General features: G+C 44.4%; 4 protein-coding genes and 1 long non-coding RNA gene across 5 annotated transcripts; 3 read left to right on the plus strand and 2 right to left on the minus strand.

Annotated features, from left to right (window-relative positions):
* Positions 1-14,402: 14,402 nt before the first annotated feature.
* Positions 14,403-17,846, minus strand: LOC147971516 (uncharacterized). Its single transcript, XR_015603324.1, has 3 exons — positions 17,641-17,846; positions 16,274-16,351; positions 14,403-14,954 (listed from the first exon to the last, which is right to left on the minus strand). It is a non-coding gene; the product is annotated as an uncharacterized LOC147971516 (long non-coding RNA).
* A 1,985-nt stretch (positions 17,847-19,831) lies between these two features.
* On the minus strand, positions 19,832-23,682 carry LOC125509144 (protein arginine N-methyltransferase 1). The gene is made up of 9 exons (XM_048674046.2): positions 23,359-23,682; positions 22,361-22,371; positions 22,051-22,206; positions 21,424-21,487; positions 21,187-21,329; positions 20,939-21,026; positions 20,699-20,814; positions 20,443-20,593; positions 19,832-20,340 (listed from the first exon to the last, which is right to left on the minus strand). The coding sequence occupies exons 1-9, from the start codon at positions 23,564-23,566 to the stop codon at positions 20,135-20,137; spliced, it is 1,143 nt and encodes a 380-aa protein (XP_048530003.1). The 5' UTR covers positions 23,567-23,682; the 3' UTR covers positions 19,832-20,134.
* Positions 23,683-35,590: 11,908 nt separating this feature from the next.
* LOC125509142 (Putative methyltransferase family protein) lies at positions 35,591-40,005 on the plus strand. The gene is made up of 8 exons (XM_048674044.2): positions 35,591-35,871; positions 35,947-36,012; positions 38,136-38,202; positions 38,280-38,380; positions 38,667-38,711; positions 38,793-39,089; positions 39,187-39,289; positions 39,731-40,005. The coding sequence occupies exons 1-8, from the start codon at positions 35,722-35,724 to the stop codon at positions 39,811-39,813; spliced, it is 912 nt and encodes a 303-aa protein (XP_048530001.1). The 5' UTR covers positions 35,591-35,721; the 3' UTR covers positions 39,814-40,005.
* A 141-nt stretch (positions 40,006-40,146) lies between these two features.
* On the plus strand, positions 40,147-41,186 carry LOC125509143 (uncharacterized). Its single transcript, XM_048674045.2, has one exon. It carries the CDS (start codon positions 40,576-40,578, stop codon positions 40,945-40,947), a length of 372 nt encoding a protein of 123 aa, XP_048530002.1. The 5' UTR covers positions 40,147-40,575; the 3' UTR covers positions 40,948-41,186.
* Positions 41,187-44,506: 3,320 nt separating this feature from the next.
* Positions 44,507-45,709, plus strand: LOC125556035 (uncharacterized). Its single transcript, XM_048718836.2, has one exon. It carries the CDS (start codon positions 44,569-44,571, stop codon positions 45,385-45,387), a length of 819 nt encoding a protein of 272 aa, XP_048574793.1. The 5' UTR covers positions 44,507-44,568; the 3' UTR covers positions 45,388-45,709.
* Positions 45,710-72,089: the final 26,380 nt, after the last annotated feature.

A 72,089-nucleotide genomic window follows, 5' to 3' on the forward strand; every position in this document is an offset into this window, starting at 1 on the left:
GACTCCTCGTCATGTCCGTGATCACATCCGGGACTCCGAACAACCTTCGGTACATCAAAATGTATAAACTCATAATATAACTGTCATCGTAACCTTAAGCGTGCGGACCCTACGGGTTCGAGAACAATGTAGACATGACCGAGACACGTCTCCGGTCAATAACCAATAACGAAACCTGGATGCTCATATTGGCTCCTACATATTCTACGAAGATCTTTTATCGGTCAGACCGCATAACAACATACGTTGTTCCCTTTGTCATCGGTATGTTACTTGCCCGAGATTCGATCGTCGATATCCCATACCTAGTTCAATCTCGTTACCGGCAAGTCTCTTTACTCGTTCTGTAATACATCATCCCACAACTAACTCATTAGTTGCAATGCTTGCAAGGCTTAAGTGATGTGCATTACCGAGAGGGCCCAGAGATACCTCTCCGACAATCGGAGTGACAAATCCTAATCTCGAAATACGCCAACCCAACATGTACCTTTGGAGACACCTGTAGAGCTCCTTTATAATCACCCAGTTATGTTGTGACGTTTGGTAGCACACAAAGTGTTCCTCTGGCAAACGGGAGTTGCATAATCTCATAGTCATAGGAACATGTATAAGTCATGAAGAAAGCAATAGCAACATACTAAACGATCGGGTGCTAAGCTAATGGAATGGGTCATGTCAATCAGATCATTCAACTAATGATGTGATCCTGTTAATCAAATGACAACTCTTTGTCCATGGTTAGGAAACATAACCATCTTTGATTAACAAGCTAGTCTAGTAGAGGCATACTAGTGACACTCTGTTTGTCTATGTATTCACACATGTATTATGTTTCCGGTTAATACAATTCTAGCATGAATAATAAACTTTTATCATGATATTAGGAAATAAATAATAACTTTATTATTGCCTCTAGGGCATATTTCCTTCAATTCCAATATGATTAAACACTTGGGTGATTATATGGCTAATATTAGAGGTGAACTTAAACTTGTTAGCAAACATGCTTCTATGGTTACCACTCAAGTAGAACAAGTACTTAAGGCTCAAAAAGAATTGCTCGATGAAATGAATAGTAAGAAAAATGATTATGCTATTAGAGTGGCTACTAGAACTGGTAGGATGACTCAGGAACCTTTGTATCCTGAAGGCCACCCTAAAAGAATTGAGCAAGTTTCTCAGAGAAATAATATTGATGCACCTAGTTCTTCTAAAAGGAAGAAAAGGAAAAAGATAGGACTTTGCAAACTTCTAGTGAACCTATTGCTGAACCACCTGATAATTCAAATAATATCTCTATGTCTGATGCTGAAACACAATCTGGTAATGAACATGAACCTAGTGAAAATGTTAATGATGATGTTCATGATGATGCTCAACCTAGTAATGATAATGATGTAGAAATTGAACCTGCTATTGATCTTGATAACCCACAATCAAAGAATCAACGTTATGATAAGAGAGACTTTGTTGCTAGGAAACATGGTAAAGAAAGAGAACCTTGGGTTCAGAAACCCATGCCTTTTCCTCCCAAACCATCCAAGAAAAAAGATGATGAGGATTTTGAGCGCTTTGATGATTAGACCTATCTTTTTGCGTATGTGATTAACTGATATGCTCAAAATGAATCCTTATGCTAAGTACATGAAAGATATTGTTACAAATAAAAGAAAGATACCAGAAGCTGAAATTTCCACCATGCTTGCTAACTACACTTTTAACGGTGGAATACCAAAGAAACTTGGAGATCCAGGAGTACCTACTATACCATGCTCCATTAAAAGAAACTATGTTAACACTGCTTTATGTGATGTTGGAGCCGGTGTTAGTGTTATGCCTCTTTCTCTATATCGTAGACTTGATTTGAATAAGTTGACACCTACTGAAATATCTTTGCAAATGGCTGATAAATCAACTGCTATACCTGTCGGTATTTGTGAGGATGTGCATGTTGTGGTTGCAAACGTTACTATTTTAACGGACTTTGTTATTCTTGATATTCCCGAGGACGATAGTATGTCTATTATTCTTGGAAGACCTTTTCTGAATACTGCAGGGGCTGTTATTGATTGCACTAAAGGCAATGTCACTTTTCATGTTAATGGTAATGAGCATACGGTACACTTTCTGAGGAAAGAACCTCAAGTTCATAGTATCATCTCTATTGGAAAAATTCCATCAATTATATTTGGAGGTTTTGAATTTCCTCTTCCTACTGTCAAGAAGAAATATGATATTCTTATTATTGGGGATGTGCATATCCCCGTTGAGGTAACATAGTGTTATTCGAAATTTCTCTGGTTCCATGTTAATCGGGATGAGTTTGTTAACAAGACCTCATCAACCTTGTTAGTGGATTCCTTTTCATGAGCATGAGATGGATGAATCTAGAAGGCACAACCTTCTGCACTTATACTTTCTGTAATTTAGTTGAAATAAAGTAAAAATAGTATTTTTCTGTCTATTTTCTGACTTATCCGTGCAATATAAAAATATCCCAAAAATAAAAGTCCTCAGAATGCCATGCCAATTTAATATGATTTTTTTAGGAATATTTGAGGATTTTTGGTGCAAAAGTCACCGCGGGGGGAGCTGCCACCTGGCCACGAGGGTGGAGGGCGCGCCCTACCCCCTGGGCGCGCCCCCCTGCCTTGTGGGCCCATGGTGGCCCTCCTCCACTTATTCCTGCACCCATCCTCTTCTTCTTCCTCACACAAACACGAATATCCAACACAAGCACGAGTTCTAGCTCACTTTGCTGTGATTTTCGATCTCCTTGCTCAAAGCACCTCTCGCAAAACTACTTGGGGAGATTGTTCCTTGGTATGTGACTCCTCCATTGGTCCAATTAGTTTTTGTTCTAGTGCTTTATTCTTTGCAAATTTGTGCTGCATAGGTGACCATGTTCTTGAGCTTGCATGTCAAATTTATATGGTTCCAAGTTGTCCTAATGCTTGATATAGGCTCTAGGCACTTGTAGGAGTGGTTGCTATCAATTTTGTTGACCTTTGTTCACTTTTGTTTGAAGTTACTAAAAATTTCAAAATATTTCAGAAAATAATGACGAGACTTTTGAGGGGCTCATCGAGCCGAAGCTCGAAGGAGAAACAAAATGAAGAAGTACAGAGGCCCAAATATAATTTGCCTCATACCGCGGAGGTCCGGCCGTGTGAATGGTCTTCCGATAATTTCTTGAGACAGGTCGGGATTTATCAGGATTTCTATTCATTGTTTGAGAATTGTGGCCTCACCAACTTCCTCCACGACCAACGTCATCAGTATCTCTTACTCACCAATACTTTTGTGCAAAACTTCTACTTTTTTCCAAAGGAATCACCTCCTTCAGTAGAGTTTCATTTATATGACGTTGTTAAAAAGATGCCATTAGCTGAATTTTGCAAAGTTTGCAACATACCCCCTGAGGGTACCTTAGAGGAACCACACCATAAATATGTGGAAGCGTTTATTAACACCATCACTGTGGGAGAAACCAGGAAGGTTTCTGATGCAAGAATCACTAGCATACATTTTCCTGTTTTACGCTACTTTGCCATATTTGCTAGTCGTTGCTTGATTGGTCGTGGAAACTGTGGAAACCTTAGTGTTCCTGATATTATTATTTTGTTCCATGATTTATACCGCGATAACACTGTTAGTATGGGCGGAATTATTGTTAGACAGTTAAGTATGAACCGTACTAACGGTCCCATCTTTGGAGGCATTTATGCTTCACGCCTCGCTGCACATTTTAACATAGCTATTAGGCTTCATGAGAAAGAAGAAAAATTGATGCCTAGTGCTTATCTAGACTATAAGAGTATGCTAGCGAATGATTTTATTGTTAAGGGCGGGGAAGGAGAGCTCAAATACAAATTATTCTTTCATAAACATCACCCTGAAACTATTACCTTGCCTGCTCCTTCCTTATTTAATTTTGTAGGACCTTATCTCGTTACGTGAGCTGACGCCCAAGCTTACCGGAATCCTGCACCAGCCCCGGAACCGGAACCACAAGAGGAGCCTCCACGATAGTCTGTTTATTCTTGGGATCCAGAGATGGCTGCCAGCAAATGGCAGTCAGAGTCTTCTTCATCACAGTACGATCCCAACTATTCTTCGTCGCAGCACGACCCCAGCTACACTTACGGGTATCCGCCAGGCTATCCCTGGCAATAAACCAACTTAGGCCAAAAGCCTAAGCTTGGGGGAGTACGTATTTCTCACTGACATTACATTTATGTTCACACACACTCATTGCTAGATGTCGGTGCTCATACTCTTTCACTGTAATATCCATGCTAGTTTATTTTCTTTTTCCTGCTTTCTTCTTGTGTGCTTGTTAAACCTTAAGAAAAAAACAAAAAAATTAGTAGTAGTTTACTCTTCTTGCTGTAGTAGTTATAATTAAAAAAGAAAACCCAAAAATATTTCCCGTTCTTCTTTTGCTTGTTAGGAGCTTTCCCGTGTAAATAGATTTCATTTCTTTTCTTTTCTTTGGGGTCAGTAGGAGAAGACAATGATTAAATTGTTGAAGTGGCTCTTATATGCATTGTTGTTGATTTAACCTAGAGCCCATATTGCCTTGTCTTCTCCTGTTTATTGAATGCTCGCGGATTCCATATTAGTCCAATGCACATACACTCTTATTATTATTCACATCGTTCGATCGTGCAAGAGAAAGGCGATTATGATGATATATGATGAACTAACTGGGATGAGAAAAGTTGGTATGAACTCGACCTCTCTTGTTTTTGTAAATATGATGAGTTCATTGTTCTTGATTCAGCTTATTATGAATAAACATGTTTGCAATGACAATTAGAGATCATAGTTGCTTGTGCCATGCTTGATTAGCTATGAGTTATAATGGTTTACCTTGCGTGCCAACATGCTATTAAGATGGTTATGATGTGGTATAATGGGGTGGTATCCTCCTTTGAATGATTTAAGTGACTTGACTTGGCACATGTTCACGCATGTAGTTGAAACAAATCAACATAGCCTTCACGATATTTATGTTGATGGTGGATTATATCCTACTCATGCTTGCATCCAATGTTTATTAATTTTAATGCATGTACATGGCTGTTGTCGCTCTCTAGTTGGTCGCTTTCCAGTATTTTGCTAGCCTTCACCTGTACTAAGCGGGAATACTGCTAGTGCATCCAATCCCTTAAACCCCAAAGTTATTCGACATGAGTCCACTATACCTTCCTATATACGGTATCTACCTGCCGTTCCAAGTAAATTTGTATGTGCCAAACTCTAAACCTTCAAATAAACATTATGTTTTGTATGCTCGAATAGCTCATGTATCAACTAGTGATGCCCTTATCTTCCATGTTAGGTGGGTTATTCTCAAGAGGAGTGGACTCCGCTCCTCATTCATGAGAAAATGGCTGGTCACTGGGATGCCCAGTCCCATGCTTTATGCAAACTAAATCAAAATTAATTGTAAACAAAACTCCCCCTGGGACCTGTTGCTAGTTGGAGACACTCGTTGTTTCGAGCAAGTCATAGATTGATGCTTGTTGGTGGAGGGGGAGTATAAACTTTACCATTCTGTTTGGGAACCGCCTATAATGTGTGTGACATGGAAGATATCGCCATCTCTTAGTTGTTATGTTGACAATGAAAGTATACCGCTCAAAATATTATTTATCTCTATTTCAAAACCGAGCTCTGGCACCTCTACAAATCCCTGCTTCCCTCTGCGAAGGGCCTATCTATTTACTTTTATGTTGAGTCATCACCCTCTTATTAAAGAGCACTAGCTGGAGAGCACAGCTATCATTTGCACTCATTACTGTTAATCTATATTGGATGTGACTATGATTGGATCTCTTTTACCATGAATTACAATGTCTAGTCAGTCCTTGATCTTTAAAGGTGCTCTGCATTTATGTTTTGCGGTCTCAGAAAGGGCTAGCGAGATACCATCTTGTTATATCATATTATGATTGCTTTGAGAAAGTGTTGTCATCCGAGATTTATTATTATGGCTCGCTAGTTGATTATGCTATTGATATGAGTAATATGAGACCTGAGAATTATTGCAAATGTGGTTAGTCATGATCTTTGCTGAAAACTTGAATGCTGGCTTGACATATTTACAACAACAAGAGCAAACAGAGTTTGTAAAAGTCTTTCTTTATCACCTTCAGTTTGTCAACTGAATTGCTTGAGGACAAGCAAAGGTTTAAGCTTGGGGGAGTTGATACGTCTCCGGCGTATCTACTTTTCCAAACACTTTTGCCCTTGTTTTGGACTCTAACTTGCATGATTTGAATGGAACTAACCCGGACTGATGTTGTTTTCAGCGGAATTGCCATGATGTTGTGTTATGTGCAGAAAACAAAAGTTCTCGGAATGACCTGAAACTCCACAAAACATCTTATAAAAAATAAAAAAATCCTCGCCAAATATGAAGACCAGGGGGCCCACACCCTGTCCACGAGGGTGGGGGCGCCCCCCCTAGGGCGCGCCCCCTACCTCGTGGGCCACCTGGAGACCTTCCGACGCCAACTCCAACTCTATATATTTGCTTTCGGGGAGAAAAAAACGAGGAGAAGAAATCATCGCGTTTTACGATATGGAGCCGCCGCCAAGCCCTAAAACCTCTCGGGAGGGTTGATCTGGAGTCCGTTCGGGGCTCCGGAGAGGGGGATTCGTCGCCGTCGTCATCATCAACCATCCTCCATCACCAATTTCATGATGCTCACCGCCGTGCGTGAGTAATTCCATCGTAGGCTTGCTGGACGGTGATGGGTTGGATGAGTTCTATCATGTAATCGAGTTAGTTTTGTTAGGGTTTGATCCCTAGTATCCATTATGCTCTGAGATTGATGTTGCTATGACTTTGCTATGCTTAATGCTTGTCACTAGGGCCCGAGTGCCATGATTTCAGATCTGAACCTATTATGTTTTCATGAATATATGTGAGTTCTTGATCCTATCTTGCAAGTCTATAGTCACCTACTATGTGTTATGATCCGGCAACCCCGAAGTGACAATAATCAGGACCACTCCCGGTGATGACCATAGTTTGAGGAGTTCATGTATTCACTATGTGCTAATGCTTTGTTTCGGTTCTCTATTAAAAGGAGGCCTTAATATCCCTTAGTTTCCATTAGGACCCCGCTGCCACGGGAGGGTAGGACAAAAGATGCCATACAAGTTCTTTTCCATAAGCACGTATGACTATATTCGGAATACATGCCTACATTACATTGATGAATTGGAGCTAGTTCTGTGTCATCCTATGTTATGACTGTTACATGATGAACCGCATCCGGCATAATTATCCATTACCGGTCCGACGCCTACGTGTTGGGGAACGTAGTAATTTCAAAAAAATTCCTACGCACACGCAAGATCATGTGATGCATAGCAACAAGACAGGAGAGTGTTGTCTACGTACCCAACGCAGACCGACTGCGGAAGCGCTGACACGACGTAGAGGAAGTAGTCGTACGTCTTCACGATCCAACCGATCAAGCACCAAAACTACGGCACCTCCGAGTTCGAGCACACGTTCAGCTCGATGACGATCCCCAGACTCCGATCCAGCAAAGTGTCGGGGAAGAGTTCCGTCAGCACGACGGCGTGGTGACGATCTTGATGAACTACAGCAGCAGGGCTTCGCCTAAACTCCGCTACAGTATTATCGAGGAATATGGTGGCAGGGGGCACCGCACACGGCTAAGGAATAGATCACGTGGATCAACTTGTGTGTCTAGAGGTGTCCCCTGCCTCCGTATATAAAGGAGCCAAGGGGGAGGGCTGGCCGGCCAAGGAGGAGGGCGCAGGAGAGTCCTACTCCCTCTGGGAGTAGGATTCCCCCCCCCCCCAATCCTAGTCCAACTAGGATTCCTCGGAGGGGGAAAAGAGGAGGAGGGGGCCGAGTCCTAATAGGAATAGGGGAAGGGGGAGGCGCGCAGCCCATCTAGGGCAGCCCCTTCTCTTTTCCACTAAGGCCCACTATGGCCCATATAGCTCCCGGGGGGTTCCGGTAACCCTCCCGGTATTCCGGTAAAATCCCGATGTCACCCGAAACACTTCCGATATCCAAACATAGGCTTCCAATATATCAATCTTTACGTCTCGACCATTTCGAGACTCCTCGTCATGTCCATGATCACATCCGGGACTCCGAACAACCTTCGGTACATCAAAATGTATAAACTCATAATATAACTGTCATCGTAACCTTAAGCGTGCGGACCCTACGGGTTCGAGAACAATGTAGACATGACCGAGACACGTCTCCGGTCAATAACCAATAGCGGGACCTGGATGCCCATATTGGCTCCTACATATTCTACGAAGATCTTTATCGGTCAGACCGCATAACAACATACGTTGTTCCCTTTGTCACCGGTATGTTACTTGCCCGAGATTCGATCGTCGGTATCCAATACCTAGTTCAATCTCGTTACTGGCAAGTCTCTTTACTCGTTCCGTAATACATCATCTCGCAACTAACTCATTAGTTGCAATGCTTGCAAGGCTTATGTGATGTGCATTACCGAGAGGGCCCAGAGATACCTCTCCGACAATCGGAGTGACAAAACCTAATCTCGAAATACGCCAACCCAACATGTACCATTGGAGACACCTGTAGTACTCCTTTATAATCACCCAGTTACGTTGTGACGTTTGGTAGTACCCAAAGTGTTCCTCCGGTAAACGGGAGTTGCATAATCTCATAGTTATGGGAACATGTATAAGTCATGAAGAAAGCAATAGCAACATACTAAACGATCGGGTGGTAAGCTAATGGAATGGGTCATGTCAATCAGATCATTCAACTAATGATGTGATCCCGTTAATCAAATAACAACTCTTTGTCCATGGTTAGGAAACATAACCATCTTTGATTAACGAGCTAGTCAAGTAGAGGCATACTAGTGACATTCTGTTTGTCTATGTATTCACACATGTATTATGTTTCCGGTTAATACAATTCTAGCATGAATAATAAACATTTATCATGATATAAGGAAATAAATAATAACTTTATTATTGCCTCTAGGGCATATTTCCTTCACTACGAGCTTTCCATATACTGGTTTACGCTTATTTACTTTCCCGTTGTTACTCTTACAATCACTACAAAATACCAAAAATATTACTTTTGCTTCCTTTACTTTTGTTACCGTTACCACCACTATCATATTACTTTGCTACTAAACACTTTGCTGCAGATACTAAGTTTCCAGGTGTGGCTGAATTGACAACTCAGTTGCTAATACTTGAGAATATTCTTTGGCTCCCCTTGTGTCAAATCAATAAATTTGGGTTGAATACTCTACCCTCGAAAGCTGTTGCGATCCCCTATACTTGTGGGTTATCACTTTAGACTAGCTTGATAGCTATTGTTATAAGAGAACTCAGCATACGGGAGAGATTCCTCCCATTTCTTGCCGAAGGAAATAACACAAGCTCGAAGCATGTCTTCAAGAACTTGGTTGACACGCTCAACTTGCCCTTGCGATTGAGGATGAAATGCAGTACTGAATGATATATGAGTTCTCATAACTTCTTGGAAACTTGCCCAGAATCTTGAAGTGAATAAGCTGCCACGGTCTGAGCTGATAACCAATGGAATAACATGGAGTGAAACAACCCTGGACATATAGAGAGTTGCCAGCTTACTAGCACTGATCGTTTCTTTGACTGCCAGAAAATGTGCAACTTTAGAAAGTCGGTCAATGACGACAAGAATAGCATCATTACCTTTCTGCGATTTGGGAAATCTAGTGACGAAGTCCATTTCAACATGGTCCCATTTCCATTCAGGAATAGAGATAGGTTGCAGAGTTCCAGCAGGCCTTTGGTGTTCTGCTTTGATACGACGGCAAACGTCACACTCAGCAACATAACGAGCAATGTCTTACTTCATATTAGACCACCATAATCTTTGACGAATGTCTTGGTACATCTTTGTACTACCAGGATGAATAGACAAAGGCATATCATGAGCTTCTTTCATAACCTCCTGTGTCATATCCAGGTTTTTCTCTGCACATGGCACCACTAGGTGGCCCTTGAAGTACAAAGTGCCATCATCAGCAATAGTGAAGAATGAGGGATTTCCTTCTACGAGGTAGCGCTTAATCTTGTGGGCTTCAGAGTCATATCCCTGTTCTCTTGATGGAGTCCAAGAGATCTGGTTCGACAGCCAGGGTATTGAGGGAACCCTGGGAAACAACACAGAGGTTCATCTTGCGAAACTCCTTAGGAGGGGGAGCGAGTGCACCCGGAGGAACAATATGGAGGTTCAGCTTTCTGAATTCTTCAACAAGTGAGGGCTGAACTTTGCGAACCTGGAGGTGGTTGCAGTAAGACTTGCGGCTCAAGGCATTAGCCATCACATTAGCCTTGCCTGGTGTATAGGAAATACCCAAGTCAAAGTCTGCGACAATCTCCATCCATCTCTGCTGACGGAGGTTCAGGTCTGGCTGAGTAAACAGATACTTCAGACTTTGGTGGTCGATGAAGATCTCGCAACGATTACCGAGAAGGTAATGTCGCCACTGTTTTAGCGCATGAATGACAGCAACAAGCTCAAGGTCGTGAACTAGGTAGTTCTCTTCGTGAGGGCACAATTGCCGAGAGGCATAAGCAATCACTTTGCGGTCTTGCATTAGGACACAGCCTAACCCTTGACGGGAAGCGTCGCAGTAAATGACGAAGTCCTTCTTATTATCAGGTGGAGCAAGCACTGGAGCAGAAGTCAACTTGTCTTTGAGTGCCTGGAAACTTTCCTGACATTTGTCTGTCCATTGGAACTTGACGCCCTTATGCAACAGGTTAGTCAGAGGCCTGGCGATCTTGGAGAAGTTCTCGACGAATCAACGGCAATAGCTGGCGAGTCCGAGAAAACTTCTGACTTGCTTAACGTTCTTGGGAGGAGTCCAATCAAGAATAGCCTGGACTCATTCAGGGTTGACGGCAATACCATCCTTAGAGATGACATGCCCAAGATAGGTTACTTCTGGTGGCCAGAATTCACATTTGGAGAACTTGGCACATAGCTGATGCTCTCATAGCTTTTCTAGCATAAGGCAAAGATGTTCAGCATGCTCTTCTTCGTTCTTGGAAAATACCAGGATATCATCCAGATAAACCACGACAAACTTGTCGAGGCAATCCATGAATATATAGTTCATCAGACGAGAGAAGGTGGCTGGAGCATTGGTTAAGCCGAATGACATGACAGTGTACTCGTATGAATCATATCGAGTCACGAAGGCAGTCTTTGGGATATCCTCTTCACAAACATGGATCTGGTGGTAACCCAACCTCAAGTCGAGTTTGGAGAACACTGATGAACCAGCCAGTTGATCATATAGATCATTGATCCGAGGAAGAGGGTATTCGTTCTGAATGGTAGCTTGGTTAATAGGGCGGTATTCTTGGACCAATCGGTTTGTCCCATCCTTCTTCTTGACAAATAGAGAAGGTGCTCCCCAAGGAGAGCAACTTGGGCAAATGAAACCACTGCGAAGAGATTTGTCGATTTCCTCCTTAAGCTCAAGGAGTTCATGCGGCGGCATCTTGTAGGGCCGCTTGGCTATAGGAGTGGTGCCTGGTTTCAAGTCGATGATGAATTCGACAGCCCTAGTAGGGGGAATCCCTGGAAGTTCTTCAGGAAAGACGTCGAGGAATTCACGCACGACGGGAATGTTTTCAATACCCTCGAGTGGTGCAGCATTCAATGCATTCAATGCATAGAGCCTTGCCTCGGCATTTTGCACCAGATGAGCTTGGTAAGTAACTCTTTCATCTGAAGGGTGTAGCAGATGGACGGTCTTAGTAGCGCAAACGATTGAAGCAGTATGCACTTTTAACCAATTCATTCCCAGAATGAGATCAATGCTACAGGACTTCAGTACGATGGGAGAGACAAGAAATTCCAGTCCTTCGATTTCAACGGGGACGTCGTTGCAAATCATGGAGGTTCGACATTGGCCCGCAGGGGTGTGTACTAATAGTGAAGCATTCATATCTTCGCTTTTAATGCCATGCATGAATGCAAAATCTCCTGACATGAATGAATGTGATGCACCTGTATCAAATAAAACGGATGTTGGTACTGAATTTACGAGAAGTGTACCCATCATAGTAGCAGGCTGGTCTTGAGCTTCATTGAGATCAACGTGGTTGGCATGAACACGTCCATAAGACTTGGCATTGTTGTTGCGGGGCTGGTTGTTTCCACGGCCAGCTGCTGGAAGGGCCAGTTGATTCTGGTTCTGATTCTGATAGCAGTTCCTGGCAAGGTGACCTGGTTGACCACACTTGTAGCACAGACCATTATTGGGAGTGGGAACAGGAGCTCCGGGTGGTGGATCTGGAAGTCTTGGCTGCCTAGATGGGGGGAGGCAGACGAGGTGCAGCGTAGGTCTGCCTTGGGGCAGGTGCATTTGGATGGTACATGCTGTTCGGGATCCAGATCTTACGCTTCTGCGAGGGCGGGCCCGAAGATGAGCCCGTATCACGGTTGCACCTGAGAGAGCTCTGGTGTTCCTGCAGACCAGTTTCAACATTGATAGCTTTGTTCACCAAGGTGGCGAAATCAGTAAAGTCATGCACTAGCAGTGCGAGCTTGATGTCAGCTTGAAGGTCGTCATGAAACTTCTCCTGTCTACGAACATCAGTTGCAATGTCCTCTTCAGCATAGCGGGACAAGTCCAGAAACTCCCGCTGATAAGCTTCCACAGTTTTGTCGCCTTGGGTGAGGTTGCGGAACTCACGCTTCTTCCGGTTGGAAGTCTGGCCAGGTGATGACTCCCTGAGGAATGAAGCGGGCACGGAAAGCAACTTGGAAGTCTGGCCAGGTGATGATTGTTCCAGCTGGCAGAGTACGCCTGTGGTTGTCCCACCATTGAGTTGCGGGTCCCTTCAGGAAGAAGGAAAGCAAAGGTGACATAGCTGGCAGGGGCTACATCAGCAGACTCCATCTCATAGGAGATGTCACGGAGCTAGTCATCAGCATCCAGAGGCTGAGTTGAGCTACGGTACACAGTTGGGTTGAGGCGCATGAAATCCTGCAGAGTCACTTGGGCTGGCTACTGGTTCATATTGGGCGAGGGAACTGAGCCATCATATTTTCCATGAATTGGCGGTTCAGTTCGAACTGTTGGATCATACCAGCCATGTACTCAGGCGGTGGTGGGGCGTTGCCACCACTACCACGACAACCTGGTCTAACCATCCTGCTAATATATAACAGGGGTAGTTCAGCATTGAGAAATTTGCAAGGACAAGAATCATTCATGATGAAACATGCATAATGAAAGGAGCACGATAGATACTACATAGTAGTCGGCATAACTTACAAAAGGGATCATGCATAGAGTTCGGTACACAGAGTTCAGTACATAGACTAAAGACATCATAGGCGGCACGCAGGCTCGCAACGAAGGCACCTAATACTAATAAGCAAGACTACATCAGTCCCAAGAGGAACTGTGGAGGTAGGTGTAGCCTGAAAGCTGGTAGTGTCGCATCGGGAACTCCATGTCAGCAACCTGGGGTCCGCGGATACTCTAGTGCAGAACCCGACGCTCAAGTGGCAGAAGAGGACCAAGTGTGGGAGACTAGCCTCCCACATCTGGCCAGCCGACACCCTGGGGCATCACGGTCCTGGCTGGGTAGACCGCAGAACGCGGCAGACCATCAGATCGGACAAGGGGGTGCAACAGCGTCAGAGCACGGTAAAGGTGCTGACGGGTGGTGTACAACTCGTGGCGAAGAGCTCGGTTAGCTTGATCCAGCCCATCATCATGCAGAACCAAGTTCTGATTGTAGAAGGGCTCTCAGGTGACAGTGGAGTAGGCAGCAATGTAGTATCCCTCCACTCCAACATCGGATGCGATAGCAATGTGCCTGAAAAGGGAGGTGTCCAACTCCCGATACTCTCCAACAAGACGTGTCAGAGCAGCATAAGCAGCATCGTGAACTGCCATATCGATGGTCACTCCAACACCATGAGCGGTGTGCAGCACAGTAGTGGAGTCATACTCCCGAGAATAGAGATGGACGATGGCACGATACTGCTCCTAGTTAAAGTCCTGGTACTCCTCGTAGACGGTGTACTCAGGGTGCCAGCGATAACCCAGATAGGTCATCATCTCAGCTAGCACAGCGGGTGATCTCGAGGCACCAATGGCCGTCGTGTGGCGCACGACCTGCCTTGTGGGTTCCATCTGGAAAAAAAGATGTTTCAAAGGAGTCAAATGACAGTGTGGGAATTGTTCAAAATACTATTCTAAGGAATAACTATGGCTTATCCAACTTTGGGATGAATGTGGTCACGGGATCCTAGTGTTAGAGTTAGTAAATTCGTTTAACCCGAGTAGAAGATAGTTCAGAGTCCCAGAGTAAAGGTTGAGGTGTAAAAGATCCTAGTACCACCCAATGGCGACGTGGGCCCGTAAGACACACAGCCATGTTAGTAAAAAGTTTTGCAATGTCTAGACTCGACTTCGGCCAAGGAGTGTGGAAGGGGGATTCCTATAGGCAGTCAGCTCTGATACCAACTTGTGACGCCCCCGATTCAATCATACACTAATCATGCACGCAAACGTGTACGATCAAGATCAAGGACTCACGGGAAGATATCACAACACAACTCTAAAACATAAATAAGTCATACAAGCATCATAATACAAGCCAGGGGCCTCGAGGGCTCGAATACAAGTGCTCGATCATAGACGAGTCAGCGGAAGCAACAATATCTGAGTACAGACATAAGTTAAACAAGTCTGCCTTAAGAAGGCTAGCACAAACTGGGATACAGATCGAAAGAGGCGCAGGCCTCCTGCCTGGGATCCTCCTAAACTACTCCCGGTCGTCGTCAGCAGCCTGAACATAGTAGTAGGCACCTCCGGTGTAGTAGGAGTCATCGTCGATGGTGGCGTCTGGCTCCTGGGCTCTGGCATCTGGTTGCGACAACCAGAGAGAAAGGAAAGGGGGAAAGGGGGGAGAAAAGCAACCGTAAGTACTCATCCAAAGTACTCGCAAGCAAGGAGCTACACTACATATGCATGGGTATATGTGTAAAGGGCCATATCGGTGGACTGAACTGCAGAATGCCAGAATAAGAGGGGGATAGCTAACCCTGTCGAAGACTACGCTTCTGGCCACCTCCATCTTGCGGCATGTAGAAGAGAGTAGATGGTAAGTTCACCAAGTAGCATCGCATAGCATAAATCCTACCCGGCGATCCCCTCCTCGTCGCCCTGTTAGAGAGCGATCACCGGGTTATATCTGGCACTTGGAAGGGTGTGTTTTATTAAGTATCCAATTCTAGTTGTCATAAGGTCAAGGTACAACTCCGGGTCGTCCTTTTACCGAGGGACACGGCTATTCGAATAGATAAACTTCCCTGCAGGTGTGCACCACATAACCCAACACGCTCGATCCCATTTGGCCGGACACACTTTCCTGGGTCATGCCCGGCCTCGGAAGATCAACATGTCGCAGCCCCACCTAGGCACAACAGAGAGGTCAGCACGCCGGTCTAAATCCTATGGCGCAAGGGTCTGGGCCCATCGCCCATTGCACACCTGCACGTTGCGAACGCGGCCGTAAGCAGACCTAGCAACCTCCATTACAGAGGAAGTCACATTACGCGGTCCAATCTGGCGCGCGCCGCTCAGTCGTTGATGTCACGAAGGCTTCGGCTGATACCATGACGTCGAGTGCCCATAACTGTTCCCGCGTACTTGGTTAGTGCGTATAGGCCAGTGGCCAGACTCAGATCAAATATAGAGAACTCGTTAAGCGTGTTATTTTGAAGTAACCGCGAACGCCGACTAGGGCCAGGCCCACCTCTGTCCTAGGTGGTCTCAACCTGCCCTGTCGCTCCGACACCAAGATCCACACAGAGGGCCATTGGGACAAAGGTCCTTTCAGCCCCCAATCCGTGAATCACTCACGGGTACTCCTCGAGCTGACCCGACTTTAGTCACCACATGTATCATGTATAAAGTATATAGTATATACCCATGATCACCTCCCGAGTGATCACGGCCCGATAGTATAGCACAGCAGACGGACAAGAAGGTAGGGCCACTGATGGAATACTAGCATCTTATATTAAGCATGTAGGATTGCAGGTAAAGGTAACAACAGTAGTGGCAAAGACAGGCTATGCAGCAGAATAGGATTGACGGAAAGCAGTAACATGATACAGTCCTCTAATGCAAGCAGTATAGAGAAGAATAGGCGATATTTTGTGATCAAGGGGGGTGCTTGCCTGGTTGCTCTGGCAAGAAGGAGGGGTCGTCAACAGCGTAGTCAGACGGGGCACCAGCAGCAGCGTCGGTCTCGGAGTCTAGCGAGAGAAGAGGGGGAAGAAACAATAAATATAATGCAAACAAATGTATGACGATGCATGACATGACAAAGCGTGATGCTAGGTGCCCAATAGCGGTAGTAGGTGATACCGGCGAAGGGGGGAAACATCCGGGAAAGTATTCCCGGTGTTTCGCGTTTTCGGACAGATGAACCGGAGGGGAAAAGTTGCGAGTTCAATATGTTAGGGATGTGTGGCGGATGAACGGGCTGCGTATCCGGATTCGTCTCGTCAATCTGAACAACTTTCATGTAGAAAGTATTTTCATCTGAGCTATGGTTTATTTTATATTAATTTTAAAAGATTTAAATCATTTTTAGGATTTATTTAATTAATCTAGTTCAACATTATCCAGAATAGTTTTTGCTGACGTCAGCAGTCAACAAAGGTGTTGACTGGTCAAACTGACATGTGGGTCCCGTTCGTCATTGACTAGACTAACTATCATGATTAATTAGTTTAATTAATCAAAATTAATTAAGTTAATTAATTCTTAAGTTATTATTCATTTATTTTTTTATTATTATTTTTAAATTTCCTTTTTTTTAACGTTCTGGGCGTGGGCCCTGTTTGTCATAGGCCAGAGGGCCTATCGGGCGTGGCCCGAACGGGCGTGCGGGCACTAGCGGGCGCCTGGGCGCTAACGGGCGCTGGAGGCGGGCGCGGCTAGGCTGGCCCCCGGCGCTGGCCGGGGCAAAGGTGAGCGCCGTGGGGGAGCAGGGGGGCGTGCGGCGTGGGGGCTCCGGCGGCCTGTGGCCGGTCGGGGCAGGGGGGTGCAGTGAAGGCGCGGAGGTGGCCGGTGGGAGCGATGCGGCGCGGCGGGGAGCTCCAGTGAGCAGCGGCCGGGCGAAGAAGGGGGTGGACGCGCGGCGCGTTCCTGGCTGCAGTGCGCGGGAGCACGCAGCGGCACAACGGCGAACGAGGGCAGCAGCGGAATCGGCCGGCGGCAGCGGCGCAAGCGGGGCGATGGACGAGGCACGACGTACGGGGAAGGAGCGGCAGGGGCGTGGAGTGGCATAGGCGTGGAGCCCCGCGGTCGGGAGTAGCGGCAACGCGGTTGCCGCGGGCTCAGCAGGCAGGGTGCGGCTGCCGGCGAGGCAAGGCAGGGCGACGGCGCGAGCGAGGTGTAGCGGGGAAGGCAGAGCTCGTGCAGCTTCGGGTGCGGTTGTGGCTGCGTGCGCGCGCGTGCACGTCGGCGCGAGGGAGTAGAGGCGGGCAGAGCGGCGGCATGCGGTGACCGTGCGGAGCGGAGGGAGGCGGGGCCTCACCGCGATTTGTAGGGTCGGGGGCAGCGGGGGTCAAGGTGGGAAGACGGGGACGATGCGCGTAGGGGAGGCAGTCCGGTGGAGAAGGCTCGGCGAGGTGGCCCCGGCGTCGAGCGGTGTTCCGAGCGGCGGTGGACGGCGATGGGCGTCGGGTTCGATCCCGATCCAGATCGGATCAGGAGGGGGAGAGAGCGATTGGGGAGGAGTGAAGCGGTTGGGCTAGGGTTTGGGTGTCGTGGGGGTTATGGAGAGTGGGGGTGCACTGGCCGGTTTGGGCGGCCTGGCTAGCAGCTGGGCCGACTGGCCCAGTGGGGGGGAGTTCTCTCTTTTATTTTATTTTGTTTTCTGTTTTGCATTTTCTTTTATTTATTTCTCTTTCCTGTTTTAATTCACTTTAAAATATTTAGACATCTTCTAAAAAATGTTTTATTCACAATAATTACCAGTGCAATATTTGGCACCCGTTGAACATTTTTGTTTCAATGTTTGAAGACATTTGTTTGTTTGCCATATTTTGAATTGATTTTTGAATTGGTTAACTAACGAAAGATTAGCAACAGTAACGTAGGTGACGTGGCATCGTTAACGTGGGATTACTGTAGCATGATTATTCGGACGTTACAGTTGCAGATTACTGTAGCATAATTATAGATGAAAGCTATTTTGGGACGCTAGTTTGGGAAGATGGTATGTATTGCCGTCCTTGACCACTTAAATTTGTTCATAGCATCCTTGCTCTTTTCCAGAAACATCATACATCAATATCACGGTTAGTAGTCTCAACTGTGGTATTGTCTGAATCTCAATGCAAAAATTCAGGACATGCATCATACCTATTGCTCCTTAGCTTCAATAAACTGAGCATTGTTGCCGTGGTTAGAAATTAAATCGGATGAAATTAACAATATAGTGTACAACAAGCCAGACGAAATCTGAGTTTATACATACCCTACGATCCATTGTGACCTGGTTACCATAGCATATAAAATTGTAGCTCAAAAGCTTGTGCCGGTTTTTACATTTTTTTACCGTGTTTCACTTTGGGCAAAAAAAAATCGTGAGTAAGCCTCAATCTTAGTCAGTGCACATTAGGCCGGAAGGCCAATTTGGCTGACAAAGAAGTCCACCCGGCTTAAATCTCTACTTTTATAAATAAATAAAAACCGAGTTGATGATGATGGTGTGTCCATCATCTTGTAATATAGACCGTTTGATCTATATCTGATGGATAGGAAGTCTCTGGAATAATCTGGCATGGTGGCTGCTACTAGCGCCGTCCATCCCCATGCCCCCACCCAGTCCGACCACCAGTCACCACCACGCCCCACTCCTCCTCATCTTATCTCTTATCTTTCTCGAGATATCATTTTTTCGATGAAATTCTCGAGATACCATTTTTCTGATAAAATTAAAATATCATTAGTTTTTACACATGAGATTAATCCTGCATGGATTAATCACAACATGTATTTTATTAAAAAAATGCATCTTAATGTTCCATGCAATGCACGGGCATCTTGCTAGTAGAAAAATAAAGTAAGGTGCAACACGCCTGCTCTCGTAGCCCCTTGCTGCATGCGAGATTGAACGGTCGACGCTCGCAGCGAGCCGAGGCCATGGCCGCTAGCTCCCCCTTCTTCTTAAGCTTTGCCACGGGCTGCCCAAGATCAAACTCGGTCGCCACGGTAGAGCGCTAGCCGCTACTGTCAGCTTCAACAGCAGCACTCGATCCTCCTCTTTCCTCGTTTCTCTTTCAGCGTCTGTATCTTCATTTGCTTATTGATTCCCGAAACACCATACCAGCATCAATTTTTGCCTCCCGTCCTCCACTGCAGCGGGGCCACCTTTCACCAGGTGTGTGACTTAAACGGGCCAAGGCGACTGGCCCAGGAGCCATAACACGCGGGTGCAAGCCCAAGTCGCGCAATGCTTTTGACTTAAACGGGCCAAGGCAACTGGCCCAGGAGCCATAACACGCGGGTGCAAGCCCAAGTCGCGCAATGCTTTTGACGTATAGGCAGCTGCCTACCACACCCACAAAGTCAATCCGTGCTTTATTATTAGAGATAGATAAATAATATATAATATGAATGCACTGTTTTGCACGCAAAAGATCAATTAGCAAAGGAAATATATGCTCAGGCAATAAAAATAATGGCCACACACACAAATAGGACATAACAGAAGACCACAGTAGCAGAAGATATCAACCCATAAATTGCGAGGGTTGTGATCTATTATGGATCCACTTTTGACACAATCGTGTACAACAAACTTCCCGAAATACCTGTGCCACGGACACAACATATAGATTTGCAATGAAGCAAACTACATTAACATGCCAGTCAAACTCTACTTTCTACTTTGTTGCCTAGGTGCCTGACAAGCGCATGTTAAAATACAAGACCGGGGAACAAGCATCAAATTTTGCAAAACACAAGATACTCAGTCGACCAAAATTGAGTGGACTGCACGGCAGCTGAGTTCCTCGTGTTGGTCACCGCATCTTGTAGTGTTGTGTTCTGGACACCTTGCACCTATTGCCGTTTATGGCGTATTTCAGCGTAATGTCGATGTCCCGAGGGTTCTTTTTGTTGTTTGCAACTGTCATGCTGCCCGACAGAGTCTCTCCCTCGCAGATAGTTACCACATCCTCGAGATACAGAACAGTCTGCTTCCAGTGAGTGGACTTTGATCTGGGCCCTGCAAACAGTAAATTGTGTGTACATTCATTACTACCGGATTGCTTGAAGAAAGGAGCTAGACAAGCGTACTTTGGATGATAAAAGGTGACGACAGACAAACCTGTCGAGAAGCCCATCAGCTTATGGCATTTGGTGAATGACACGTTAAAGTAAGCAACAAGAGCATGAATGAAGTCATTACGCTCTGCTACCAATTTGAACGGCACAGTAAATGATGCATCCCCAGATGACATCTTGGAAATATCCATCGTCTGAAACACGCATATCAAATAGACAAAAGGATTTAATCCGATCTGCCAATTGAACAGATATAATACAAAAACAAAAGATAACTTGGTTGAGAAGTACGCCATTACCTTCAGTAACTGACAGTTAGTGACGATCTGATTTTGATCCACAGTATCTACAAGTGGCTCCATCATTGCCTGTTTCTTAATACAGCTCATATCAAAGCCATACACATTATTCCAAACTGCAAGGGTAAAGAAACAACGCCATCAGAGAAATATAAATATGAGTTCAGGAAAACTTCTGAACACATGCTGCATGAAACTCATATGCAGATACTCCAGTGCACCATGCACCACCATACTTACATTCAATTTTGTCCTCCTTGTATTCTGCATCTTCAATTGCAGTAAGATGTAAAGAGGCTTTGTCTGGCAGGACAACACCATCATCAGCCTACACATAACAAAAAGTAATATAAGCTACAATCCCACAAAGTTCCAGTACAAAACAGCAGGTCCGAATATTCAATCAACGTTGCCTCTTGGAGTACCAAGTTAAAAGAAACAACAAAGAAGGAAATGTAAACACTTGAACCCTGTGAAGGGTCACTTACCAGCCATTTATCACGTGCAAAAAGAACAGTGTCCAACATATTCTCAAACAGGAGGAAATAACCCATCCATTCAGAGATTATGACATCTACTTTTGGGACAGGAAGCTCAATTTCTTCAACTTTCCCTTTTATTACCGTAATGACTGCAACGGAAGCACAATGTAAGTATATCACAACAAGAGATTAACATGCTATAAGAACTATCATAGAATAGATAGTAAAATGACAGGAAATCACCTTCAGAAAATCCATTTGTTTTCACAATTTCCTTTGCCATGTCCGCCATCTGTGAGCATTCAATCTGTAAATGAAAAGAACAACTCTATGTTAGGAAAATGAAAGAAGGTTAGAAGCATAGTAAGAAGTGACAATAAGTGTTCATTCAGCCAGAGTAAAATGACAAAAATAATCCCCTGCACCTCAAACTAAGGAATATCTGAAATCCCAAACTTCACAGGACAACATAGACAATCACTTTGTGTGCTTCATTTTTTTCCCTTCTTTTTTTGTGTGCATGTGTGGGTGGGGGATCAGGGGCTTGGTGTGCTATCTATTGAAATACGTACCCAGGAAAAACAAATGCAAGGCAACAGTAGGATAAACATAGGTAGGTCAATATTTTATGGCTCTTCATTACCAGAGACATGTTTTTTACATTATTTTCATGGTACTAGAATATATTGGTGGGCAAAGTTAACTATTTCATTCAGATCATAGATAGTTGGGTACACACAACTGTATGGAAGACAAGTGCTTCAGCCAATATACCAGTTTATTCAAATAATGGGCATTCATTACAATAGCTTTGGGTAACTAAATCACCATTGTAGACTTGAATTGAAAACATTAATTTAGTACACTGACCGCATAGACATGCTTAGCTCCTGCCTTCGCACAAAAAAGTGATAGGATACCGGTCCCAGCACCAACATCAAGGACTATTTTGTCCTTGAAAAGAAAGTTATTCTGGGTGATAACATTTTGATATGATCTTGTCCGAACAACATCTTTTAGCATTTCCTGCAATCAATACATGGAAAATAATTGGCACCACACATATTTGGTCGGCACATCTAAAGAGTAAAACAAGGACTATTATACAACGATGAAAAATTTAAAATTGCGAGAGAGAGAGAGGGGGGGGGGGTGTGGTGTTTCATTCAGAACTGCTTACTTCATGAATACCTGCAAAACAAACACCAAGGGTAAAGTATGAGTACAAAATAAACTTATTGCAAAACAGACACTACATTTTAGACAGTTCATGGAAGTAAACACATATGACATAATAAAATAGTAAGTGATACACTCGATCCAGTAAGGAACTCAGGAACTATATAATTCGATGCTGATGATGTTTGCCAGTGCGAAACAGCATAAACATGGTAAACCCACCAATAAAAGAGCAAGACTTCAAAAGACCACCATCCTGACACTAGAACATGGCTAGACTATTAAACAGAACAAGAAAATGGCCCTTTTTCATACAATGTCACACTAAACCACAGCATAAAAAATTTAGCACCAAACAACTAGGCAGTAAACATGGGGACAAAAGGGTAACTAATACTCCCTAACAATAATAAGCACATGAAAGAAAACAAGTAGTAAGGACCACCAACCTTTACCACCACGCCATAACAAGCAACTACAATTTTTAAAATTGCAACTAATGAACAGCTTAACTAAAGGTCAAATTTTCATTCAGCAAAGCAACAACCTAAGGTCAAATTAAAAATGACGCCAACAAATATCTGGAGTATCAACAAAAGATTTCGAAGCAAGAACCAGTATAGCCTATAATGATATAATCTACCCAGAGCAATTGCAAATAAAACAATCAAAGCAAGAACCAGTATAGCCTATAATGATATAATCTACCCAGAGCAATTGCAAATAAAACAATCTCATTTTCACCAATCATCACGTTTATAGGGTGAGAATTAGTGTTTGATCCAACTGAGGGAAATCCTACAGTTCAGGTACACTAGTTGTTTCGCATGCTGCACTAGACCTGCGAAAGATCAAATCTTCGGCACCAATTTTTTCGCCAATACAACCGGACGATATAACACCTTATGCTCTCCGTAAACTAGTCAATCAAAGATTGAAAAAAAAAACCCAACGCTGGCTGTAACAGAAATCCACGGGAATCGGGCCGAGGGCGCGTACCGAAGTGGGAGTAGGAGTCGAAGTAGTAGTCGGCGCTGGTCTTGTCGTTGCCGATGACCTCCTCCCCGGGCGCGGCGGGGCCCTCCTCCACCTCCATCCCGACCTCCCCGGCCACCTCGTCGGCGTCCTCGAACCTGAGCCTGGACGCCGTCGCCTCCGCGAGGCCGCCGTTGGCGTCGCGGCTGCCGCTGCCCTTGCGCCGATCCATCTCGCCCGGCGCCGGTGGGTTTTGGGCTGGCTTGCTCGCTCGCTCGCTCTGGCGCGCCGCAAAGCAGGGGAGGCTGGGCTAGGGTAGGGTTTTGGGAGGGGAGGGAGGGACGGGACGGGAACGCGGAGGTTTTATATGGGTGGCCACCGTGGCGTAAATATCTCTCTCAGTCCGGCGTGCTGACTCCACCTTGTGTGGCTCCAACCGCAAAAGGAGTCACAGTCGGACTCCCACCTTGTGTGGCAAAATTCGGCAAAACTGCTGCCGTCGGTGACTATGGCTTGTGGCACATATTTGGAAAATAAAGTTACTCATGCATCTAAGTCTCTTCTCTATACTACTCCCTCCGTCCGGAAATATTTGTCATCAAAATGAATAAAAAAGAGATGTATCTAAATGTATTTTAGTTCTAGATACATTTTTTTGTCTATTTTGATGACAAGTATTTTCGGGCGGAGGGAGTACATATTTAAAAATACTGGAGTACTTATTTATTATTATTAGAAAAACATAATAACAGTAAGGTATTGAGAGTCTATCTTGAGATCAGTACCTTACTGCCACACCTCGTGTCTTCCATGAATTTTTATCTGATTTCTCTTCTTACGGACAGTAGTTGCATTATGAAAGAAAGAGGTATTATGGTCTCCGCGCAAACGCCAAGTTGCTCGTCTCTGTTGCAACCAATTAATTTCTGTCTAGCCTAACAAATCCCCTAACAAAACATGAACCTTCTTTTGTCGATATCTAGTATCTGCATTCATCGAGGCACAACACAACTTAGCGAGTTCTTTTTCAAAATTGTTGATTTGCTTGGCCCCTTTTAAGCCCTCTTTGACCCATGAAGATCAACATGCATCGCTTTTATGCGATCAGCTAGAGAGGGTTCAATGCCAACTAACTTTGTTTTATTCCATGCAGAGGTGACTATTTTTGTGACCGTTTCTTTCGGCATTCATCTAGCCTTGAACTTCCTTCTCCCTTCTGATTGCCAAAATTGCATCTAATTATAGTATTTTGTATCAAAGCAAAAGATCGGACGGTGATCTGAATGTAATTGCTCCTCGTTGGCAACAGACACTAGTGAAAAATTGAGCCCAACCGACTTCACACACAACCCGGTCCAATCTCTCTCTACTATCTCCTCTTCTCGAAGTGAACATATCACCTATGTACCGCATATTCTCCAAACCACAATCCACTAGATAATCCCTGAAATTTTGCATCATATGGTTTGGTCGGCCATTGCCTCCTCCTTTCTCACTTTCAGACAAGATTTCATTAAAATTATCAATCACGATCAAGGGGTGTGATATGTGGTGGTGAAGTCATTCAAGTAGCCCCAAGATAGGTGTCTTTGGTCCCATGATGGGCATTCATAGAAGCCCGTTAGGCACCGGTCCACTCCGTCCTCTCCAATGAACACGCCAATAAAATTTGGGTCAATATAATTTAAAATTGTTTCATTTATATGATTGCAAAATAGTTTAAGACCACCTCTACCATCACTCTCTACCACACCTAGGTCATCAAAGCCTAGTTTATCACGTAGATCATTTGCTTTGTTTTCTTCATTCATGTGAGCCTCCAATAGGAAGATCACATTCGCTCTCACCCGCCCTTAAAGGGCTAGGATCTCGCGATCTGCCATGGTCGAGAGCATTACCATGACAATTCCAGTCGATGTTTTTCATTTCTCCCAATGGTTCTCCACACCAGAGGTCACCGATCTTGTAGATGTGCTCTTGTCAATGGCCGATCCATCACCCATTAGCCTTTTTAGCGTTTTGTTGTGGGGTACCCGTGCCCCAATCCACCTGGATCATTAGTCTTCTTCTCCTTAAACTGGTCAACAATGTTGGTCATAACACATGGTTCAATAGGAGGGGCGACAATGACAAATTAGGATTTTCCACTTGCACACATATTGGTTCACAACTGCATTCTCCTAAGATGTTGGTTCACCACTTCATCATCTGAAGCTCCATGTTCTCATAGGATGTTTGAGATTTTCATCCTCACATATTGGTTCCCATTTGCATTCTCTTTAGGATCCGAGTTTGATACATAGGGAGGCGCACTTGAATTACCATGTGTACATAGCATTTCACTGCCAGCTTCTCATATGAAAGTTGCCATCTGGAGTTCTACCACGACCATAGCCAAGCCCAAACAAACTTGCTCCTCTCCCTCTGCCAAAATACTCGTTTGCATCATCAAACTCGTAACCCCGACCTCTGCCTCGGCCACTTCCTCTACCACGATCGCCATCTGTGAGAATGAAGTCATGACACTCCCATCTTGATTTGTCATGTTCACATCTCCACATTCTTAGTACCAATGCCCAAGGAGACCACATTTGCCATAGAAAGTGGGCAATTTTTCATATTCTACTTGGTATCGTTCTTTCCCTCGATTCTTTGTTGTGGGCACAAATCTCGTGAGTTTCTTGTTCACCTTGATTCTCGCAATTACTCGCACAAACTCGACAATAAACCTCGATGGGAGCTTGATATTGTTGGAAATATGCCCTAGAGGCAATAATAAATTGATTATTATTATATTTCCTTGTTCATGATAATCGTTTATTATCCATGCTATAATTGTATTGATAGGAAACTCAGATAGATGTGTGGATACATAGACAACACCATGTCCCTAGTAAGCCTCTAGTTGACTAGCTCGTTGATCAATAGATGGTTACGGTTTCCTGACCATGGACATTGGATGTCATCGATAACGGGATCACATCATTAGGAGAATGATGTGATGGACAAGACCCAATCCTAAGCATAGCACTAGATCGTGTAGTTCGTATGCTAAAGCTTTTCTAATGTCAAGTATCATTTCCTTAGACCATGAGATTGTGCAACTCCCGGATACCGTAGGAATGCTTTGGGTGTACCAAACGTCACAACGTAACTGGGTGGCTATAAAGGTACACTATAGGTATCTCCGAAAGTGTCTGTTGGGTTGGCACGAATCGAGACTGGGATTTGTCACTCCGTGTAAACGGAGAGGTATCTCTGGGCCCACTCGGTAGGACATCATCATAATGTGCACAATGTGATCAAGGAGTTGATCACGGGATGATGTGTTACGGAACGAGTAAAAGAGACTTGCCGGTAACGAGATTGAACAAGGTATCGGGATACCGACGATCGAATCTCGGGCAAGTATCGTACCGCTAGACAAAGGGAATTGTATACGGGATTGATTAAGTCCTTGACATCGTGGTTCATCCGATGAGATCATCGTGGAACATGTGGGAGCCAACATGGGTATCCAGATCCCGCTGTTGGTTATTGACCGGAGAGTCATCTCGGTCATGTCTGCATGTCTCCCGAACCCGTAGGGTCTACACACTTAAGGTTCGGTGACGCTAGGGTTATAGAGATATTAGTATGCGGTAACCCGAAAGTTGTTCGGAGTCCCGGATGAGATCCCGGACATCAGGAGGAGTTCCGGAATGGTCCGGAGGTAAAGAATTATATATAGGAAGTACTATTTCGGCCATCGGGACAAGTTTCGGGGTCACCGGTATTGTACCGGGACCACCGGAAGGGTCCCGGGGGTCCACCGGGTGGGGCCACCTGCCCCGGGGGCCACATGGGCTGTAGGGGGTGCGCCTTGGCCTACATGGGCCAAGGGCACCAGCCCCAAGAGGCCCATGCGCCAAGAGAAGAGAAAAAGGGGAGAGTCCTAAAAGGGGAAGGCACCTCCGAGGTGCCTTGGGGAGGATGGACTCCTCCCCCCCTTGGCCGCACCCTTCCTTGGAGGAAGGGGCAAGGGCTGCGCCTCCCCCTCTCCCTTGGCCCTATATATAGTGGGGAAAAGGAGGGCAACCATACCTAAGCCCTGGCGCCTCCCTCTCCCTCCCGTGACACATCTCCCTCCTCCCGCAGCGCTTAGCGAAGCCCTGTTGGAATCCCGCTACTTCCACCACCACGCCGTCGTGCTGTTGGATCTCCATCAACCTCTCCTCCCCCTTGCTGGATCAAGAAGGAGGAGACGTCGCTGCTCCGTACGTGTGTTGAACGCGGAGGTGCCGTCCGTTCGGCGCTAGGATCATCGGTGATTTGGATCACGACAAGTACGACTCCATCAACCCCGTTCTCTTGAACGCTTCCGCGCGCGATCTACAAGGGTATGTAGATCCACTCCTCCCTCGTTGCTAGATGACTCCATAGATAGATCTTGGTGACACGTAGGAAAATTTTGAATTTCTGCTACGTTCCCCAACAGTGGCATCATGAGCTAGGTTTATGCGTAGTTTCTATGCATGAGTAGAACACAAAGTAGTTGTGGGCGTTGATTTTGTTCAATATGCTTGCCGTTACTAGTCTTATCGTGATTCGGCGACATCGTGGGATGAAGCGGCCCGGACCGACCTTACACGTACTCTTACGTGAGACAGGTTCCACCGACTGACATGCACTAGTTGCATAAGGTGGCTAGCGGGTGTCTGTCTCTCCTACTTTAGTCGGATCGGATTCGATGAAAAGGGTCCTTATGAAGGGTAAATAGCAATTGGCATATCACATTGTGGTTTTGCGTAGGTAAGAAACGTTCTTTTTAGAAACCCATAGCAGCCACGTAAAACATGCAAACAACAATTAGAGGACGTCTAACTTGTTTTTGCAGGGTATGCTATGTGATGTGATATGGCCAAAAGGATGTGATGAATGATATATGTGATGTATGAGATTGATCATGTTCTTGTAATAGATGATCATGGAGCCCCAAGATGGAGATCAAAGGAGCTATATGATATTGGCCATATCATGTCACTATTATTTGATTGCATGTGATGTTTATCATGTTTATACATCTTATTTGCTTAGAACGACGTTAGTAAATAAGATGATCCCTCATTACAATTTCAAGAATGTGTTCTCCCCTAACTGTGCACCGTTGCTAAAGTTCGTCGTTTCGAAGCACCACGTGATGATCGGGTGTGATAGATCCTTACGTTCACATACAACGGGTGTAAGACAGTTTTACACATGCAAAACACTTAGGGTTGACTTGACGAGCCTAGCATGTGCATAGACATGGCCTCGGAACACAGAAGAGCGAAAGGTCGAGCATGAGTCGTATGGAAGATACGATCAACATGAAGATGTTCACCGATGTTGACTAGTCCGTCTCACGTGATGATCGGACACGGCCTAGTTAACTCGGATCATGTAATCGCTTAGATTACTAGAGGGATGTCTATCTGAGTGGGAGTTCATAAGATGAACTTAATTATCCTGAACATAGTCAAAAGGTCTTCGCAATTTAAGTCGTAGCTCGCGCTTCGGTTCTACTGTTTAGATATGTTCCTAGAGAAAAATTAGTTGAAAGTTGATAGTAGCAATTATGCGGACTAGGTCCGTAAACTGAGGATTGTCCTCATTGCTTCATAGAAGGCTTATGTCCTTAATGCACCGCTCAGTGTGCTGAACCTCGAACGTCGTCTGTGGATGTTGCGAACATCTGACATACACATTTTGATAACTACGTGATAGTTCAGTTAAACGTCTTAGAGTTGAGGCACCGAAGACGGTTTTTTGAAACGTCGCGAAACATATGAGATGTTTCGAGGGCTGAAATTGGGATTTCAGGCTCGTGCCCACGTCAAGAGGTATAAGACCTCCGACGATTTTCTTAGCCTGCAAACTAGGGAGAAAAGGTCAATTGTTGAACTTGTGCTCAGATTGTCTGAGTACAACAATCGCTTGAATCGAGTAGGAGTTGATCTTCTAGATGAAATAGTGATGGTTCTCCGAAGTCATTACCACCAAGCTGCTAGAGCTTCGTGATGAACTATAATATATCAGGGACATATATGATGATCCTTGAGATATTCGCGATGTTTGACACCGCAAAAGTAGAAATCAAGAAGGAGCATCAATTGTTGATGGTTGGTGAAACCACTAGTTTCAAGAAGGGCAAGGGAACAAAGGGATACTTCATGAAATGGCAATTCAGCTGCTGCTCTAGTGAAGAAACCCAAGGTTGAACCCAAACCCGAGACTAAGTGCTTCTGTAATAAGGGGAACAGCCACTGGAGCAGAGTTACCCTAGATACTTGGTAGATGAGAAGGTTGGCAAAGTCGATAGAAGTATATTGGATATACATTGTGTTAATGTGTACTTTACTAGTACTCCTAGTAGCACCAGGGTATTAGATACCGGTTCGGTTGCTAAGTGTTAGTAACTAGAAATAAAAGCTACGGAATAAACGGAGACTAGCTAAAGGTGAGCTGACGATATGTGTTGGAAGTGTTTCCAATGTTGATATGATCAAGCATCGCACGCTCCCTCTACCATCGAGATTGGTGTTTGCGTTGAGCATAGACATGATTGGATTATGTCTATCGCAATACAGTTATTCATTTAAGGAGAATAATGGTTACTCTGTTTATTTGAATAATACCTTCAATGGTCTTACACCTAAAATGAATGGTTTATTGAATCTCGATCATAGTGATACACATGTTCGTGCCAAAAGATATAAGATAGTAATGATAGTACCACCTACTTGTGGCACTGCCACTTAAGTCATATCGGTATAAAACGCATGAAGAAGCTCCATGTTGATGGATCTTTGGACTCACTCATTTTTGAAAGGATTGAGACATGCGAACCATGTTTGTTGGTAGATATGCATGAAGAAACTCTATACAGATGGATCGTTTGGACTCACTTGATTTTGAATCACTTGAGACATGCAAATCATACCACATGGGCAAGATGACTGAAAGCCTCGTTTTCAGTAAAATGGAACTAGAAAGCAACTTGTTGGAAGTAATACATTTTGATGTGTGCGGTTCAATGAGTGCTGAGGCATGTAGTGGATATCGTTATGTTCTTACTTCACAGATGACTTGAGTAGATGTTGAGTATATTTACTTGATGAATCACGAGTCTGAATTATTGAAAGGTTCAAGTAATTTCAGGGTGAAGTTGAAAGATCGTCGTGACAAGAGGATAAAATATCTATGATATGATCATAGAGATGAATATCTGAATTACGAGTTTGGCACAGAATTAAGACATTGTGGAAATTGTTTCACAACTAATACAGCCTGGAACACCATAGTGTGATGGTGTGTCCGAACATCATAATTGCACCCTATTGGATATGATGCATACCATGATGTCTCTTATCGAATTACCACGATAGTTTATGGATTAGGCATTAGATACAACCACATTCACTTCAAAATAGGGCACCATGTAATTCCGATGAGATGACACCATATGAACTATGGTTTAGAGAAACCTAAGCTGTCATTTCTTAAAAGTTTGGGGCTGCGACGCTTATGTGAAAAAGTTTCAGGCTGATAAGCTCGAACCCGAAGCGGATAAATGCATCTTCATAGGACACCAAAACAGTTGGGTATACCTCCTGTCTTAGATTCGAAAGCAATAAGGGATTGTTTCTAGAATCGGGTTCTTTCTCGAGGAAAAGTTTCTCTCGAAAGAATTGAGTGAGAGGATGGTGGAGACTTGATGAGGTTATTGAACCGTCTCTTCAACTAGTGTGTGGCAGGGCACAGGAAGTTGTTCCTGTGGCACCTACACCAATTGAAGTGGAAGCTTATGATAGTGATCATGAAACTTCAGATCAAGTCACTACCAAACCTCGTGGGATGACAAGGATGCGTACTACTTCAGAGTGGTACGTAATCCTGTCTTGGAAGTCATGTTGCTAGACAACAATGAACCTACGAGCTATGGAGAAGCGATGGTGGGCCCGGATTCCGATAAATGGCTCGAGGCCATAAAATCCGAGAGAGGATCCATGTATGAAAACAAAGTGTAGACTTTGGCAGAACAGCTCGATGGTCGTAAGGCTGTTGAGTGCAGATGGATTTTAAAAGGAAGACGGACAATGATGGTAAATGTCACCATTAAGAAAGCTCGACTTGTCGTTAAGAAGTTTCCGACAAGTTCAAGGAGTTGACTACGGTGAGACTTTCTCACTCGTAGCGATGCTAAGAGTCTGTTGGAATTATATTAGCGATTACTGCATTATTTATGAAATCTTGCAGATAGGATGTCAAAACATTGTTTCCTCGACGATTTTTTGAGGAAAGGTTGTATGTGATACAAACCGGAAGGTTTTGTCAATCCTGAAAGATGCTAATAAGTATGCAAAGCTCCAGCAATCCTTTTAGGGACTGGAGTAAGCATCTCGGAGTTGGAATGTATGCTTTGATAAGATGATCAAAGTTTTGGGTGTATACAAAGTTTATGAGAAACTTGTATTTCCAAAGGAGTGAGTGGGAGCACTATAGAATTTCTGATAAGTATATGTTGTTGACATATTGTGGATCAGAAATGACGTAGAATTTCTGGAAAGCATATAGGGTTATTTGGAAAGTGTTTTTCAATGGAAAGCCTGGATTAAGCTACTTGAACATTGAGCATCAAGATCTATAAGGATAGATCAAAACGCTTAATGGTACTTTCAAATGAGCACGTTCCTTGACATGATCTTGAAGGTGTTCAAGATAGATCAGTCAAAGAAGGAGTTCTTGCCTGAGTTGTAAGGTATGAAGTTAAGACTTAAAGCTTGACCACGGCAGAATAAAGAGGAAGGACGAAGGTCGTCCCCTATGCTTTTATCATAGGCTCTCTACAGTATGCTATGCTGTGTACCGCACCTGAAGTGTGCCTTGCCATGAGTCAGTCAAGGGGTACAAGAGTGATCCAAGAATGGATCACAGGACAGCGGTCAAAGTTATCCTTAGTAACTAGTGGACTAAGGATTTTTCTCGATTATGGAGGTGATAAAGAGTTCGACGTAAAGAGTTACGTCGATGCAAGCTTAACACCTATCCGGATAGCTCTGAGTAGAGATACCGGATACGTATAATGGAGCAACAATTTAGAATAGCTCCAAGTAGAACAGTTATTTGAAATGGCTCCAAATATAGCGTAGTAGCTGCATCTACAAGATGACATAGAGATTTGCGAAGTACATACGGATCTGAATGTTGCAGACCCGTTGACTAAAACCTCTCTCACAAGCAACATGATCAAACCCAGAACTCTTTGAGTGTTAATCACATAGTGATGTGAACTAGTAAACTCTTTGGATGTTGGTCACATGGCGATGTGACCTGTGAGTGTTAATCACATGGCGATGTGAACTAGATTATTGACTCTAGTGCAAGTGGGAGACTGTTGGAAATATGCCCTAGAGGCAATAATAAATTGATTATTATTATATTTCCTTGTTCATGATAATCGTTTATTATCCATGCTATAATTGTATTGATAGGAAACTCAGATAGATGTGTGGATACATAGACAACACCATGTCCCTAGTAAGCCTCTAGTTGACTAGCTCGTTGATCAATAGATGGTTACGGTTTCCTGACCATGGACATTGGATGTCATCGATAACGGGATCACATCATTAGGAGAATGATGTGATGGACAAGACCCAATCCTAAGCATAGCACTAGATCGTGTAGTTCGTATGCTAAAGCTTTTCTAATGTCAAGTATCATTTCCTTAGACCATGAGATTGTGCAACTCCCGGATACCGTAGGAATGCTTTGGGTGTACCAAACGTCACAACGTAACTGGGTGGCTATAAAGGTACACTATAGGTATCTCCGAAAGTGTCTGTTGGGTTGGCACGAATCGAGACTGGGATTTGTCACTCCGTGTAAACGGAGAGGTATCTCTGGGCCCACTCGGTAGGACATCATCATAATGTGCACAATGTGATCAAGGAGTTGATCACGGGATGATGTGTTACGGAACGAGTAAAAGAGACTTGCCGGTAACGAGATTGAACAAGGTATCGGGATACCGACGATCGAATCTCGGGTAAGTATCGTACCGCTAGACAAAGGGAATTGTATACGGGATTGATTAAGTCCTTGACATCGTGGTTCATCCGATGAGATCATCGTGGAACATGTGGGAGCCAACATGGGGATCCAGATCCCGCTGTTGGTTATTGACCGGAGAGTCATCTCGGTCATGTCTGCATGTCTCCCGAACCCGTAGGGTCTACACACTTAAGGTTCGGTGACGCTAGGGTTATAGAGATATTAGTATGCGGTAACCCGAAAGTTGTTCGGAGTCCCGGATGAGATCCCGGACGTCACAGGAGTTCCGGAATGGTCCGGAGGTAAAGAATTATATATAGGAAGTACTATTTCGGCCATCGGGACAAGTTTCGTGGTCACCGGTATTGTACCGGGACCACCGGAAGGGTCCCGGGGGTCCACCGGGTGGGGCCACCTGCCCCGGGGGCCACATGGGCTGTAGGGGGTGCGCCTTGGCCTACATGGGCCAAGGGCACCAGCCCCAAGAGGCCCATGCGCCAAGAGAAGAGAAAAAGGGGAGAGTCCTAAAAGGGGAAGGCACCTCCGAGGTGCCTTGGGGAGGATGGACTCCTCCCCCCCTTGGCCGCACCCTTCCTTGGAGGAAGGGGCAAGGGCTGCACCTCCCCCCTCTCCCTTGGCCCTATATATAGTGGGGAAAAGGAGGGCAACCATACCTAAGCCCTGGCGCCTCCCTCTCCCTCCCGTGACACATCTCCCTCCTCCCGCAGCGCTTAGCGAAGCCCTGTTGGAATCCCGCTACTTCCACCACCACGCCGTCGTGCTGTTGGATCTCCATCAACCTCTCCTCCCCCCTTGCTGGATCAAGAAGGAGGAGACGTCGCTGCTCCGTACGTGTGTTGAACGCGGAGGTGCCGTCCGTTCGGTGCTAGAATTATCGGTGATTTGGATCACGACGAGTACGACTCCATCAACCCCGTTCTCTTGAACGCTTCCGCGCGCGATCTACAAGGGTATGTAGATCCACTCCTCCCTCGTTGCTAGATGACTCCATAGATAGATCTTGGTGACACGTAGGAAAATTTTGAATTTCTGCTACGTTCCCCAACAGATATGAACCTAACTATCTTTCCCATGGGCATGCGCATCCCTTCAATGGTCGGATCCTTCACGAAATCATTTGGTAACTTATGAACCTGCCCCCGTACTGGGAGCTTGTTTAGAATCACCGGCACTAGGTTTAAAAATCATCATATTCTTCTATAAAAAGTCTAGAATCATCACATTCTTGCTCCTCTCCCTCCCGGGGGCGTTGTCGCGGAGCTTAGGTGTTTTAGGGCTTGTGTACCGTTGTACCCAGGTCTTCCTTTGTTCTCTTTTGATATCGTAGTTGCATGTGTCTCGCGTGATCCGATTTATCCTGAGATCGGCGTTGTACGAGGGCTACCCATCATTTTGTATCATTTGGCCGTGTACTATGTTTTTTTTTTGCTTTATATATAAAGCGGGGGTGAAAATCTGTTTCGAGAGATAAGAAGTGCTTGATTACTGAATAACCACGACACCATATTCATTGCTTCTTTACAATCTCCTAAGCACCTGATTTGGACTATGAATATATTTCCATCCACTCTTCTTCATAACATTTCCTTTACTGGATTTCATGAAAAGCGCATGTCCACAAAGAGGGGGCTAGGGCTAAACCCAGGTATGGACCTTCGCGGTCGATAGCCACTTTTGCCTTCTCTAGTGGATCAGAGATTTCTTCTTCCCACACACGCTCTGCTTAGTTTTCTTCTTACGAATGCAATTTCTCCTGAAGAGCCTCGATAGAATGCCTAGCAGACCTATCCAAAAATCCAAAAACGCTTTTCTCGCCCATGTTTCTTGCCATGGTGATCAAAGTTGTGCCAGCGAAGCTGTAGCAACCCCTTCCACCCAGTTGAGAGGACCTAGGAATAGAGAAGAACCGTGGAGGAAGATTGAAGGATGAAGAAACTCTTGAAGACATACGACATGCTGCTGACGAAGGACAAGAAAACCCTAGATATTATGCCAGGGCCGTCGGTAGTAGCCGTCCCGAATCGTTTAGAGTCTCAACCTAACAAAATTAAGGATGAACAAGTTCAAATCGACTCGTTGTCACGTTGGCAAAACAAGATAATTTTTTTTCCTTCTGGTTGGTAAAGCCAAAAATGTGTTAAATTTTGCAAGAAATTTGGCCAAACATCCATCCAAACCATCCCCACCCGTCCACCCCCTCGCGTATTCCGCCGCCACGCCGCCGCGGCGCCCTTCCCGCCGTCGCGAGCCGTATCTTTCGGCAACACACACACACGAAGCCGCCCACACGCCATGGAGGAGACCGAGGCTAAGAAGCCCACCCCCGCATCCCCCCTCTTCTCCTTCTCCAACCCCAGCGCCTCCTTCGGCTTCGGGTTCGGCGCCGCGCCCGGCCCTCCCCCTCCGCCTCCGCCGCCAGCTGTCGAGGTCCTCCTCTCCGAGGTATTTCCCCTCCGCTTCATCCCTCTTCGTGCTCTTCCCGGCGCAAGGTTCGATCTCGCCTTGTTTGCCTTGCAGGAATCACCCGTCGCGGCCGGCAACTTGGAGCCTGTGGTGGTTGACGACTCCCTATCGATCTACAAGGTGCGATTCAGAAATGCCCACCTTGTGTTTGCGGAAGTGCCTCTGTCGCTCTGTAGTCCAGCAAAAACTGTAGAGTATGCTAGGATTCTGGTGTGTGAGAAAAATGCAGGCCATAATGTATTACTTGATAACTCTGCAACCCGTGTGTGACGAATGACACGATGATCGGTTGATCATTGAGCATGCAATGCAAGCATTAGGGCGGCTTTATGTTTTGGCAGCCTCGGTGCTTATTTTACTTCTGTACCATCTCTCATTTGTATGCCAGTTGAACTGCAAACACTTGAGAAATGATTAAATGCCACCACATCCATTGTGGCGTACCTGCTTTATGCTACATTGAAAGTGTAGAGCTATTGCAAGTGCGAACTGAAGTGAGGATGATAGGATCAAGATCGAGCATGCCAAATGAGTTTCTTGGGCTGTTGCAGAACTGTTTCGGGAGCTTGCTGTAGTTACTACTTGTGCTACTGCTAATAAAAACAGCCTGTTGTATGTGATGTTCAATTGTATTGAAACTTGGGACTGCAATTCTGCAAGTAAACAACAGTCAACAACATTTGACAAAAAACATCATAGTATTTTGAGACTATCTTGGTTCTTAAATGGTCAGGTACATTTGTTTTCTTAGCTATCATTCTGTCTTTTGATCTAATGGCTTGATGATCCCCATTGAAATTGTAGGTGAATTACACTGATAAATACATATCAATACTTGAAAACTCCTGATTATAAATATGTATAGTGGTTACAGATGCATCCTCCAGTCCTGTTTAATTCGTATAGGTTGTAGTCTTTTCCAGTTAGTTGGTTCTGTGACTATGAACGAATTGTATAGAATAATCATTGGCATTTTGTTCTGGACTTCTACTACATTATTGTGGGTAAATTTTACCTTTTCCCCCTGTTTTATTGGTTATGCAAATATCTCCCTGGAGTTCAGGAAATGAGGAAGCTTGCAATAACATTTTGTGTGACCTTAAATTGGAAAATATATATTCTATTTTGGTAAGCTGTGTTGTTTGTTAGTCACTGTTGTTTTAGATTAGCCTCAGTTGAGTTGGATTTCTTTTGTTAAGATTAGGGTCAGCTATCCTGTGTGTACTACATATATATACCTCATCCCGTAACAGTGGCGTACACTGCACAGTGTTCACGCATGCCAGGTGGCCCTAATCTCAGCCAACAGAATAAAGGGGTAGGAATAGTGTTTGTCATGACGTTAGAGGTGGAGTAAGATGGCAATACCTTAACAACAGGAAGTAATGATTTAATTAGATTCTGAGCAATCATAGATGGAAGTAGTTTTTTTTAGTCAGATTATATCGGCTATATAAGGACTAAAAGGAGACTTAGTTTAGCATTATTAATCAAGAAATAAGCAAAATTCTTCATTCTACCTCGGTTCTCAATGGGGCCTCACAGCCTTGCTCTGCTGTGTGGCTGACTGTTCAAGGGCGGGCGCCCTATGTCGCTCCTCGGAGCTGTACCTGAGCAGTACCTCTTCCCAACAGAAGGTTTCTTTGTATGATTAGGCTGCTGCTACAATTGAATTCACGTTGAATAGCCTTATTTTATTCTTTGCTCATCATGATCTTTGTTGGGCATGGGTATGTGAGTACGGAGAAAAAGCGAGACACTTTTGTACTATTCAGTTTTTCTGTGTTACAGGGTTATGGTTGATCAAGAAAGGATAAATTTATGAATATTGCGAGTCTGTTTGTTAATGCTCACTACATACTTGATGCTTTACCAAGGGAAGCAAGAACACAGGAAACTTCATGAAACATTGCAGGATTTTTAATATGCTAATCTTCCCACCTGTTCTCTCCCCCAACCCCAATTAAAGAAAAGGAAAACATGTTGCTTCTTTAGCCATGAAATAGTTTTCTAGGACATGCATTGACTCTTTTCTTGTGAAGTTCGGGCCAAAATGACATTGCATTGCACCCATCCACACTTGGAGCAAATATGTCATCAGGTCAACTACAGCTATTCCAAACTTATATGGAATAGTTTTATATAAAAGCTTTTCCTGTTCTTTCACCATATTCCACACGTCATTGTTAGATCCTTATGCTGGTGTAAACTAACCTGTTCTCCTCCTTCATCCTATTTATTAGGGGAGAGTTAACACCTCTGATGTTTTGGGGGTAAAAAACTCTGATTTGGTTCCAGGAAAATATGAAGGTGAAGGCTGAATGCATATTGTTATTTGCAGCATGTTTTGTCATAGTTGTGAACCTGACAATTTCCATGGGTCCTAGGGGGGTTGAAACTGTGGGAAGGATCATTGGACTTGGTGAAAACCCTAAATTCAGACATCAAAGATGATCGATTGCTTATGGAAGGCAAACACGTACTAGAGGTGGGATACTTGCTCTAAGATTATACGTATTGTCAACATTTTGTGTACACTTGGAAGTTCTGTTAAATATTTAGATCTTGTTTCTTCCGAATGTATTTGGCCTACGTTTTCTTGGTGCAGTTTCTCTCTCCTCTCTCCTCTCTCCAGCTAATAGTGTACTCTACTATGATATCTAGCTTACAATGCTACTTAAAGTCTTCGACCAATTGTTGATACAGATAATTATAAGCTGAGAAACAGTTCATTCAGATAATTCCTTACATTATCTATCTCTGTGATTCTTCAGCTAGGATGTGGACATGGCCTCCCTGGCATCTTTGCAGGTCTGAAGGTATATCAATCTGTTCTCCCCTTTGGCATTGTTTAAACAATTCCTCAACTATATCAATTTCTTAGAACTTCAAACTTTCAGGGTGCTGCTCTAGTTCACTTCCAAGATTTCAATGCTGAGGTCCTTAGGTGCCTTACCATCCCAAATGTAAAAGCTAATCTGTTCAAGGAATCATCTGAAACATCTAGGAGTGTTGGTTTTTATGCTGGTGATTGGAGTGAAATCGACAAGTTACTTCTTCGCGGAGATGCTGTCCAGGATAAAACAACCAATCTTCACACAGAAAATGAAGGGCATAGAGGCTACAATATCATCCTGATGGCTGAGACTGTGTATGCATTGGATTCACTTCCTAGTCTCTACAGGCTCATCAAGAAGGTCAACATCCGAGATCTTCCTTTACTATTTTTTTTCTTTCCATTACTCTAGTTTGCTAAATATTAATTGTTGCTCACATCTCTAAAACCTTTTGCAGTGCTTACACTACCCTAGTGGTGTAGTTTATATGGCAGGGAAAAAGCATTACTTTGGTGTAGGTGGCGGCACAAGGCAATTTCTACGCTTGGTTACAGAAGATGGTAAGAATTTGTTAGCCATCTGGTATTTATTCATGTACCTATATTTTTATCTGTAGTGGCATGCATATTTTGCACACTGATGTGATGAAAGGCTGGAGAAAAACGTCAATACTTTTTGTACAGTGGTCACGGATTTTTTAGTGTTTCTCCTCTACCAAACTACATGTTGTTTATAATGAATTTGCATGTCAAGATCTGTGCATTATTGCTTTGAAGCTGAGTATCAAGCACATGTGTTTTTTATAAGATAAGGAAGGAACTTGCATCCTGCATGTGGATTAAACTATCCTTCGTTAAATGCATCACATGACGAAACCATAGGCCAGCTGTTAACACTCAGATGCATGACTTCTTTGGATTCATGATGTGAATTTTGTGTTAAGAGTTGCATGTGTTGTGGTGTCCATGCATTTGCTTACTAGTTCCTTTCTTGTCCTTTAGGTGCCATGCAGTCGGACCTGCTTGCTGAAGTTACTGACGGATCATCCAATGTTAGGGAGGTTTGGAAATTCTCATTCAAGTAGACAAGCATGGCCTCTGTGATTGCTGTATCAGATACAAAACGTGTAGCGGGCTCCATATTGGTAGAGTGTGAGCCTTGGTTTAGCCGTATCATGGTGTTTTAATGCACTGTTAGTTCCAAGTTGATTGTTCATGAACTCTTGAGAAGTCATACAAGTACTTGAGTCCTATCTCTGAATTACTGACTCTTAAAACCGGTGTACCCTTTCCTCTGAGATGTGAATCCTCCATGATGGCCCGCCTGTACCATCTCACAACTTTGACAAAAGCAGCACTTTTTATTGCCCACGGTAGCAAAGATTCTTGGGAATTCCAGTGGCAGACAGAGCTGATTGAGTGGCGATAGCAACTGACAAGTCATCAAAAAGAGTAACAAGAAACAAAATTTGTGCCCCCATACTTTACCTCCTTTGTCCAGATGCCATGATACACACCATGCTCGCTTTCCTGGCAACCAGAGGAAATACTCCAACGTACCCCCACAAGATAATTTTGGGAGAGGTGTGGGTGAGGAAGAAGGGGCATGGATGTGAGAGGGTGGCTAGGCCCATGTGGCACGAGGAATCAAACATTAGGGCGACCTTTGTCCTCTTGTTTCATGTGTCAATGTTTCTAATTATCGGCGCCGTACGACTTTGGTCGGGGTCACTCCATGTGCAAGCTACTGCTCTATTGTCCTCCCTCAAGATGATCTGCATCTTCCTTGCTTGTAGAGTCTACTATATCTTGGCCTTGCAGGTTGCAGCCTTTCCCCTTGAGCTGCAATGATGGGGCTGCAGGACACGGGCAGCGGCCGGAGGGGCAGCTTCTTCCAGTACCAGCGGCTGGAATGCCGGGACGACGGGGCCACCCCGCGGCCCAGGCAGCGGCGGTGGCTGCCGTCTCTGACGACTGGTAAGGCGGCCTGCTCCTGCTTCTTCCATCTCAAGAAGCTCAGGTGGAGCAGGATCACTTCGGTCCTCCTGCCGAGGAAGGTCTCCGAGCCCTCCTCCTCCAAGATCCGCCATGCAAGCGTGGCGCACGCTGAGGATGCCTGCCCGAGCATCGTCTTCCTGTCGCAGTGGGGGCTGCCGGTGCTCTCTGGCCCGTCGGTGGCCGGTAACAGGGGCAAGCACTCCCGTGGGAAGGGCTACTGAGAGGCAGCAGCAGAGGCTTCTGCACATTTTCCAGGTGTCGTCTCTGTTCCTAGCGACATATGCGTGTGTATGATGTGGTATATATCTAGCTGATCCTGTAAATCGGATTGTGTTCGTTGCTCTGTGCCGGGGTAGATCTGGGATCGGGTGTACCCTGCTGATCGATCGTGTCTGTGCGAAAAAATGTAGGTCGATTTTAAGTTGATGCCAGGCATAAGTACAAGCAAGACTCACTCACAGCTGTGTCGATTGCTCTTCTCCCATGAGCCACTCTACGTTTCTGAAACGGGGGTTAGATTGATAGCCAGATAGGCACCGCCTGCAACGCATGAACCTTTGCATGTTGCCGTGGAAAGCGAACTGATTTTCGTGAAATTCCTTTTGGCTAAAAAAAAGAAGCTCAAAATGGGGTGAAAAGAATGGCACTAATGGAATGCTGTGCTTTGCGGTTTGCTTCCACTGCGGCTCTACTGCTGTTGGCCTAGGAGCGAGAAACGGTGTTCTGATTTGTGCGACCTTGAGCCGTCAACTAGATGATGGACGGTCTCCTTTACTCCACGACACCACACCTCCCCCGTTCTTTTCCCTCGAGACGCACAACTGGTGCTCGTGCTCTTAAAAAGCTACTGTACCAGTACTCACTCCGGTCCTTTTTACTATTAGAATTCTCTAAAGTCAAACTTCATAAAGTCTGACCATATTTATATGAAAAAATATCAACATCTGCCATGCTAAAATTATACAATATGAAACTTTAAGTCATGACACATCTATTGATATTGATTTCAGATTGTGAATGTTGATAATTTTTTCTATAAAGTTGGTCAAACTTTACGAGGCTTGACTTCAGTCAAATCTTGTATACGAACTAAAAAGGACCGGAGGAAGTACTATGCATACAACCACGTCAAAAAAGTACTCTCTCTGTAAACAAATGTAAGAGCATTTAGATCATTACAAAAATAAGAGCGTTTAGATCACTACTTTAATGATCTAAACGCTCTTATATTTATGGGAAGTACCATCAATACAACTGATGTCTCATATTGCTGCATTTCGGATGCTCTTTGAACATAATAAGGCCATCTTCGACACTGAGCGCTTGTTTAGGAGCTTGAGCAATAAGGGAAATAGAATTTTCGCTTGTTTAGGAGTGAGGAACTCCTACTGGGCTACTTCTTCTTTTGCTTATGGATGTAGGCATCATTACAAGTTAATAAATTAGGGAAACATTCTCTGTGAGTGTTTTTCCAGCGAACGCTTCAAACTTGCCATGCCATACCAAGTTGAAAGTTGTCATGTCACAAAAAAAAGGCACAAAAATTGCCACATTGCGTAGAGAAATTGCCATATATTCGATCGTGATCTGATGGCTTTGAGGGCGTTCACTAGGAGCCCTAAAAATTTGACGTTCCCTGGATATTGGGGTCCATCAAGAATTTCTACGCAGAGTCTGTGTAGGAGTCCCTCCCTCCAACGCTAACATCTACCCATAGATTCCTAGCGATTTTTAGAAAAATATGAAAGAAAATCGTAAGCATCTACTTCCCGAACACATGTAGCTAAGGGCGTGTACAATGCATAGCCTCAAGGTGATGCCTCGCATGCCATGTAGGATCGGATATGACATAAAGTAGGTTTGAATAGGGAAGCGGAATCCTCTTCAGGAGGCGGGTGCTTGAAAAGAAAAAGTGTGGTCCAGTGACAAAAGCTGAAAAGGTTGAAATAAAAAGTAGAGATGCATGTGTACTAGAGTCTTTATTTTCTATTTTTTAATAAGGCCTACTAGTGTTAGCTTGCATTGGAAAGAAAAAATGAATGTAGATGCCTTATATCCATATGCCACCATTATACATGCCCTAAGCGTTTATGCTAGTATAAATCCTGGATTTTCTCTCGCATCTAGGACATCATTCGTCACCAGTGATTCTGGTGAGTGAGAGAAAAAAAGGGATGAGGTGCGGTGCCTGACGACTTGTTTTGCTTCGACGCTAGCAATTTCCCTAGTTTTGACGTGGGATCAGGGAAAAAGACTAGGATCGATGTCTTGGAGCCCATGTTAAGCGTCCGCGTTGAAGAAAGGAGTTAATGGTGTATACCGCTACTATTTTTATGTTCCCTACCCTACGTCTGGGAAATGGAAAAAAGATATAGCATTGGTATTTTCTGATAAATAAAATAGACACAATAGCTTGTAAAATATATGTACATTCATTCTGACAAAGACATGTACATACACTATTTTTATGACCACCAGACGAACGTTTAAATTAATAGTCACACAAGCACCTCATATTCTTCTGGCAATAACAACTCAAATTTGAAGAAGTTTTCCTTCCATCCGCCTCAACAGCTAGGGCAAACTTTCATCTCCAGGCTTCGTCGACAAGCTTGTGGATTCACCTCTCCATTGCCTATCCATCCGGTGGCCGGTGGCGGGGAGGGGAATCTCCGTGCCTCCGCTCCAGGTAGTAGTTTAGGTTAGGTTTTCTAGCCCTAGCTCTACGGATGGCGGCGCTTGTTCTTTGAGATTGTTCGTCGAGCTTCGATCCTCCTCAAGTCTTTGGGGATATAGGGTTAGGGTTTCTCGTCGTGCATGTGCGATGGCGAGATATGGTGTTAGTTGCTTAAGATCTATTCAAGAGTTCAACGGCGACGACTGCAACTCCAGGGTGTTAGTCCTTAGGGATACATGCATGAAGACTTCTCGACTTTCATCAATAAGGTCAAGCCGGCTTCGGTAGGGAAATGACGACAGCAACACAGAAGCAGGTTGTTCTTGCGTCGGTAATGGTCGTTCGGTGGTTTAGGAACCTCGATCAGATCTTTTTCTGAAAAAAACAGAGCTAGCAAAATACAAACACACATGATACGTCTAGTACTCTAACCAACACCTAATCATCCTTCGGGCCAGGCCAGGTTCGGACCGGGCTTAACAAAGCCCGAAGTCAATATCTCAAGCCCGAGCCCGGCCCAACCCGAAGCACATGAACAATGTTGGTTTTTAATTGAATTAATCATATTCGAGGTATTAAATCAATATCAACACAAACACACCCCTCCACACACAAAAGGAAGGTAACCAACTGAGCATGCCATCCCAGGAGGGACGACATTTAGGGCTTTATTAATACAGTTTTGCTAAAGCACATCTAGATGTGCCATAAGTATTGCACATCTAAGTCCTATATCATTGATCTTATGTTGAGATTCGTGTGAATATTTTCTTTTTCTTTCTAACTTTTTTCTTTTTACTTGATTCACTCACTTAGATGTGCAATAACTAGGGCACATCTAGATGTGCCCTAAACACACCCTTATTAATACTACTCACACCATGCTATATGTACTCCGAACGCACCGTAAAGGGCAGTTAGCAAACTCTAAAATTCTGCTAAAAAAGGCAATCTCTAGAAGAAATAAATAAGTTATAGTTGGTAAAAAGTCAACAAATTAAGTAAATACCTTAACCAGTGCAAGTACTAAATAAGTACACATATAACTCACAAATAAATACTCCTATGTAACTCCTTCCCCAGCCATCCTCTCACAACCTACATTTGCCACTCTATCTAACACCAGCACTCTCAAGTCTCAACGTACCAAGAGATCAAGAGAAACATGGAGGGGATGGAAGATGAGTCCAAGAAGAAGAGGAGGAGGAGCAAGAAGCGCGCAAGGCTCAAGTCATTCCTCCACTTCCCCAAGGCCCTCAAGAAGCTCCATGGCCATGGCCGTCCGAGCGCCAACCACAACCCATCCCCTTCCCCCTCCGCCGCCGCCGCCGCTGGCTCGTTGCTCTCCGCGTGCATGCACCCCCGGACCAACTCCTTCTCCGGCGTCCGCCAACGCCACGTCGCCGCCCGTAACCGCGACGACGACGACGACGATGAAGACGGCGCTCTTGCCGTCAACTTCCGGTCTCTCAGAGTCGGCCCGACCGCCGTTCGTGACGACGACGACGACGGCGACGATGAGGACGGCTCGTCGACGCAGGAGGATGACGGTGGCTCTGAGAGCGAGGGGGGCGGCGTCTTGGCCGGGATGGCTGCCATGAAGGTGGTCTCCGGCGGGGGCTGCGGCGTGGCCGTGGTGACGCTCTCCGTCGCGCCGTACGAGGACTTCCGGCGGTCCATGCGGGAGATGGCGGACGCGCACGCGAGGGTGGAGGCCGCCCGCGTCGGCACGCGTCCGGCGCCGGCGGTGGACTGGGACTTCATGGAGGAGCTGCTGTTCTGCTACCTCCAGCTCAACGACCGGGCGGTGCACAAGGACATACTCCGGGCGTTCACCGACACCGTCGCCGCGCTCCGGAGGCGGCGCAGGGCACCGGCACTGAAGCCGAAGAGCAGGCGGACACGGCAGCCACGGAGGGGCGCCGGAGGATCCGGCATCGACGACGACGACGACGTCGACGAAGCGGTGGACTCGAACTCGTGATCGTGTCGTGCGTACATGCTGGCAAGCATGTGTGTGTAAATTTGGTAGGCACAGCAGCTCGCCGGCCGGCGCCGCCGCCGGTCATACTGCCGTCGGGCGGCTGCACATGGACTAACCGATTAACTAACGTCCCCCACCCTCTGATCTAACATAATGGTATGTGTTTAATACGCGCGGTTTATTACGAGTTTGTTTCAGCCTTTCAGAACGTTTTTCACTCCATGTGGACTGATGTGTCAAGTTGAGTCAAGGATATTAATTCAGTAAGGATCTGTATTTGTTTTGGAAATTTATCTCTTTGTACTTTACTAGCACAAATGTCCGTGCGTTGCAACGATGGAAAAATACCAGTTCTTATGAACCGTGATTTGCTGGGGAAGGAACTATGTCAAGGAAGAATGGTCGCTGATGCAAAAAAGATGCATAATTTGATCACCACGACATAAAGCTTAGAACATGGGGTATGATTCAGAGTAAATTGATCTGATTGACAATGTTTTTCTTGGAAAAAATCGATCTATTTATCAAATATCATGATAATATAAGGAACATCAAAAGTATTAAAAATTACATCTATGTCGTGTGTTACAACATGATAAAAATTCATCGCATTCTGACACTCGTAATCCAATTATTATTGTTTCTAAAAAAAGTATAGTCAAATATTCCTAACACGAGGAAGAATTGTTTTTTGAAGCCGACATCTTTACAAAACGTCTAATTATGTATTTTTCTGTGTGGGGGATATATGCAGTGTTCAACTTGCGGCCCATGCTTCGCTAATGAGTAAACACCATAATGCTTTTGCAAAAAAAAAACATAAAATCAGCTTAAAGTAGAGAGGGAGATTTGATCAAAATGTAATATTGATTATTTTATTGACCCACATATATGTTTAATGCGCAAGTGCATGTCTGGTCCGGCGCTCTCCCAATAATATTACTAGTAAAACGCCCGTGCGTTGCTACGAGCTATATTGTATATAAATGAATCAGACAGATTATTGATATTGAAGCTTATTTCTCTCTCATACACCAACCTCAAGGTCAACGGCAGGTTCCCGCGATCTAGTGTAGCATAAACATGGCCATATTGGAGGGTTATACTATATATAATAAAGGGGATTTGTTTTCACTGTATGCATGATACACTTTACGATACACTGTATGAAAAATGTAACAATGCGACAGTCCAAGCTCCCACAAATTCAGACCATACTGGAGAGAAAAATGTCTAAACTATGAACCATGTTATCTCCAACACGCATACGCAACATAAAAACTCCACCCCATGACACACCCTTATGTTTTCCTGTCGGACCCTCCCCTTCCGCTCGGTTTTCGCCGTAGTGAGACATTTCTCGCTCGAGCCCTCTCCTTTAAAACGGGATGACGCCCACCTCACCTTCGCCATCGCGGCCTCTCTCCTTCACACCATACATCCCCACAGAGGAATTGCATTTAGACGTCGAAAAAAATCGATGGCGAGGGAGTCATGGAGGAGGGGTAGAGAACGAACCGGTGAAAGCCAAAAAACCTGCGTATAATGTTCGCTCCGCCTGGGTCATAGAGGAGTCCCCCTGGTAGAGGAGTTTGGGGAGAAGAGGACGGCGACGCGAGGACACGTCGGGAGGATCGCAAGGAAGGCACGCTGGTAGAGGAGATCAGGGAGAAGAGGACGGCAGCGCGAGGACGTCGGGATTATCACGGGGAGGGCAGGCGATGGGAGGATTGCGTTCACATACACGTTAATGGGCCAGCCCAATGCTGTGATGTGATGATGTCAAAGGTGGGCGAAAGATAGGAGTGGTGGGATGAGGAGGAGTGAGGCGAGACTACCAACTAAGACATTAGTAGTAGAGATTACTGAGAGTTGGTATAACATACATAATTCTTATGGAAAATGTTAGGCTGAATCTTTGAATAAGTGAATCTATCTTGTAAACTTCATTGTAGACCATGCATACACATTATTCTCCAGAAGAACTGGTGCATATTATTTGAAGGAGCTTGATATCCCATAGACCATAGTCATCGTGTAGTCTTGCATTGAAAGATATAGGTATATAAGACAATTAGCTTGGAATGAAATAGATAATTAAATGGAAAAGAGAAGAACTGAAATGAGGTAAAACTTCCAGTAGGGTCACATTTCATTACTCAAACTAACCAAAAGTTTCAGAACCGAGTTCTTAGAGCTCTTTGTCGTTGAGGTCATCATTTTTTATAATCTAAAACGTAAACATTTGGTTGGTAAAGAACATTACGTGTTAAATATGGCATGTTATAGCAAGCCTAATATCAGGACCACCTCTTATGAGCACAATCAACTCCCTAAAGCCTCTCTTTTTTATCAGATGCATAATGCACATCACTTACTGAGGAAGATTTTAGCCTCTTCAACATAACAATCGGCATCCCTTGTCAAAGCTCACACCAAAATAACTGCACGTGTAATCATTCTACCCTTTGATTGATAGACTGAAAATAAGTACACAAAAGATAGGAGCTACTCCCATTCAAACTTCTGCCACAAGCTCATTGATGGTCATGCCCCTTCAACATGTTCACACATAGTGCGTCAAAAAATAATATTCCTCCAACCAGCCCATATAGAATGCCTCAAATTGGCATGATAAAACAAATCCAGATTGCATTATTCATTGAAATGATAAAAAATGAAAACATCTCAAACCAATATGTATGTAGAACCTGAAATTATATCTTATGTATCAAAACGACTATACAACCTTCCAAAAAGCGAATGAGGACCATACATAATACAATACTCCTTTCCAGCGCTTTATGTCGCCCACCTCCCAATGCATCCCTGGTCATCTCCATGGCCTACAGGAGGCGCTTCACCTACAACAGAATTTCGAGATAGGAATCCCTTCTTCACCTACAGCAAAATTTCGAGATCCCAACACTATCAGGCTAATACAAAGATCCATGAGAAGTGTGAACGCACCAACGTCTCCGGGTATGCATGGACCGTACGGGTAACTCATTTGGGAAATGTAGGCGGCGATACTTGAAGGAAATATGCCCTAGAGGCAATAATAAAGTTATTATTTATTTCCTTATATCATGATAAATGTTTATTATTCATGCTAGAATTGTATTAACTGGAAACATAATACATGTGTGAATACATAGACAAACAGAGTGTCACTAGTATGCCTCTACTAGACTAGCTCGTTAATCGAAGATGGTTATGTTTCCTAACCATGAACAAAAGAGTTGTTATTTGATTAACGGGATCACATCATTAGAAGAATGATGTGATTGACTTGACCCATTCCGTTAGCTTAGCACTCGATCGTTTAGTATGTTGCTATTGCTTTCTTCATGACTTATACATGTTCCTATGACTATGAGATTATGCAACTCCCGTTTACCGGAGGAACACTTTGTGTGCTACCAAACGTCACAACGTAACTGGGTGATTATAAAGGAGCTCTACAGGTGTCTCCAAAGGTGAATGTTGGGTTGGCGTATTTCGAGATTAGGATTTGTCACTCCGATTGTCGGAGAGGTATCTCTGGGCCCTCTCGGTAATGCACATCACATAAGCCTTGCAAGCATTACAACTAATAAGTTAGTTGCAAGATGATGTATTATGAAACGAGTAAAGAGACTTGCCGATAACGAGATTGAACTAGGTATTAAGATACCGACGATCGAATCTCGGGCAAGTAACATACCGATGACAAAGGGAACAACGTATGTTGTTATGCGGTCTGACCGATAAAGATCTTCGTAGAATATGTGGGAGCCAATATGAGCATCCAGGTTCCGCTATTGGTTATTGACCGGAGACGTGTCTCGGTCATGTCTACATAGTTTTCGAACCCGTAGGGTCCGCACGCTTAAGGTTTCGATGACAGTTATATTATGAGTTTATGAGTTTTGATGTACCGAAGGAGTTCGGAGTCCTGTATGAGATCGGGGACATGACGAGGAGTCTCGAAATGGTCGAGACGTAAAAATCGATATATTGGACGACTATATTCGGACATCGGAAAGGTTCCGAGTGATTCGGGTATTTTTGGAGGTACCAGGGAGTTACGGGAATACGAGGAAGAAGCAATGGGCCTTAATGGGCCTTAGTGGAAAGGACCAGGAGGTGGCGCGCGCCCCTCCCAAGCCCATTCCGAATTGGACAAGGGGTTTGGGGCGCGACCCCTCTCTCCCTTCCTTCCCCCCTTTCCCCCCTTCTCCTAGTTGGACTAGGAAAGGAGGAAACCTACTCCAACTAGGAATAGGAATCCTACTCCCTGGCGCGCCCCTCCTAGGGCCGGCCTCCTCCCCTTGATCCTTTATATACGGGGGCAGGGGGCACCCCTAGACACACAAGTTGATCCACGTGATCATATTCTTAGCCGTGTGCGGTGCCCCCTTCCACCATAATCCTCGATAATATTGTAGCAGTGCTTAGGCGAAGCCCTGCGACGGTAGAACATCAAGATCGTCACCACGCCGTCATGCTGACGGAACTCTTTCCCGACACTTTGCTGGATCGGAGTCCGGGGATCGTCATCAAGCTGAACGTGTGCTAAAACTCGGAGGTGCCGTAGTTTCGGTGCTTGATCGGTCGGGCCGTGAAGACATACGACTACATCAACCGTGTTGTGCTAACGCTTCCGCTGTCGGTCTACAAGGGTACGTAGATCACACTCTCCCCTCTCGTTGCTATGCATCACTATGATCTTGCGTGTGCTTACGATTTTTTTTGAAATTACTACGTTCCCCAACGGTGGTATCAGAGCCAGGTTTTATGTGTTGATGTTATATGCACGAGTAGAACACAAGTGAGTTGTGGGCGATATAAGTCATACTGCTTAGCAGCATGTCATACTTTGGTTCGGCGGTATTGTTGGGCGAAGCGGTCCGGACCGACATTACGCGTACGCTTACGCGAGACCGGTTCTCCCGACGTGCTTTGCACAAAGGTGGCTAGCGGGTGACAGTTTCTCCAACTTTAATTGAACCGAGTGTGGCTATGCCCGGTCCTTGCGAAGGTTAAAACAGCACCAACTTGACAAACTATCGTTGTGGTTTTGATGCGTAGGTAAGATTGGTTCTTGCTTAAGCCCGTAGCAGCCACGTAAAACTTGCAACAACAAAGTAGAGGACGTCTAACTTGTTTTTGTAGGGCATGTTGTGATGTGATATGGTCAAGACATGATGCTAAATTTTACTGTATGAGATGATCATGTTTTGTAACCAAGTTATCGGCAACTGGCAGGAGCCATATGGTTGTCGCTTTATTGTATGCAATGCAATTGCGCTGTAATGCTTTACTTTATCACTAAGCGGTAGCGATAGTCCTGGAAGCATAAGATTGGCGAGACGACAACGATGCTACGATGGTGATCAAGGTGTCGCGCCGGTGACGATGGTGATCATGACGGTGCTTCGAAGATGGAGATCATAAGCACAAGATGATGATGGCCATATCATATCACTTATATTGATTGCATGTGATGTTTATCTTTTATGCATCTTATCTTGCTTTGATTGTCGGTAGCATTTTAAGATGATCTCTCACTAATTATCAAGAAGTGTTCTCCCTGAGTATGCACCGTTGCGAAAGTTCTTCGTGCTGAGACACCACGTGATGATCGGGTGTGATAGGCTCTACGTTCAAATACAACGGGTGCAAAACAGTTGCACACGCGGAATACTCAGGTTATACTTGACGAGCCAAGCATATACAGATATGGCCTCGGAACACGGAGACCGAAAGGTCGAGCGTGAATCATATAGTAGATATGATCAACATAGTGATGTTCACCATTGAAACTACTCCATCTCACATGATGATCGGACATGGTTTAGTTGATTTGGATCACGTGATCACTTAGAAGATTAGAGGGATGTCTTTCTAAGTGGGAGTTCTTAAGTAATATGATTAATTGAACTTTAATTTATCATGAACTTAGTCCTGGTAGTATTTTGCAAATTATGTTGTAGATCAATAGCTTACGTTGTTGCTTCCCTGTGTTTATTTTGATATGTTCCTAGAGAAAATTGTGTTGAAAGATGTTAGTAGCAATGATGCGGATTGGATCCGTGATCTGAGGTTTATCCTCATTGCTGCACAGAATAATTATGTCCTTGATGCACCGCTAGGTGACAGACCTATTGCAGGAGCAGATGCAGACGTTATGAACGTTTGGCTAGCTCAATATGATGACTACTTGATAGTTTAGTGCACCATGCTTAAACGGCTTAGAATCGGGACTTCAAAGACGTTTTGAACGTCATGGACCATATGAGATGTTCCAGGAGTTGAAGTTAATATTTCAAGCAAATACCCGAGTTGAGAGATATGAAGTCTCCAACAAGTTCTATAGCTAAAAGATGGAGGAGAATCGCTCAACTAGTGAGCATGTGCTCAGATTGTCTGGGTACTACAATCGCTTGAATCAAGTGGGAGTTAATCTTCCAGATAAGATAGTGATTGACAGAATTCTCTAGTCACCATCACCAAGTTAGTAGAACTTCGTGATGAACTATAATATGCAAGGGATAACGGAAACGATTCCCAAGCTCTTCGTAATGCTGAAATTGACGAAGGTAGAAATCAAGAAAAACATCAAGTGTTGATGGTAGACAAGACCACTAGTTTCAAGAAAAGGGTAGAGGGAAGAAGGGGAACTTCAAGAAGAACAGCAAGCAAGTTGCTGCTCAAGTGAAGAAGCCCAAGTCTAGTCCTAAGCCTGAGACTAAGTGTTTCTACTGCAAAGGGACTGGTCACTGGAAGCGGAACTACCCCAAGTGATTGGCGGATAAGAAGGATGACAAAGTGAACATAAGTATATTTGATATACATGTTATTGATGTGTACTTTACTAGTGTTTATAGCAACCCCTCAGTATTTGATACTAGTTCAGTTGCTAAGATTAGTAACTCGAAACAGGAGTTGCAGAATAAACAGAGACTAGTTAAGGGTGAAGTGACGATGTGTGTTGGAAGTGGTTCCAAGATTGATATGATCATCATCGCACACTCCCTATAATTTCGGGATTAGTGTTGAACCTAAATAAGTGTTATTTGGTGTTTGCTTTGAGCATGAATATGATTTGATCATGTTTATACGGTTATTCATTTAAGTAAGAGAATAAATTGTTGTTCTGTTTACATGAATAAAACCTTATATGGTTACACACCCAATGAAAATAGTTCGTTGGATCTCGATCGTAGTGATACACATAATCATAATATTGAAACCAAAAGATGCAAAATTAATAATGATAGTGCAACTTATTTGTGGCACTGCTGTTTAGGTCATATTGGTGTAAAGCGCATGAAGAAACTCCATGCTGATGGGCTTTTGGAATCACTTGATTATGAATCAATTGATGCTTGCGAACCATGCCTCATGGGCAAGATGACTAAGACTCTATTCTTCGGAACAATGGAGCGAGCAACAGATTTATTGAAAATCATACATACTGATGTATGTGGTCCGATGAATATTGAGGCTCGCGACAGGTATCATTATTTTCTGATCTTCACAGATGATTTGAGCAGATATGAGTATATCTACTTGATGAAACATAAGTCTGAAACATTTGAAAAGTTCAAATAATTCCAGGGTGAAGTGGAAAATCATCATGACAAGAAAAAAAAGTTTCTACGATCTGATCGCGGAGACAAATATTTGAGTTACGAGTTTGGTCTTCAATTAAAACATTGTGGAATAGTTTCACAAACTCATTCCACCTGGAACACCACAGCATAATGGTGTGTCCGATCGGCATAACCATACTTTATTGGATATAGTGCAATCTATGATGTCTCTTACCAATCTACCACTATCGTTTGGGGTTATGCATTAGAGACAGCTGCATTCACGTTAAAAAGGGCACCATCTAAATCCGTTGAGACGACACAATCTGAATTATGGTTTGACAAGAAACCAAAGTTGTCGTTTCTTAAAGTTTTGGGTTGTGATGCTTATGTGAAAAAGTTTCATCCTGATAAGCTCAAACCCAAATCGGAGAAATATGTCTTCATAGGATACCCAAAGAAGACTGTTGGGTACACCTTCTATCACAGATCCGAAGGCAAGACATTCGTTGCTAAGAATGGATCCTTTCTAGAGAAGGAGTTTCTCTCGAAAGAAGTGAGTGGGAGGAAAGTAGAAAACTTGATAAGGTAATTGTACCTTCTCCCTTATTGGAAAGTAGTTCATCACAGAAATCTGTTCTTGTGACTACTACACCAATTAGTGAGGAAGCTAATGATGATGATCATGTAACTTCAGATCAAGTTACTACCGAATCTCGTAGGTAAACCAGAGTGAGATCCGCACCAGAGTGGTACGGTAATCCTGTTCTGGAAGTCATGTTACTAGACCATGACGAACTTGCGAACTATGAGGAAGTGATGATGAGCCCAGATTCCGCGAAATGGTTTGAGGCCATGAAATCTGAGATATGATCCATGTATGAGAACAAAGTATGGATTTTGATGGATTTGCCCGATGATCGGCAAGCCATAGAAAATAAATGGATCTTCAAGAGGAAGACGGACGCTGATAGTAGTGTTACTATCTACAAAGCTAGACTTGTCAAAAAGGTTTTTTGACAAAGTTGAAGGTGTTGACTACGATGAAATTTTCTCACTCGTAGCGATACTTAAGTCTGTCCAAATCATGTTAGCAATTGCCGCATTTTTATGAAATCTGGCAAATGGATAAACAAAACCGCATTCCTTAATGGATTATTAAAGAAGAGTTGTATATGATACAACCAGAAGGTTTTGTCAATCCTAAAGGTGCTAACAAAATGTGCAAGCTCCAGCGATCCATCTATGGACTGGTGCAAGCATCTCGGAGTTGGAATATGCGCTTTGATGAGATGATCAAAGCATATAGTTTTATACAGACTTGCGGTGAAGGCTGTATTTACAAGAAAGTGAGTGGGAGCACTACAACATTTCTGATAAGTATATGTGAATGACATATTGTTGATCGGAAATAATGTAGAATTATTCTGCAAAGCATAAAGGAGTGTTTTGAAAGAAGCTTTTCAAAGAAAGACCTCGGTGAAGCTGCTTACATATTAAGCATCAAGATCTATAGAGATGGATCAAGATGCTTGATAAGTTTTTTTTCAATGAGTACATACCTTGACAATATTTTGAAGTAGTTCAAAAATTGGAACAGTCAAAGAAAGAGTTCTTGGCTGTGTTACAAGGTGTGAAATTGAGTAAGACTCAAAGCCCGACCACGGCAGAAGATAGAAAGAGAATGAAAGTCATTCCCTATGCCTCAGCCATAGGTTCTATAAAGTATGCTATGCTGTGTACCAGATCTATTGTATACCCTACACTGTGTTAAGCAAGGGAGTACAATAGTGATCTAAGAGTAGATCACTGGACAGCGGTCAAAATTATCCTTAGTGGAATAAGGAAATATTTCTCAATTATGGAGGTGACAAAAAGGTTCGTCGTAAAAAGTTACGTCGATGCAAGTTTTGACACAGATCTGGATGACTCTATGTCTCGATCTAGATACATATTGAAAGTGGGAGCAATTAGCTAGAGTAGCTCCGTGCAGAGCATTGTAGACATAGAATTCGCAAAATACTTACGGATCTGTATGTGACAGACTCGTTGACTAAAATTATCTCACAAGCAAAACATGATCACACCTTAGTACTCTTTGGGTGTTAATCACATAAACGATGTGAACTAGATTACTGACTCTAGTAAACCCTTTGGGTATAGGTCACATGACAATGTGAACTATGGGTGTTAATCACATGGTGATGTGAACTATTAGTGTTGAATCACATGGCGATGTGAACTAGATTATTGACTCTAGTGCAAGTGGGAGACTGAAGGAAATATGCCCTAGAGGCAATAATAAAGTTATTATTTATTTCCTTATATCATGATAAATGTTTATTATTCATGCTAGAATTGTATTAACTGGAAACATAATACATGTGTGAATACATAGACAAACAGAGTGTCACTAGTATGCCTCTACTAGACTAGCTCGTTAATCGAAGATGGTTATGTTTTCTAACCATGAACAAAAGAGTTGTTATTTGATTAACGGGATCACATCATTAGAAGAATGATGTGATTGACTTGACCCATTCCGTTAGCTTGGCACTCGATCGTTTAGTATGTTGTTATTGCTTTCTGCATGACTTATACATGTTCCTATGACTATGAGATTATGCAACTCCCGTTTACCGGAGGAACACTTTGTGTGCTACCAAACGTCACAACGTAACTGGGTGATTATAAAGGAGCTCTACAGGTGTCTCCAAAGGTGAATGTTGGGTTGGCGTATTTCGAGATTAGGATTTGTCACTCCAATTGTCGGAGAGGTATCTCTGGGCCCTCTCGGTAATGCACATCACATAAGCCTTGCAAGCAGTACAACTAATAAGTTAGTTGCAAGATGATGTATTATGAAACGAGTAAAGAGACTTGCCGATAACGAGATTGAACTAGGTATTAAGATACCGACGATCGAATCTCGGGCAAGTAACATACCGATGACAAAGGGAACAACGTATGTTGTTATGCGGTCTGACCAATAAAGATCTTCGTAGAATATGTGGGAGCCAATATGAGCATCCAGGTTCCGCTATTGGTTATTGACCGGAGATGTGTCTCGGTCATGTCTACATAGTTCTCGAACCCGTAGGGTCCGCACGCTTAAGGTTTCGATGACAGTTATATTATGAGTTTATGAGTTTTGATGTACCGAAGGAGTTCGGAGTCCTGGATGAGATCAGGGACATGACGAGGAGTCTCGAAATGGTCGAGACGTAAAAATCGATATATTGGACGACTATATTCGGACATCGGAAAGGTTCCGAGTGATTCGGGTATTTTCGGAGGTACCGGGGAGTTACGGGAATACGAGGAAGAAGCAATGGGCCTTAATGGGCCTTAGTGGAAAGGACCAGGAGGTGGCGCGCGCCCCTCCCAAGCCCAGTCCGAATTGGACAAGGGGTTTGGGGCGCGGCCCCTCTCTCCCTTCCTTCCCTCCTTTCCCCCCTTCTCCTAGTTGGACTAGGAAAGGAGGAAACCTACTCCAACTAGGAATAGGAATCCTACTCCCTGGCGCGCCCCTCCTAGGGCCGGCCTCCTCCCCTTGATCCTTTATATACGGGGGCAGGGGGCACCCCTAGACACACAAGTTGATCCACGTGATCATATTCTTAGCCGTGTGCGGTGCCCCCTTCCACCATAATCCTCGATAATATTGTAGCGGTGCTTAGGCGAAGCCCTGCGACGGTAGAACATCAAGATCGTCACCACGCCGTCGTGCTGACGGAACTCTTTCCCGACACTTTGCTGGATCGGAGTCCGGGGATCGTCATCGAGCTGAACGTGTGCTAAAACTCGGAGGTGCCGTAGTTTCGGTGCTTGATCGGTCGGGCCGTGAAGACGTACGACTACATCAACCGTGTTGTGCTAACGCTTCCGCTGTCGGTCTACAAGGGTACGTAGATCACACTCTCCCCTCTCGTTGCTATGCATCACCATGATCTTGCGTGTGCGTAGGAATTTTTTTGAAATTACTACGTTCCCCAACAATACTGGCATGGCTGACGGCACATGATGCATCTATAGTGAGACCGGCGGCGGCTAGCGGCACTGTGGCGGCCCAATTCGATAAGCCCGGCGGTCGAGTACCTGGAAGGCCAGTAGCCCACGCCCACGACGTTGGCAAAGTAGCTCGGGATGGCAGCGGCGAATCGCTGGGTCACCCGTGTCAGTGACCTCGAGGCACCGTTGGCGTGAAGGGGAGCATGTTTCCACTGTCGCAAATCTCCCATGCGACATCAATGGTCGACATCATCGGTCTCTCTCGATGGACCAGATCTTCCCTGTCGCGGTATTCAGGGGAGAGGGGGTAGGCAGTGCCAAACAGCGGAGGGAGAGGCTTGACCTGGCAGGTTCTTGAGCAATTTGTCAGTTCTTTTTTTTCAAGGATAGTTGAATGCCCTTGCGTTGCTATGGGACATCCAAGATATATATATTGATCAATAACCAGAAGGTTATTAATTCTAATTCACAAACTTCGACAATGCATGCACATTTTAATTTTCGATCAAAAAACAAAGGTAACAAACTCCTATAACAGTGGATAAAATACAAGAAATCAGTCTAACTGAAAATACCACGTCTATCTTAGAATGTCTATAATATCAATTAAGAAGTCTGCTACAAAACTTACTAACAGGTGGAAAAGGGGCAGCTAGTATCTCTCCAACAAACAAAATCATACCATAGAAAATAGATTGCCTGCAGTCAATAAAATAGTTGTAGGGCATCTGAATAAAAAATACATAGGAAAATGGAACATGTCGTTTCGAAGATTACATTGATCCTGTCAATGTTAACCACAATACTGAAGATAGGGCATAATGGCCACATGACCATCTGCACTGTACTAATAACGGAACTGCGCGTCTTCATTGCTATCATTATAGATTAACATATTTAATTGTTTCAGCACAAAGGTTCCATAATGTCAGGGTAAATTCAAGAATCTTCACACGCACTTAATAGACCATGTAATAGCATGTTGAAAACTACGCAGGAAAAGCATGGTTCCGAGATACTTAAATCTTGAGGTCAGTCTAGTCTTACCATGAAGATGAAAAGACCATATGATGTCTGGTGCAGCTCCCTATTCATCAGTAGAGAATCCTTCGATTTATTTACATGAAGATTTTTATTGGGCATGGCTGCATCAATCCGAGTATATATATCTGGATGATTGATTCCACACATGTGGAGTAGATATTGTAGATTATTAAGATTCTAGCTTATTCCAAACTTTATTTATTTTTATCCCAGTTCTAGACTTTTAATGTCTGTGAAAGAAGAAAATCTTGACCGGAACACAAAATGGCAACAATAAGAAAAAGTTATCACCGGAGCAATGCAGTTAAGAGTTCCGGATACCTTTCAGAAAGAAGTGACATATATTAGCATATTTTATCAGAACAATTCAATCTGCAAATTAGCAAACATGGACATTCCAGTGCACAGTAGTACGAAAAAAGGTGGAAAACAAGTGAACTGTGACACAATGTAACAACTGAATCAACAAGGACATGTTAGAATGCGAACATATTGGAGATGAGAATTCCATTGACCTCTTGTTGAACTCTTCAAATCAGATCCTGATGGCGCTTCCAGCAGCGAGGCTTCCCCACGGCAAGGCATCTTTCTGGCTATTGTAGCTCTGGAGGATTATGCCATCAGTAGATAATCTACCAGGACCTAAGGCTTCTCCATCCGACCACGGCTGCAGCCGCGTCCACATCGCCGTGGATGCTCCGCCATATCCGCCTGGACGAGCGCAGGCTCTTCATCACCAACCTCTTGTTTAGCCACGATGCCACGGTGGCCACCAGGCGGCTTGAAGCCACAAACGACATGCTTGAGCACACATCGCGATGTTGGGGGCCACACCCGACAGCGACACCATGCAACACGTCATGGCGGCGTTCATGGCGGCGTTGGCGTGATGCTAGCTCCCGGCATGGGCTGGCCTGTGCAGGGCACTGCTCCTACCCCGTGCGGCGCCCACGCCACCATCGCACCCTATACCATGCAATCAAATTGGCAAATAGAGTGTAAAATAGTGGAACAAAATTGACAGAAAGATGAACAATGTGCAAGTAGCAACCTCAAAATACGAGGACTACTCGTTTTGAAGTTTCAGAAGAGTTCATCTCAGAAAACTTCAATTGAACGCAAGGCCGAGTAGCAATGTACCCGGATCAGTAGCCTGATTTTTAGATGGTGTAGCTGGCAAATCTTCAAATCAAGTCCCCAAGAAGAAAATCAAGAGCATATCATGAAGTTAATATACAGAGCTTCTAGAAATCACACATTCACCTACATCCAAAATGAAGCCTCCACCTGCCAAAATCACATGACTAGTTCTTATAGTGTCCCAAAGGCAGCATGTAAGGCAGCGGAATGGATGATCAAATCATAAAACACAATCTAGTATTTACCAGCGATTCAGTATCCTGCACGTCGGACTGGATCTCAGAGAGCCTCTGCTTCATCTTGTATGCTTAGATCTCACCATGTAAGACGAAACCAACAACAACGAATAGAAATAGGCACGGGAAGAGAGGGTGGCGATCTTGGCGAAGACCTCGTAGAGCAGAGTCGCAGTACTGGCGCTCGTAGCCCTGGAACACCTCGCTGCTTATGATTGCTCCTCTTGATCGTATTTCATGCCATGTATTAAAGATAAATGGTAGCTAACCAGACCTGGCCGCTGCCACCGCCGAGAGGAGGTTGAGTAGTCAGCCGTTTGCGTAGGTGAAAGCTGCTATGTACGTCCTTGATCCATCGCCCGCCGTCCAGGATCGACCCATGCACTTGAGACAATATTGGGCGCGCATCGAAGCAGACTTCATGGCTATGTCCCGTATCCACCGCCCCTATCCTGCTTGACCCATCCACAGGAATCAACATCAGATGCACCGTCTCGTCATCGATGCCGACGAGCTGTTTCATTGCGAGGTCAAGGGGGACCGCGGAAGGGCCGCACTTGTGCCTGTGCTACGCGCTACTCGCTAGCGGCGTCAACTGGGAAGGGGCGGCTAGGGTTTGAACAGGGAGGAGGAGACACGGCTTGCGTGGATTTTTCGTTGCTTGCGTGCATGGGTATGATGGTTTTCCTGGTTTTTTCGCTGGATCGCATGGGGGTGGGACCACGTAATTAAGAAGAACGAATCACGTTTGGGGTGGAACGTACGCAGGGAAAACCAACAGCGCACGGGAGGGAGGCTCGACGAAGGGTTCGACGATGTAAGACGGGAAACGGAACGCTGCGTTTCTTTTAGGTATTATATTATATATTATATATATATTATTATTATTATTAGAGAATTAGAGATTAGAGATAGAGATTAGAGATTATTTGTTTTCTAAAGCAAATTGCATTAATGAGAGAAATCCGTTGATTTGGCTAAGGTAGGAAAGAATCTATTATTTGTTTGCTAAAGCAAATTGCATTAATGGGAGAGATCCGTTGATTTGGCTAAGGTAGGAAAGAATCTATTATTTGTTTCCTAAAGCAAATTGCATTAATGAGAGAGATTCGTTGATTTGGCTAAGGTAGGAAAGTTAGATCCGTGATCTTTTGTCATTAGGAAAGTGTTAAAAATAAACCGTACCGGACTACCAACTCCTCCATTAGGTTTTTTTCGTTGGTTAATTTTTGTAGGTTTTTTTTCGCTGGATTGTCTTGGGTGCGATCGGAGGTTAGGCCCTGGAGTGCGCGGGGGCGGGTGGGGGGCTTCTGTACGCGGTTTTTTCGGTTCATGGCGGCTCAGTGTGAGGTGGAATGAGGTACCAAAAAAAACCATGGGAGATGGGACGAAAAAAACCTGGAAGCGAGACTACCAACTGCTCCATTAGGAGTAGAGATGCTCAACATGCATGGATCCTTGTTAGCTTCCTTATTCTCTGTCACGCTGAGACAAGCTTGCACTGCTTTCCTTATTATCTCATGTCTAAATTTCTTTCTCAAATCCATTTTCCTTTAGCATGGACTGCTAGCTCAATTCCTTCTCAAATCCTTTCCTTCTTTATTTCTCTTGCTTCTCTGTCATGTTGAACTTTTTTTCTCAAATCCATTTTCCTTTAGCATGGACTGCTAGCTCAATTCCTTCTCAAATCCTTTCCTTCTTTATTTCTCTTGCTTCTCTGTCATGTTGAACTTTTTTTCTCAAATCCATTTTCCTTTAGCATGGACTGCTTTCCTTATTATTTTTGGCTCAATTCCTTCTCAAATCCTTTCCTTCTTTATTTCTCTCGCTGCATGTTCAAACGTCGGTTGAAATCCTCTTTAAAGCCGCAACTCAATTTATACCCTTCACTTATTGATTTTCGAGATGACTCCTTGATACCTTGCAAAATGAAAGACCTATATAAGTTAGAAGGATTGGATGTAAAAAAGGTGAGGTGGTACTATTTAATAGATTAGATGACATTAATTTTTTTTAACCAAAGAACCACCTAGCTTGGCTAGTAGCATAGTATTTACATGACCGTGAGGTTGTGAGTTCAATTCCTGGTCCAAACACATTTTTTGTCCCTACTTTTTACCCCCTCTGTGGGCTCCCAGGTAGACCTACAAACGCACAAAGCCCATCTAGAGGCCCAACCGAGCGACGCAAGGAAATATCGAACGCAGCTGACGACGACGGTGGCCGATGTGTGGACAGCACCGGACCCTGAAGTGCCTGATTCAGTAGCAGGCCTGGCTGCGAAACTCAATTCCCTCTCGGAATCATTGCAGAACTGGGACAGAGAAACTTTTGGCAGAGTGAGAAGAGGAATAAAGAAACTAAAAAGGGAATTAGATCTTCTGCGGTCAATTCCAGGGCGCACTGCACCAACTCAGCGTGAATTAGAGATAAAATCAGAACTACTTGAACTTTACAAGAGAGAAGAGTTGATGTGGAAGCAGCGAGCTAGGCTGGAATGGCTTAGGGCAGGCGACAAAAATACCAAATACTTCCATATGCGGGCGAATATGAGGCGAGCCAAAAATAAAATTAAAGCGCTATTGAGGCCGGACGGGAGCAAGACAGAAGATGTGCAGGAAATGAGGGAGATGACTAATTCCTTCTACACAAATCTGTACGCATCTGAAGGAACAGAGTCCATGCAGGCGGTGGTGGATACTATCCCTCGTAGAGTAACCCATCAAATGAATGAAATGTTAAATGCTCCATACACTGCAGATGAGATAAAAATAGCTCTTTTTCAAATGGCGCCCCAGAAAGCCCCGGGACCAGATGGGTTTCCAGCACAGTTCTTTCAGAAACATTGGGACATTTGTGCAGAAGCAGTAACAAGAGTAGTTCTCAGAATTATGGAAGGGGTAGAAAATGCACATGAGATAAATAATACTGTCTTGGTCTTGATTCCTAAGGTAAAAAATCCCACACTCCTTACACAGTTTTGCCCCATTAGTTTATGCAATGTGCTTTACAAGATAGCTTCAAAAGTTATTGCTAACCGTCTGAAGAAAGTGTTGCCTGAGATAATTTCTGAGGAACAGTCTGCCTTTGTTCTTGGACGCCTCATTACTGATAATATTATCACTGCATATGAGTGCTTACATTTCATGAAGAGAAACAAAGCCCAAAAACACAGACATTGTGCACTGAAGCTGGACATGATGAAGGCTTATGACATAGTGGAGTGGACTTACTTATGGGCATGGTCACCTCGGTTTCTTTCTCAGTTCTTTTTAATGGTCAAAAGCTTGGTGTTTTCATTCCAACGCGTGGTATCCGTCAAGGGGATCCTATTTCACCATACCTCTTTTTGCTGGCAGCAGAGGGCCTTTCGTGCCTTTTAAAAACCAGTGTTCAGTCATCTAACCTAAGTGGCATACAAGTGGCTTCATCGGCCCCATCGGTGAATCATTTGTTGTTCGCAGATGACAGCCTGATGTTCTTTAAAGCAAATAGTGAGGGAGCTGAAGAAGTTTCTCTTTTGTTGGAGACATATGCAAAAGCTTCGGGTCAGAGAATAAATAAGGATAAGTCCTCCCTTTTCTTCAGTAAGGGATGTTCAGAGGAGGTTCGGACAACTATCAAGAACATCTTGCACGTGCCTAACGAGCAACTAAATGAAAAATACCTCGGCATGCCTTCTGATGTGGGAAGTTCAAAAAATGGTGCTTTTAAATATCTAAAGGACAGATTGTGGAGTAAAATAAAAGGATGGATAGAAAAGCTTCTCTCTTCAGCTGGTAAGGAAGTCTTAATTAAATCTGTAGCTCAAGCAATGCCAGTTTATTCCATGTCATGCTTCAAGTTGCCCAGAGGTTTATGCCAGCAACTAACATCAATGATCAAAGCGTTTTGGTGGGGTAGCAAACAAGGTCAACGGAAACCTTATTGGGTCTCTTGGGACACGATGAGCATGCCAAAATATATGGGAGGTTTGGGTTTTCGAGATTTTGAAATCTTTAATATGGCTCTTTTGGCAAAGCAAGCGTGGAGGGTACTTGAAAATCCTGGATCTCTAAGTGCCCGAATTCTTAAAGCAGTTTACTTCCCTGACAGCGATTTTCTAATGGCAGAGCATGGTGGACACCCGTCCCAGATTTGGAGAGGCATGATAGAGGGTCGTGACACTCTGAAACTTGGACTGATCCGACGAGTGGGTAGAGGAAACACCATTGACATTTGGAATATGAACTGGATTCCCCGCAAAGAGAATATGAGACCTATAGTGGCAAGAGTTAATGACCCACCACATTTGGTGGCGGAGCTAATCGATCAAACAAATGCGAGATGGAATATTGAGCTGATTGAACAAGTCTTCCTCCCTTATGATACGGCTGCTATATTAAGTATTCCGTTGTGCACACGGATAATAGATGATTTTTGGTTTGGGGTTTCGAGAACGGAATCTTCTCCGTTCGGTCTGCGTACAAGATGTTGGCAGAAACTAAGAGACGCAGGGAGGACTGGCTAGAGGAGAGAGCGTCCTCCTCAAACAACACTGAAAATGTTAAGTCATGGAAGAAGTTGTGGAAGGTGTCGGTTCCATCAAAGGTGAGGAACTTTCTGTGGCGCTTTTTGAAAAACTCACTTCCTTCAGAAGATGTTCGAAAAAACAGAAATATGTCCCACCATGAGGAATGCTATGTGTGTGGTGCACAAGATTCTTGGAGGCACAGCCTATTAGAATGCAACATGGCAAGATGTGTATGGGCTTTGGTGGACCATGAACTTTTGGAACATATGATTGTAACATCGGAACCTTCAGCGCGAGCTTGGCTGTTTTCTATGATGGATGTACTTAGTCACGATGAGTTGACAAAGATGACTGTTACATTGTGGGCAATTTGGTATGCTAGGAGGAAATTGATCCACGAGGGGATAAACCAGAGTCCATATGCGACTTACAACTTTGTTGTTAATTTTATTGCTGAGTTAGAACAGCTTGCACCTCGTCCAGAAGCACATATAGTAGCAAGGGCACAACCTGGAGTTACTAGCAGATGGATTCCTCCTTTAGAAGGCTTTATTAAAATCAATGTTGATGCAGGTGTCTCAACAGATCAGACTGTGGGCGCAGCAGCCGCGGTATGCAGAGATCGGGATGGAGCTTTTCTTGGCTCGTCCATGATTGTGATCCATGGGTTAGTTGATCCTCCGTCGCTCGAGGCGATTGCATGTAGGGAGGGGTTGGCTCTGGCGCAAGATCTTGGCATGGAAAATATTCAAGTCGCTTCGGACTACAAGCAAGTGATACAACACATTCACCAGGGAGCATGAGGAGATTATGGCGCTATTATTAAGGAAATTTTGGAAACTTCTACCACTTTTAATTCTTGTAATTTTTGCTTTGAATTTCGAGAGTCAAATTTTGAACCTCATAAGCTAGCTAGGTTTGGTGTTTCTCTTCCTGTTGGAAGACACCTATGGTTGGGTACTCCACACGACCCAATTGTAATTCCTGCAAACATTTCAGGTGATTAATAAAGCCTACCAAGCTTTTCTAAAAAAAAAGCTGACGACGACAGACGAAAATCGTGTGACGTATGAAGAAACGGACGATAATTCGGGAGTAAGAAGCAATCAGCCCTTTAATAGTAGGTATATACTAGTAAACATGCCCGTGCGTTGCAACGGGAGAAGAAAAATTATCATGAGCCCCAATAAGAATTGCTCAAGACTGTCCTTGTTGCTTACCCCTGTTCCCACCTAAGCTGATGGTGCGTGTGATAAATTTATGTGAATCAAGCTAGATGGCTCACCATCAAAGGTAGGGACCACATGGATGTTGATGTCCCGGATCAAATGGCCTCAAACATCTCATCCATCGAAGGCATTTCCTCGATCGGCGTCTACGTCCCATCGAGTAACCGCGTCTCCCTCGACCTTACCCGATCTGTCGTGACCAGTCGCCACGGGAGGAGCATCCGTCGGCGGGCTTGAGAGCTTGTATGATGACTGGCGCATCATCCAATTACAATAGGTGCAATGGCATGTGGAAGGCGACATTGCGCTCTTTGGTGTGTCGCTTGAATGACGTGAACGGCGACACCTTGTGATTGCCATTGCGGTGGTGGGGTTTGGTTGGCGTCATGTTATAATGGGCTGCAGAAGGGGATTGGGCCCTTTTAGACTTCATTACAATTTTGTTTTTATTTAATCTACTGTTTTAGAGTTTGTTTTTAATTTTATTGCCCGATAGCAGATTAAGTTTGTATGGATTGAGATAAAGAAGTTTGTATGGATTGAGCAATGATGATGTGAATGCATGTGCTAGCTCAATCTTTTTTTTCTTTTATATTACCAAGCAGTGTGGTTAGCTGGTTAGTTCACTTAAAAAAAATCCACACACATACACAGAATGACAAGATTCAGAGAGATCTCACATGTTGGTGCAATGAAAAAATGTGAGGCGGAGACATAGAGTAGTGCTGGTGGCTGATCAGTCAGAATTTTTGTTGACTGATCGACACCTGGCTTTGCCCACCGCTGGTCTCAGCTGCATCCAGATCAAAATAAAATAAAACCCCAGCCCAGCCAAGGCCCAGCCTGGCTGCCAGGCATCCTGACGCCAACCACAGCCACACACACGCACGCGAGGGGATAAGCCCCAGGCCACACACGCATGCGAGGGGATAAGCCCCACGCAGCTCCTCTCCAGCCTGTGGCCGAGACCCCGTTTGCCTCCATCGATTCCCTTCTCCTCTCTCCTCTCGCTTGCAAGACCCCCGTTGCCGTCGGCCAGCTCTCCCTTCCCCGGCGCTCCCTCTCTCTAGACTCTACACCCGCAAGCGTGCTCCGCCTCCCCGCTCGCTGGGCTCTCTCCCCTCCCCAGCTCGACCGTGCCTCCAAGCCGAGCGCCTCCAGCTGCAGCTCGTCGGCCACGCTCTCTGACTGTTGCGCCTTCCCTCCCGGCCAGCATCCGGGTCTCCATCTCAGGCCGCGATGCACACCTCTCAGGCAGCTCGTCGGCCACGCTCTCTGACTGTTGAGTAGGGAGGTTGCGCCGTGATATCCGAATCCGCCGCCTTCCTGCCTCGCCTACCATTGGGAGGAGGACGACGGAGAGGAACGCCCGTTCGTCCGCCGCGTGGGCCACGCAGCTGCCTCAGCCCAGCTCAGCCGCGAAGCCGTTGTCCGCCATCTCTCTGCCCTGCTCGAGTGAAGGTTCTGCAGGTCTTTGGTGAGCGTGGGCCTGCGAGGTTTCAAGATCCCTGGTTTCTATTGTCTCTCTTTTTGTTTCCTTCGTCGCACCGCCCTCGCGTGGCGCGCGCCTTGCCCCAAGAGAGCACGGAGGCCGCCTGCACCGCGACGCCTCGGCCCGCCAAGGCCAGCGCCGAGGCCGACAAGGCCCGCAGGAAGGCCAAGGGCATCGCCAAGCAGCAGGAGGACTTGCGAGCTAGGCTCGCCTGCCTCAAGCGCGCCCGCGAGCTCGTCCCTGTGCCGGCCAAGGCCACGTTCAGCGACTTCCTGTCCTCTGTGGTCTCCAACGCCCGCCGCGACGCCTCACCCCGTTCCTGGGCTCGGGCGGTCGGGACGCCCGCTGCGACGCATCACACTTTCTTGAGTTCTGCGGCGTGGACGCCGGCGGCAAGCGGCAACGCGTGCCGGGAGGTGGAGGATGGCAATGGATAAGGATTAAGGAGCACTGATGGAATTGTAACTAATGCAGGGTCTTGTTTGCAAAAATGAAACGTTATCTTCAGAAAACACTTAACATAGGACTGCGCCTTAAATTCTCAGAAACTGAGGGACTTTTTTGTAAAAGTGCCGATGACGTACGACCTGAAGCAATCGCTGCTTTATTGGTAGGTAGATATATATATATATATATATATATATATATATATATATATATATAGATAGATAGATAGTGTCCATTATTTGAGAATGGCGTTTTGCCTCCATGGAGGCCGATTTTTTGCAAAATTCAAAATTCAAAAATTTGGGTTAAAAAAAAACTCAAAAAACGTGTACAGGTAAACAAGCAGGCGTACGTGCGTAGAATTTCAGGATGAAATACGTTGAATTGCGACCTTTACAAAAAAGATAAATTCATGGTCTAGGAGTGTGAAGCCTCATATTTGTCTTTTTTGCACAACCTTCATTTCAACGTATTTCGTCCTGAAAATTTACACACTTGTGCACTTTGCCTTCATCTATCTCTATATTTTTTACAAATTTTTTTGAAAATGTAAAAAATATGAATTTTCACTTATTTCAAAATTTGCATTTGGAGGCCTTCATGGAGCTCGGCCTCCAAAAGCAATTTCCGCGATTATTCTTGTTTGTGATCATCCCATCCCCCGTGATGCTTCTCTAGGAGTACATGATTTTTTTAGACCAAATGGCACAAAAGATCACTAATGACCGGGCTTGGAAACAATACAAAATCTTGAATATACGCTGCACAAATTTAAATTCATAGTCAGATCCACATAATAAGAAATATGAAGAACCATAAACATTCACAATACTACGAGGATGATGGCGCTATGGACGGCAATAATCGGATGTCAAAGCATTGGTTTTTTTAAAAAAAAATTCTTTCAAAGAAACATTCATTGGAATTTCCAGTCTAGTTTTACACGATTAGTCTTGTTCTGTATAGATGAAGCCACACCGTAGGTGAGGGCACTATACTCTTGTCCACACGCTTGCGTGTTCTTGACCTATGCTAACCCGAGTCAAGTTGTTGTGCAATTATAGACAAACTATGCATAATTCATTACAAATAACTTTCAATGAGTTTGTTACTTACTGATATCATTGGAGTATGTATAAGTTGAAGAACATCAAGTACTGGAAATTTGGCGTATTTGATTCAATGAATTTCAGTTTCAATCCTTGGGTAGTTGCCCTATACAGAGTTTATCACGTTGCAGGATTGAAATCGATGAATTTACCCTAACAATTTGCACTAAATTTGAAAGAAAAATATAATTCATCCGGTGTCTCTTTGATTCACATGATTTCGATAACAAACTTATATGAAAAATTAGAAATTGAATATTGGCGAGCATTGATTTTTGTAGGAACTCGAAACAACAAGTTATGTAATAGAACTTGTTTGGTTGGCCATGGAAGAAACACATGAATATTTTGTGAAGAATCAAGGATTAATTGTTTAACACAATTTTCAGACACACACACATTTTTTTGTGAGGTTAGACTCTATGATGATTTTCTTATGGAATTGCCCTTATAATAATTCACTGGAAAAATTCTTGTGGTCTCTAATCTTGCAAAACACACAAGGTACATAGGAAAAAATATAGATGAATCAAACGATCTTAAATTCCTATGAAATTCACAATTCGTTTGTTATATCAGTTGAACTCTCTCTCTCTCTCTGTGTGTGTGTGTGTGTGTTTTTTCATGTTGTGCAAACAAACAACAAACACCACATATTGCTCATTGCAATGTATCAAATTTGAGATTGGAAGATGTCTCATTATATCTACTTCTTGTTTTTCCTATTCATATGTACTAAGAATCCCATGAAACACATATGCATATGTTAGTTCAAATAAAATAACAATAAAATTAAAACCGCATCAAGCATCTGGCACATTTGTACATGGCTTATATCCCTGATTTATCTTGTAACATCTACAAATTCAGGGCATTTTTCTAAATCCGGGAGGTACGACACATGGATATGACAGTACATGAGTATACATTTCACGTCATGATCAATATATCCTAGGGAGTTCATGTAATTTATCTTATGATACACACATAATGAACATATTTTTTATTAGGATTAGAATCCTCTAAAATTCATTAGTTCCAAAGAGAGCCCAAGCGAAGATGTTTGATGTTGGGGAACGTAGCAGAAATTCAAAATTTTCCTACGTGTCACCAAGATCTATCTATGGAGAGACCAGCAACGAGGGGAAGGAGAGTGCATCTACATACCCTTGTAGATCGCTAAGCGGACGCGTTCAAGTGAACGGGGTTGATGGAGTCGTACTCGTCGTGATCCAAATCACCGATGAACCTAGTGCCGAACGGACGGCACCTCCGCGTTCAACACACGTACAGCCCGGTGACGTCTCCCACGCCTTGATCCAGCAAGGAGAGAGGGGGAGGTTGAGGAAGACTCCATCCAGCAGCAGCACAACGGCGTGGTGGTGATGGAGGAGCATGGCAATCCTGCAGGGCTTCGCCAAGCACCGCAGAAGAGGAGAAGAACTTGGGAGAGAGGGAGGGGCTGCACCAAAGGCAAAAGTTGTGTCTCAAGAGGCCCTCCTACCCTCACTATATATAGGGATCCCAAAGGGGGGGTGCGCCAGCCCTAGGAGATCCAATCTCCTAGGGGGCGGCGGCCAGGGGAGGTTTCCCTCCCCCCCAAGGCACCTAGGAGGTGCCTTCCCTCCTTGGGACTCTTCCTTAGGGTTCCCCCTTCACCCTAGGCGCATGGGCCATAAGGGAAGTGGCGCCCCAGCCCACTTTGGGCTGGATCCCTTCCCACTTCAGCCCATGGAACCCTCCGGGATAGGTGGTCCCACCCGGTGGGCCCCCGGGACTCTTCCGGTGGTCCCGGTACAATACCGATGACCCCGAAACTTGTCCCGATGGCCGAAATAGGACTTCCTATATATAAATCTTTACCTCCGGACCATTCCGGAACTCCTCGTGACGTCCGGGATCTCATTCGGGACTCCGAACAACATTCGGTAACCACATGCAAGCTTCCTTTATAACCCTAGCGTCATCGAACCTTAAGTGTGTAGACCCTACGGGTTCGGGAGACATGCAGACATGACCGAGACGTTCTCCGGTCAATAACCAACAGCGGGATCTGGATACCCATGATGGCTCCCACATGTTCCACGATGATCTCATCGGATGAACCACGATGTCAAGGACTTAATCAATCCCGTATACAATTCCCTTTGTCTATCGGTATGTTACTTGCCCGAGATTCGATCGTCGGAATCCAATACCTAGTTCAATCTCGTTACCGGCAAGTCTCTTTACTCATTCCGTAACACATCATCCCGTGATCAACTCTTTGGTCACATTGCGCATATGATGATGTCCTATCGAGTGGGCCCAGAGATACCTCTCCGCTTACACGGAGTGACAAATCCCAGTCTCGATTCATGCCAACCCAACAGACACTTTCGGAGATACCTGTAATGCACCTTTATAGTCACCCAGTTACGTTGTGACGTTTGATACACCCAAAGCATTCCTACGGTATCCGGGAGTTGCACAATCTCATGGTCTAAGGAAATGATACTTGACTTTAGAAAAGCTATAGCATACGAACTACACGATCTAGTGCTATGCTTAGGATTGGGTCTTGTCCATCACATCATTCTCCTAATGATGTGATCCCGTTATCAACGACATCCAATGTCCATGGTTAGGAAACCGTAACCATCTATTGATAAACGAGTTAGTCAACTAGAGGCTCACTAGGGACATGGTGTTGTCTATGTATCCACACATGTATCTGAGTTTCCTACCAATACAATTATAGCATAGATAATAAACAATTATCATGAACAAGGAAATATAATAATAACCATTTTATTATTGCCTCTACGGCATATTTCCAACAGTCTCCCACTTGCACTAGAGTCAATAATCTAGTTCACATCGCCATGTGATTAACACTCACAGGTCACATCGCCATGTGACTAACACCCAAAGAGTTCTGGGTTTGATCATGTTGCTTGTGAGAGAGGTTTTAGTCAACGGGTCTGAACCTTTCAGATCCGTGTGTGCTTTACAAATCTCTATGTCATCTAATAGATGTAGCTACCACGTTCTATTTGGAGCTAATCCAAATAACTGTTCTACTTGGAGCTATTCTAAATTGTTGCTCCATTATATGCATCCGGTATCTCTACTCAGAGCTATCCGGATAGGTGTTAAGCTTGCATCGACGTAACCCTTTACGATGAACTCTTTTACCACCTCCATAATCGAGAAAATTCCTTAGTCCACTAGTTACTAAGGATAACTTTGACCGCTGTACTGTGATCCATTCTTGGATCACTCTTGTACCCCTTGACTGACTCATGGCAAGGCACACTCCAGGTGCGGTACACAGCATAGCATACTGTAGAGCCTACGTCTTAAGCATAGGGGACGACCTTCGTCCTTTCTCTCTATTCTGCCGTGGTCGAGCTTTAAGTCTTAACTTCATACCTTATAACTCAGCCAAGAACTCCTTCTTTGACTGACCCATCTTGAACACCTTCAAGATCACATCAAGGTATGTGCTCATTTGAAAGTACCATTAAGCGTTTTGATCTATCCTTATAGATCTTGATGCTCAATGCTCAAGTAGCTTAATCCAGGCTTTTCATTGAAAAACATTTTCCAAATAACCCTATATGCTTTCCAGAAATTCTACGTCATTTCCGATCAACAATATGTTAAAACATATACTCATCAGATATTCTATAGTGCTCCCACTCACTTCCTTGGAAATACAAGTTTCTCATAAACTTTGTATACACCCAAAATCTTTGATCATCTCATCAAAGCATACATTCCAACTCTGAGATGCTTACTCCAGTCCTTAGAAGGATAGCTGAAGCTTTGCATACTTATTAGCATCTTTCAGGATTGACAAAACCTTCCGGTTGTATCACATACAACCTTTCCTCAAGAAAATCGTCGAGGAAACAAT

Source organism: Triticum urartu, chromosome 5A, assembly GCF_056163025.1.
Source record: "Triticum urartu cultivar PI428250 chromosome 5A, HENAU_Tu73, whole genome shotgun sequence".
Taxonomy (NCBI): Eukaryota; Viridiplantae; Streptophyta; class Magnoliopsida; order Poales; family Poaceae; genus Triticum; species Triticum urartu.

Excerpts from the sequence above, each read along its gene's own strand:
- LOC125509144 (XM_048674046.2), bottom strand. The coding sequence starts at position 23,566 with ATGGATCGGCGCAAGGGCAGCGGCAGCCGCGACGCCAACGGCGGCCTC. Across the intron at positions 21,330-21,423 it reads AACAAATGGATTTTCTGAAG|TCATTACGGTAATAAAAGGG; the intron begins GTGATTTCCTGT and ends CTTCCGTTGCAG. Across the intron at positions 21,027-21,186 it reads TTGCACGTGATAAATGGCTG|GCTGATGATGGTGTTGTCCT; the intron begins GTAAGTGACCCT and ends TGTTATGTGTAG.
- LOC125509142 (XM_048674044.2), top strand. The coding sequence starts at position 35,722 with ATGGAGGAGACCGAGGCTAAGAAGCCCACCCCCGCATCCCCCCTCTTC. Across the intron at positions 38,712-38,792 it reads GCATCTTTGCAGGTCTGAAG|GGTGCTGCTCTAGTTCACTT; the intron begins GTATATCAATCT and ends TCAAACTTTCAG. Across the intron at positions 39,090-39,186 it reads TCTACAGGCTCATCAAGAAG|TGCTTACACTACCCTAGTGG; the intron begins GTCAACATCCGA and ends AACCTTTTGCAG.
- LOC125509143 (XM_048674045.2), top strand. The coding sequence starts at position 40,576 with ATGATGGGGCTGCAGGACACGGGCAGCGGCCGGAGGGGCAGCTTCTTC.
- LOC125556035 (XM_048718836.2), top strand. The coding sequence starts at position 44,569 with ATGGAGGGGATGGAAGATGAGTCCAAGAAGAAGAGGAGGAGGAGCAAG.